The 67,339-nt window shown below is 51.8% G+C and overlaps 5 protein-coding genes, 1 long non-coding RNA gene and 2 other non-coding genes across 17 annotated transcripts; 2 read left to right on the plus strand and 6 right to left on the minus strand.

Annotated features, from left to right (window-relative positions):
- Window positions 1-5,268: 5,268 nt before the first annotated feature.
- On the plus strand, window positions 5,269-19,778 carry LOC114110148 (uncharacterized). Its single transcript, XR_003586499.3, has 3 exons — window positions 5,269-5,371; window positions 11,689-11,836; window positions 19,424-19,778. It is a non-coding gene; the product is annotated as an uncharacterized LOC114110148 (long non-coding RNA).
- Window positions 5,321-11,802, minus strand: RIN1 (Ras and Rab interactor 1). The gene is made up of 10 exons (XM_004019692.5): window positions 11,675-11,802; window positions 11,350-11,530; window positions 11,138-11,252; window positions 10,966-11,038; window positions 10,729-10,820; window positions 9,817-10,563; window positions 9,238-9,543; window positions 8,838-8,969; window positions 8,562-8,713; window positions 5,321-7,625 (listed from the first exon to the last, which is right to left on the minus strand). The coding sequence occupies exons 1-10, from the start codon at window positions 11,758-11,760 to the stop codon at window positions 7,143-7,145; spliced, it is 2,367 nt and encodes a 788-aa protein (XP_004019741.3). The 5' UTR covers window positions 11,761-11,802; the 3' UTR covers window positions 5,321-7,142.
- On the minus strand, window positions 12,732-19,841 carry BRMS1 (BRMS1 transcriptional repressor and anoikis regulator). 10 transcript variants are annotated; one of them, XM_042237615.1, is made up of 11 exons: window positions 19,543-19,841; window positions 19,140-19,308; window positions 16,824-16,969; window positions 16,664-16,754; window positions 16,380-16,507; window positions 16,153-16,232; window positions 15,971-16,067; window positions 15,357-15,449; window positions 14,134-14,198; window positions 13,687-13,726; window positions 12,732-13,288 (listed from the first exon to the last, which is right to left on the minus strand). In XM_042237615.1, exons 3-11 carry the CDS (start codon window positions 16,960-16,962, stop codon window positions 13,281-13,283), a joined length of 741 nt encoding a protein of 246 aa, XP_042093549.1. In that variant the 5' UTR covers window positions 16,963-16,969; window positions 19,140-19,308; window positions 19,543-19,841; the 3' UTR covers window positions 12,732-13,280. The 10 variants fall into 10 exon arrangements, with proteins under 10 accessions (XP_042093549.1, XP_027815046.1, XP_042093550.1 ...); XM_027959245.2 differs by lacking the exon at window positions 19,140-19,308 and having other exon boundaries at window positions 19,711-19,841; XM_042237616.1 differs by lacking the exon at window positions 19,140-19,308 and having other exon boundaries at window positions 16,824-17,055; window positions 19,711-19,841.
- Window positions 19,842-20,120: 279 nt separating this feature from the next.
- On the minus strand, window positions 20,121-22,359 carry B4GAT1 (beta-1,4-glucuronyltransferase 1). Its single transcript, XM_012102155.5, has 2 exons — window positions 21,220-22,359; window positions 20,121-20,988 (listed from the first exon to the last, which is right to left on the minus strand). The coding sequence occupies exons 1-2, from the start codon at window positions 22,273-22,275 to the stop codon at window positions 20,797-20,799; spliced, it is 1,248 nt and encodes a 415-aa protein (XP_011957545.3). The 5' UTR covers window positions 22,276-22,359; the 3' UTR covers window positions 20,121-20,796.
- Window positions 22,360-22,849: 490 nt separating this feature from the next.
- TRNAS-GCU (transfer RNA serine (anticodon GCU)) lies at window positions 22,850-22,931 on the plus strand. The gene has a single exon. It is a non-coding gene; the product is annotated as a tRNA-Ser (tRNA).
- A 3,147-nt stretch (window positions 22,932-26,078) lies between these two features.
- On the minus strand, window positions 26,079-38,031 carry LOC132658361 (uncharacterized). Its single transcript, XM_060404188.1, has 4 exons — window positions 37,944-38,031; window positions 32,437-32,817; window positions 31,034-31,149; window positions 26,079-30,824 (listed from the first exon to the last, which is right to left on the minus strand). Exons 1-4 carry the CDS (start codon window positions 38,029-38,031, stop codon window positions 30,294-30,296), a joined length of 1,116 nt encoding a protein of 371 aa, XP_060260171.1. The 3' UTR covers window positions 26,079-30,293.
- Window positions 34,291-34,394, minus strand: LOC114110189 (U6 spliceosomal RNA). Its single transcript, XR_003586516.2, has one exon. It is a non-coding gene; the product is annotated as a U6 spliceosomal RNA (small nuclear RNA).
- Window positions 38,032-39,716: 1,685 nt separating the features above from the next.
- SLC29A2 (solute carrier family 29 member 2) lies at window positions 39,717-48,552 on the minus strand. Its single transcript, XM_015103193.3, has 12 exons — window positions 48,314-48,552; window positions 47,965-48,046; window positions 46,031-46,191; window positions 45,628-45,767; window positions 45,119-45,253; window positions 44,412-44,509; window positions 44,123-44,207; window positions 42,982-43,118; window positions 42,610-42,715; window positions 42,422-42,507; window positions 41,479-41,678; window positions 39,717-40,797 (listed from the first exon to the last, which is right to left on the minus strand). Exons 1-12 carry the CDS (start codon window positions 48,340-48,342, stop codon window positions 40,686-40,688), a joined length of 1,371 nt encoding a protein of 456 aa, XP_014958679.2. The 5' UTR covers window positions 48,343-48,552; the 3' UTR covers window positions 39,717-40,685.
- Between the last annotated feature and the right edge of the window lie 18,787 nt (window positions 48,553-67,339).

Here is a 67,339-nt window from a genome sequence, read left to right on the forward strand (position 1 = left end):
TAGGTGGGGATATGGACGGATAGATGGAAGCGTGGTTTAGACAGGAGAACGGATCGATGGATGGATGGGTGGACAGATGGATAGAGAGAAGGACTGAAGAATGAGCAAGTGGATGGATAGATAGATGGCTGAGTAGGAGGGTGTGTGGATGAGAAAACGTTTAGATGCCTGGCTGGGTATAGGTAGTGTCAGAATCGCTCACTTACGATTAGCTGCCGCCATGATGGGTGGCACCGTCAGAATGTGACTCTGGGCGTTGTGAGGAGTGTAGCCCAGGAGGATGAGATGCCTGGGGCCACCCCCGGCAGGGAGCATGGCTGTTACCTCCCTGTTACCACCCAGCCGGTTTTCTCTGTTGGGACCTGAGGCCAGTGTGTCTCCCTGGCTGGCGTGTGGGGACAGCTCAGGACACCAGGTGTGGCTCAGGCTGGGAGTCAGGAGGCTGGGCTTCCCTGCTCTCACCGTGGCCTTTATGGGGAGAGCTCACCTCAGGAGGGATGCGGGGACAGAAGCCCACTTCCCCAGGAGGAGCACTGGCTTCCAGCTCCTGGGACAAGCCAGGCGGTGGTTTTGGAGGCGGGGCCCGTGGGGGTGGGGGCAAAGGCAGCTTGCAGAGGGGGCTGGCCCAAAGAGGGCCCAGTGGAACAGCCAGGATGGGGGGGCTGAGTGTGATTGGGGGGCGCCCCCTGGGCAGGCGTCCTGGAGAGCCTTGGCACGATGGGCCGCTGAGCCAGCACATTGCTTTGTGCACGAATCACCTCCTTTCCTCCTTCCTCTTTTGTCCCCCTCCCCTACCCCCTCCATGTCTAAATTCTTCCCAAACCACCCTAGCCTTCAGGCTTCTGGAGGAAGGGCCAACGGGTGGGCGGGAGGCGCCTGGTCCTGGGTGGGAGAGGTCCCAGGGCAGGATTGGGGAGGGAGCGGGGTTGACGGCGGGCCCCTCCCCTGCCCCACGTGCTGGTGCCACACCCTGTGTGCTTCTGGATAGGAGAGCCCCACAGGAAGGGGGGTGTTGCCGGACCGGACAGGGTGGGAGAGAGAGAGGCTTGGAGAAGGTGGGGCCCGGGAAGAAGGGGTGTCTTCTAGGCCTGGCCCCTGGGGGTAAAGAATTCTGACAGCTGGAGGGGGCTGAGGCCGGGTGGAGGTTTTGCCATAGAGACCATGAGTGTGCTTGTGGGTGTCACTTTGGTGTTTATGCACGACTGTGCGTGTGCGTGTGTGCATGCGTGCACTCTCACGAGCCTGGCACTGCTGTGGGTGTGCACAGCTGGGTGACATGTGTCCCTAAGGGCCTGCACCTGTGCCCACAGCTGAGGACAGAGCATGTGGCGGCCCTGGGATGGCCCAACCTGGGCCCAGCTGGAGCCCCATTCCTTCTCCTGGCCGAGGCTGGACCTGAACATCTGGCCACATCTGGCTGGGGGGCCGCGAGTCCTGGAGCCCCCATGAGAGATAGAGGAGCCCAGTCGTGCTCCCCCTGCCCCAGAGAGAGACCAAGCTCATAGCACGTCACACAGGTGGAGGCCTGTGCCTGAGGCAGGGAAGTTGGGGGGCGGTCCTGGGACCACCAGAGGACTGCTCTGTGCCTCTCTGGAGCCCTTTGGCTGGGGGGCTCCACCGAGCGGCCCTGGCCAGGTCCTGCTGTGTGCTCAAGGGACATCCTGGCTGGCCTTTCTCGGGCCACAGCTGCCTCGTCTGTGGCGGGGTGCCTGCGGTGGTGAGCTCTCTGGTCCCTGTGGTGTCTGGGAAAGGCTGGCCGCCAGGTGGCCCGCTCTGCCCAGTTTTGTGAGGACTTGCCTGGTCTCAGTGCAGCAAGTCCCCTGTCCCTGGAGCCTCCTCCTTGCCCCCGCAAACGAGGATGGTTGGTCCTTCCGTCTCCAGGGACGTTTCTGCATCCACCGTCTTCCTGCCCGATCAAATCCCCAGGGACCTCCATGTCCCACTTCCCTCCCTCTGACTGTAGGGTGTCTTCCTCTCTTCTCCTCTCTCTCGCCTCTCTGTTGGGGTCTCTAGCTCCCCTGCCTGTCTCTGGGGTCCCTCTGTCTCCTCTCCTGTCCCCAGGATGGTCCCTTTGTTGTCCTCTGGAGTCTGTCTCTCTGTTCTCGGGATCTGTCTCTCTGTTCTCGGCCCTCCTCGGTGTCTCCCCTCTAGAATCTCCCCCGTCTTGTCCCAGGGTCTCTGGCTCACCACCTTCCCTGGGTGGTCTAGGCCTTCCCCCTCTCCCCTGGCTCAAAGCCCCAGGGCTGGCTGGGGTGGGAGCCAGGTCTGGGGGCTGTGACCAGGCCTGGAAGGGGAACCCAAGCAGACATGATATTTATGTTAGGACTTCAAAGTGGAGCAGAGCCCAAGGCGGGGGTTGGTGAGGGCTGTCAAGGGGCGGGAGGGGTGGGAGAGAGGCAGGCAGGAGCCAGGCTGAGGTCAGCTCAGGCCCCGCCCTGGTGAGGGTCTCCTTGGCGACACACACCTCCCCCATGGGACACTGAGACCCAGAGTGGGCTATTTTGGTGCTGAGTTCCAAGAAAGGCACTTCCTGCACCCGCGGCCTGTCCCCAACCCCATCCTCTCTTCCTGTCACCCTGCAGGGGGAGCTGGGTCCTCGCCTGGGAGGCCTGGGGCTTCGAGGGGGAGCAGGAGCTGAGGACTCCGGCAGGAAAACATCCCTAGTGCTGGGACAGGCGCGCCTCAGCTCTCTCTGGCAGAGGGCTTGCCTGGCAGGGCAGCGAGGGTCTGTAACCCCGTGGGCCCTGACTGCGCCAGGCTGGTCCAGCCACTCAAGGCCTCTAGAGGCCACGGGGGGCTGCCTGCCTGAGGGCCTGAGGGGCCGACATGGCCGTGAAGGTCGCCCCACCCCTGCCCTGCCACCCTTGGCCTAACCCCTGCTAAAGACACCCAGCTGTTGGGGCCGGGAAGGCATGGGGTCAGGGGCTCAGGCCCCGGGCGGGATGGGTGGGAGGGACTGTTTGTCTCATTCTGCGACTCAGTTCCATGTCCTAAGCCCCGTCCAGGAGCCAGACTCAACAGACACCCCTTCAGGCCGGGGCCACCTCCCTGCCCAAAAGCCTCCCCCGTCTCAGACTAGAGGCTTGCTCTGGTCCCAAGACCCTCTGGTCCCAGGCCCACTTGGGCCTCCCAAGCCCCAGGCCCCTGGACCGTTCCCCCGGCCCCCCTTCCCCAGGCACTTCCCATGAATCACTCAGGCTGGAATCTGATGAGCTCAGGCCTCCCCGCCCAGTGCTGCCGGCCTCTGCCTCCTGCCTGGCCAGTGGGGTCGCCACACCCCCCACGAGGGTCTTCTCAGCAACTCACAGCCCCCACCGGGGTCCACCATGGGGTGGGGCGGCTGAGTGGCGGCTGGGATAGGCCCCAGCCGTGTGGGTCCGCGTCTGTGTCTGCACTTGTGCGTGTGAGCATCTACACTTCTCCGCCTGTGCTGTGTAGGAAGGAGGAAGCCCGTCCGGGGCCCTGGGTGTGTTCGTGGCAGCCCGGCAGGGGTGGTGTGTATCAAGGCGTCCTGTGGAGCAGATCACCACGTGTCTCCATGTCTGTGTGTGTGTGTCAGGGAGTCACATTCTGAACCTGAAAGGGAGGGTGTTGAGGGAATATCTCTGAGTTCACAGACCCAGGGATGTCGGTGTCAGGGTGTGGCTCAGAGGAGGGGCTGTGTGTGTCCCGCAGGGTGCGACTGGCTCACAGTGTCAGGGTGTTCCTAACGCTTTGGGTGTTCCTCTTAAGGGTGGCGGCGCTCAGCCATTCTGGTAAGTGACCGTGGCAGGTGAGGTGTGACCCAGCCCATGTGCAAATGAGTCAGGGTGTTTGTGTGTTAGGTTGTGCCCATGAACGTGGTCCCCAGGCCATACAGGGTGTTCATCGCTTTGTCTTCAAGTTGAGTCAGGGCGTTGTGGCTCCCAGTGACGCCTTCCTCCCCACCCCTGGCAGGGTCCTCTCTCAGGCCACCCCACGGGCCTGGCTCCTGGGCCTGCCCGGAAAGAGAGCCCCGGAGGGGATGTGGCCGCTCCCGCATTCCCTTCCCAACCTCCGCTAGCAGGATCCTGTTAGCAGGGCGGTCCCAGGGCCCCTCTGCAGAGCTGCTTCCCTCCTGGCACCAGGCCCTGCGCCATCCTCGAAGGGAGTGCCCCAGGTCCCTGGGTGGCCTCAGGAGAGAAGGGACCTTGGCAATGACGGGGAACAGGGCACGCTCGCCCCCTAGTGGCAGTAATGGAGGCTGCACCGCTGCCCCGAGTCCCAAGAACCAGGATGAACGGTGTAGGCTGAGTCTTCCTGGATCAATTATTCCGCACACACTTAGTAAGTGCCAGTTCCTGGCCAGGCATTGTTCGAGGTCCCCAAGATTCAGCAGGGAACAAGGCTGACTTGTCTCTGGCCTTCGGGTGAGGAAGACAGACGGTAAACAAATTCAGAGAACTACTGTGAGGTGGAAGTGCAACAGCTCCAAGTGAGGAAATGACGGCTGCTCCTCCAGAGACCAAGCGTCAGGGTCAGGCCTGCCCTGCAGCAGTGAACGCTGGGCTCAGCGTGGCCCCTCTCAGAGCCCTGACTTCCTCTTCCCTCAGAGGGTCATAGGTGGTTGGCAGGGGTGGGAGCCGGGGGCAGTACAGACCCAGGTGCACACTAGGCTGCCCACATCACACCTGACTCCCTCCAGCTGGGGCTGTGGGTGCTTAGTCGGTTCGGACAAAATGGGTTACTGCCGAGTGGATGAGAACACGAGTCCTTCTCTCTGGGAGGACTGTAGAATCTGAAGATCCACAAAACCTGGTGTCTGAGTCCTTTACCCTGTAACGAGTCACTTTCCCTGAGCAAGCCTCAGTTTCCTCATCTGTAAAATGGGGATAGTGAGATCATTCCTAGACCGACCTATTGTTACCTTCCCTGGAGCCCCAAGCCCTGTCCAATGACCCTTGCTCCTGCGGATTTACCTTGTCGGGACTCCTGAACCATCAGAATCTCTTCAGAAGATAAACCGGGAGATTCAGGCAGCAGGCAGGGCCTGGCAATGCTCCAGTGAGCCACTGCTGAGGCCATGCTGAATTCCCAGAGCCAGGAATTAGCACTGAGCCCTGGAAGGGAGTGGGAGGGGCTTGCAGAGGCCCCCTTGCGGGGGGCCCAGAAGCCTCCGCCAGTCATAGTTCCCATGAGACCGGCTCTACATCCGGCCCCGGGGCTCTCTGAACACCTCCTACAACATGCCAGGACCTTCCTCTGGGACTGAACTTGAGACATCCTGTGTTTGGTTCCCAGAACCCAACCCTCCCTTAGCCTTCCACCTCACCGCCCTTCGCTCTAAGTTATCAAACTCCAATCAGTGGACAACATTTATTGAGCGCCTGTGGAGCGCCCAGCACTGTACAAGGTACTGGGGTGGGTGCGGGACTGGTGGGGAATACATACAGAAGAGTGAGGGAGACCCCTCGCCAGTGAGAAGCTTGTGTGTGTGCGTGGGAGAGGGTGGAAGTTGGCAGAGAGCCGATGGCCTAGAGGAATTTGGGAGTCCTGCATCCGGGCTGTACCTGGAGGGTCTGAAATCCCAAAGGCTGTGATTTCTGTCTCACAGCCGCCATGTCTAATATGTGGGCCACTGTCCCTTGTGCTCAGGGCCCGAGCGAGCCCCTCAGAGACTGGCTAGGGTCCTCCTTCCACTGGGACCTAATTCCTTCCCAGGGAGTGGTCCCCGGAGGCCAGCCTCATCCAGACCTCAGACTCCCAAGAGAGCTGAGGGCCAGAAGACTTGGCTCTTATGTCCCCCTAGTTGCTTGGCGGCTGCAAGATTGCAAACCCCGGGACCACCTGCACCGCTGCCGCCCTGGAGCTGCAGTCTTATCAGGGCGCCCTCTCAGCCACTTCCTGAGCTACGTGTGCCCTCTTGTGGTGGTCTCTGGTATTTTCTTTGCTCATTTGCTGTCCGCTTGGACCTCCCGCCCAGTCGCTCACGTCTGACTCTGCGGCCCCATGGACTGTAGCCTACCAGGCTCCTCCGTCCATGGGATTTCCCAGGCAAAAATATTGGAGTGGGTTGCCTGCCATTTCCTCCTCCAGGGGACCTTCCGGATCCAGGGATCGAACCCCCAGCTCCTACATCTCCTGCACTGCAGGCAGATTCTTTATCGCTGAGCATTAGTTTTTTGGTGGCTTAGAATACAAGGCATAGTTGGAACCTGACTCCTGGTTTGGTCTAATGGTCCGCTGGATGACGTCTTAGGAGTCACTTTCCCCAGCATCGGTGGGTAATAAATCAGACCCTGTCTCCTGAAAACCTCTTGTGAGGTCCAAGAGACGTCAGTGCGGAAGAGACAGTTTCCGAGTCCTCATTCCATTTCAGAAGGCTGTCTCACCTGTCCACTTCCCCGGGGACAGCAGCGTGCCTGGGAGGACTTCTTCTCTTGGGGAAAGACTGGAACAGGAGTGCTCCCTTGGCTGAGCCTGACCCCCTGGATGTCCCCCAGGGCCGCCTGGAGAACCTCTCCCTTAGGTGAGGGTGGAGAATGGACCCTCGGAGAGGCGTGTGTATATGCAAGCTGGGGGTTTTGCTAATATTCAACCTCTTTCCCCTTTCCCTAGTTGTGCTCTGCTCTGCAACAAAACCATCTATTCTGAGCCATGGAAGGCTTCTGGAAGACGGCAGGGTAGCGGTAGCACCCCCACTTTATAGGCGAGGACACTGAGGTTCGGAGGTGCTTGTTCTGCAGGCGGTGTGGGCAGGACTGAGGCCTGAGGCCTTGCTGCTTCTCTGAATTCTCCTGACACCTGGAAATTGGTGGGGCCTTTCCAGGTCTTGAACCACCCACCCCTCCCCACTGCCGCCAGAGCTGGGGCCCCTGGTGGATTTCTCCCCTGCTGGACACACTCCTCACTGTGGGCTGCCTGGCCTCCAGCTGGGGGAGCAGGAGGAGAGGCCAAGGACCTTCATCTGGGCCCCCCAGACCCCTTAGGCTTCACCCAAGTGCCCTGGACATGGCCAACAGGTGTGATCGGTGTGCTAGAGGGTCAGAGGTGGCAGCAGACAGGGAGCAGAGTCAGGGAGGCTCCGGGGGCTGTGGCCTGGGCCGGCGAGGCTGATACTCTGCAAGGCCGTCCCAGCAGGCTCCGAGCTTCCTGCCCCACGCGGCCCTTCTGCCCACTCCCAGCTATTCCTCTGTGGCCTGGCTCTCTTCAGTCTCCAGCCCCCTTGGCTGAGCAGGGCCCCTGGCCTGGCCCTCAGCCCCCTCGGCCACTGTCTCAGATTCTCCCCTGCCATCCCTGGGGCTGGTTTTGGCCTTGGTGTCCCCAGTTCCCCGGCCCCCTTTCTCCTCCTCCCTGTCCCCTGCCTCTGGCCCCCCACTGCTCTCCCCTGTGGCAGCCCCTGGTGAGGCCCCTGGGATCTCGGGCTGCTCTGCCCGGCGGTAGACGAGGTAGCCGGCGGTGGGGAGCCTGTGAGCCAGGGCTCCAGGGGGCAGACGCTGGTAGTCCTGCCCCTTGTACAGGAAGAGGCTAAAAGTATCAGGCTGGGTCACCCGGAACTTGGTGGCACAGAGCTTGTTCAGTGTGGCAATTGAGGCTCCTGGGGGCACGGCCAGCGTCTTGGAGGTGCAGCCACTACTGGGGTCCTGATGGGCTACGCGGAGGAGGTGCTGTGTAGGGAGAAGCCAAGAACAAGAACTCAGTCCTGCCTGCAAGGCTCAAGGTTGCAGTCCAGGCTCTGCACTGAAGGGGTGGATGGGACAGAGCCAGTGGTAGAACCAGCAGCCAGAGCTTTTTGAATAAGCTGAGCTCTGAGGGGGGCTCTGTGGATGAGAGGGCTGTCCCTGGGCTCACGGGTCAGAGCCGCGGGCTGGAAGGACGGCCCAGCAGGCCTCTATAGCCTATCGATCCCACTCAGGTCGAGCTTACTCTGCGCCCTCAGTGCTTGTTCTGAATTAACCCATTTTATCCAATATCAACCTCAGGATGTAGGTCCTATTACCCCATTTTACAGACGAGAAAACTGAGGCACAAAGAGGACACCTAACTGGGCAAAACTCCCATAGCCAGAAAGCAGAAATGCCAGCATTTGGACCTAGGATCTGGCTATAAAATCTGGACTCTTAGCCAAGGCTAAGGAAGGAAGGGTCCCTTGATTGGAAGGAAGGAGGTGAATGGCAGAGTTACTCTCTGGCTCTCAGAGCACCTCGCCTGAGCTGAGGGTATGGGGGGCGGGGACCGAGGGTGAAGGGGGCCTGGGCTGCAAGCCCGAGCCCAGGTGGCAGCCAGAAGCCAGGATCTGGGGTTTGAGCCTGCCTGTGCCCCTTTCCCTTCCCAGGCCATGTCTGTTTCCTCATCTGTAAAATGGGCACCATAATGACCCCACTTCAGTTTCTGTGAAGACTCTGGGCCGCCAGAGCACTGAGCCGTGTCAGCTGGTGAGATGCACCATCCAGAAGGACTGGCTCAGACGGGTGTTCCATGTGGGACGCTGTCGCCCGGTGATGCAGGCCTGCCCTTCCCCTTTCCCTGCCTTTTCTGAGTCTCACTGGGTGAAGGAGGGGCCAAGCCAGATGACACCGGGTGCCCCCCAGGGCTGGCGTTACCTGGAAGCAGTGGGTGGCAGGCAGGCGGCGCTGCTCCCAGAGGCTAAGCGAGCGCTGCAGCTCCTGCGAGGGGCTCAGGGGCAGGGTGTGGGCCTCGGTCAGGCCACTCAGCAGGGCCAGGCTGGCCGAGAGGCTGGTCAGGTAGTAGCCGCCTGGGACACAAGGGGAGGGCTGTGGCTCAGGCTCGGTGTGAGCCACTGCTCCTCCCTGCCTCCCCTGCTCAGTCAGGGTACCAGCCCCACCCAGACAGAAGCGGGGCCCTGTGGGGTCTCTCACCCTCTCCGGTGAGCAGGGCAGGCTCCAGGAGCTCTGACATGTACTCGGCCTCCAGCAGCAGCTCAGGAAGGTCACAGTGGGCCAGCACGAGGCTCAGCAATGGCAGGAACTCGTCGGCCCCCGCGCCCTCCCCTGTAGGTGGTGGATGAGGCCACAGGGTCAGGATCCTCAGCTACTTATCTTAGACAACGACCCTCCCTCTGCCTGCCAGGCAACCAGGGGCAATGGATGGGGAGTGGATGCTCTGCTTTCTGGGCCACAGTATTACCATCTATGAAATGGGGAGGTGGATCCACATACATATATGTATTTTTTTTCCTTTGTTTTCCCTGCTGTGCCATTCCTAGGGCCTCAGCCCGGTGGCCTCTGACTTGGCAGTGGCCGGTGGGAGGGGGCATACCCGCCTGGGTCCTCAGGGCTGTGTAGAGCAGCTTGCAGGCCTGCAGGAGCCGCTTGACCTGGGCGCTGGGTGAGTAGGCGCGAAGCAGCTGTAGCAGCTTCTGACGTACCTGCTCCATCTCTACTGGGGAGGGCAGGCTTAAGTGGGACCCGAAGGCGCTGGCGCCCCGGGCCCGGGCCAGGCGGAGGCCTTCAGCCAGGCGGCCCAGGGAGCTGTTGGCTGAAAGCCGGCGCCGCAGGCGGGCCACCAGGATGGGCCGCAGCGGCTTGAGCACTGAGCGGTGCAGCGACTTCTCCAGGACGTGCTCTGTGGGGGAGAGGCAGGCAACGGTCAGAGGAACCGGGGTGGCGTGGGGGTCCCGGGGAGGAAGCGCATGCTCAGGAGGGGAGAGGGATGAAAACGAGGAGGAATCATTGTGACTGGGAGAGAGGCGGTGGGTAGAAGTTGCTTGAATGATGCAGAGACAAGGTGGGTGTACATGGAAGAACAGGCTGAGAAAGGCCAGCCCTGAGAGGCAGAGAGAGAGGAAGGCAGAAAAGCTGAATTCTGGAGACAGTGGACCCCATGCTGGAGTCTCACCCAGCCTGTCTGGTGGCAGCAGCTTCTCCGGGCTCAGCTCCGCGCTCAGCATGGCTCGGGCCCGGCTCAGGGCCTCGCGGACGGCCTGCAGCTCCCGGGGTTCGGGGCCGGCACGCACCTGGGTCAGCAGGTCCTGCACCAGCTGTCCCACGGCCGTGTGTCTGTCCTGTGTCAGCGCCGCAGCTGCCCGGCCCACCTGCCGCTCAGGCGCTAGCAGGGAGCAGAAGGCAGCGCTCATGGACCGAAGCAGGGGTCGCCGCCGCCGCTGGTGGCCCAGGTGGGGTGAGGTCGCTGGGCTCCCCTGGGACCCCGGCACCCCCTCCTCCTCTGAGCTGCTGGGGGAGGCGCAGTCCACCTCCTGGAGGGAGGGCAGCGGCGGGAGGCTGGGGCTGGTGCCCCCTGGCACCCGGTACCCTACCGAGCTCTCCCTCCGTAGCAGCTGGCGAGGGGGCAACCTTTCTGTCTGGTTGGGGGCTGTCCCTGGCAACACCGGAACTGGGGGAGGCGGCACAGCTGGGGGAGACAGGGGGCTGGAGGTCTCCGTGGACACACGCACTTTGAAGCTCCTCTTGAATATCTCCCTCTTGGTGGGGCCCAGATCCCCTGGGAACAGGGGGTTGAAGAAACACAGGGCAGCTCTGGTGCCCTGGTCCAGCTCTTGTGGGGGCCGGGGCTTCAGCCGGGGCAGTGGGGGGCCTTCCGATGGGCCTAGCTGAGCCTTGGTGTTGAGGGAGGAGCTCCAGAACTCTAGGGAAGAGAAACAGGTTGGGCCTCAGGGTGGGGGTGGGGAGGCTCAGGGAGGGGACCCAACTGGGAGAAAGGCCCAGGCTTCAGGCTGTGTGCCTTCACCTTCCCTCTCCCTCTTGGCCTCAGCTTGTCCATCTGTGCAGTGGGTAGCCCGGGAGCCCTTACCCATGCCCAGATGGGAGATGGCTTCCAGCTCCTTGTGGGTGGCTGCCTGGCGGATGGCTCTGGGGAGCTGAAGCGGGAGGAGAAGAATGTCCCTGAGGCCAGAGGGGAGCAAAAAGTGGGCAGTGAGGAAAGCTCTGGGTGGCGGGCACCGGGAGTGCCCGTGGGCAAGGAGGACAAGGTGTCCCAGGAAGGGAACCAGGGCCCTGTGGAGAGCAGGCGCCCTGCAGGCAGGCTCACCGGGTGTGGCAGTAGGCACAGATCAGCTGAACCAGGTCTAGGAACACAAGGTCTGAGCCCTCCAGGGAGACGCCTGAGGGATGGGAAGTGAGGTTGTTCTCTGGGAGCACCCCCCTGCGCCCCGACCTGATGCTTCCAGCCCCTCCCGCCCGGCCGGGCCAGTCCCTCTCACCCCGAGCGGTCTCCTGGATACAGTGGCTGGAGACGAAGGAGGGGCCACTGGCCTCGGGCAGCCGCACGCACAGGGCTTGGCACTGGCGACTGTTAGACTTCCGTACCAGAAATGTCTGCGAGTGGACAGGGATCAGAGGCTTGGGTCCTCTGTGTCCAGCCCCTCGCCCCCCTACCCTCAGCCTCCAGCCCCAGGGGTGGGGAGAGACTCACCCCGGGGGGCTCGGTCCTCAGCACGTGCAGCGCGGCAGCCTCGTTGGCCCGCAGCTGCAGCCACACGGGCCGGGTGAGCAGCAGGCGCTCCCGCAGGCTCACGGTGCGCCCTGGCCGCTGCGATCCACCTGCCTGCACCCCGCTGGCACCAGGCACATCGTACCGCGGGTCCTGGGCTGGCCTGGCCGGGGTGCGGGGTGGAGGCACCAGACCTGAGCAGGGATTTGCCCAACCGTCTCCCCCTCCTTGGCCCTGGGACAGACCCAGCTCGGGTTCCCCACCTTCCACCCCACCCCACCGGGGCTGCCCTTCCAACTTCACTAACTTTTCTCTCTCCAGGTGCCCAGAAGCGAAGCTGGCTGGGTAGGGGGCTCCGAGGGGGCCTGTTCTTGGCTCCCCAGGGGTTTCCATGGCTGGGAGCTCCTCCAGTCTCTCCCGGGACTCAGAGAAGCCAGCCCCCAAGGCGGGAGCACTCACATTCCCAATGGTGAGTAACACTTCCTGAGGGCGGTTCGCCCTGTCACACCCGCCAGTTAACTCTTGTGTGTCCACTCAGCCCGGGCAGTGTCTGCTTCCTCTGCTCTGGGCCCAGCCTCTGGGGGCAGGGATCCACTCCATGCAGGTGGCCTGCCCAGGGTTCCAGCTGTGGGGCTGCCACCTCCACACGGCGCTTCCTGCAGCCTTGCCAGACTCCTCGAACCGCACAGATGGGCAAGAAGGGGTTAAGCAGGGCCCGCCAAGGTCTCCACGGGCCTCGCCCTTGGGGCACCTTCAAGTCTGTGGTCAACTGCTCATCTGTCCCTGGCCCTAAGGTCAGCCTTTTGGGAGAGTGCCCCCTACTGGCCACAGATGACTCATGCCTGAGCTTAACTTGGTTTTGGGGATTTCAGGTTGCCATGGAGAAAGGATGCTGTGTCTCCATGGAAACTAACCCCTTTGCTTAGTGGAGGTTCTGGGGGTGGTTCTGACACTCAGCGCTGAACAGGGGGGTAGTCTGGCTGTGAGGTCGTCAGCACATGGTGCTGCTGCTGGCTGCCTCCCACGCACACAGGATCTGCCAGCCTGCCTTGCCGATCTGCCGAGACTGGGGCAGGTGCAGACATGATCCAGTCTCTAGGCACGGAGCACCCAGGCCACGTGCTCGGTTTGTGCCACAAGTTGCCTCAGACTTTGCTCACCAGCACCAGGCAGTCCAGGGCCCAGCCCCCCACACCTGGAGCAGATGTGTGGGGGAATGCCCCCTTCCCCAGCCTATACCCCAAGTCAGAGGGGGTAGGCTCCGCTCACTGGAGGAGATACCACGGCCCCCAGCAGAGACTGCCTGTCTCAAGCACTCTCCACAAGAGCCCTGATTCCCTTGCAAGGTAAATTAGACACATGCATGTTGTGCCAGAGTCCCAGGAAAGGTTTTAATTCCAGTCCCTGAAATGTGGGAGGCAGACACCAGGAACCTCCTTGAAAAGGAAGACCCGAGGAGCCTGCCTTGTCACTCCAGCAACAGCCAGGACACACAGGCCCCCCAAATATAATTTCTGGCTCAGAGTTTCTGCGAAGTGGGACCCAACTCAGTGATTGGGGTCCAAGGTCCAAAGAAAGGATGTTGCTTTGGCTTAAGACAGGCATGTCTTCATCAGGGAGGGCTCCAAGGAGGGCGACCTTTTGGCGGGGGGGCGTGGTGGGCTGGCTGGGGAGGGAGGAGATCGTCTGGCTGGCCTCGGGCAGCTCCAGGCCTTGGCTGTTCAGGCCCCGGGGAGGGCAGAGGAGGAGCCCAGACCAGTGATGGCTGGAGCGGAGGACCCCGGAGCAGCACTGGAGAGATGGCTGGGCAGACCCTGAGGGGCCTGCCAGTCTGCCTTTCTGCAGCAGGAAAGTTCAAGTCCTGGGTTTGGTGCCAGCTGCTCCAAGGGCCCCCCTGGCTGTGAAGAGCAGGGTCAAGGTCCTAGGGGTACACAGGAAGGGAAAAATCACTGCAGGTGAGAGGAAAGCAAACCAAGAGGAAGGGAGGCACTTCACATGGTGGACTGAGAGGAGCGGTCTCAGTCCGGCCTGGGGCAGGCGAGGCCGGGAGGACGGGGCAGCCCCACAGCCCTTACTCATGGGCTCCCTGGTCCTCCAGGCCCCCAGGCCAGCTGCGGAGGCTTAGCATTCCATCCTCCCTAACCAGACCTGGCCCTAACCCCACCCCAATTCCCACCGTGACCTCGAACCCAGAGCTACCCTCAAACCCAGAGTGTCCTAACTGATCTAATATGCCCCTGCCTCCCTCCAGGCGCCTTTCCTGGAGGCTGGCCTGGGGGAGGGGGTGGTGGAAGGCGGGACACCCTTGGTGGTTCTTACCATCTGATTTTCTCTTCTGAGGGGACACAGCTGCCCTCGCCTGGGTGGGTAAGAAGAAATGCCCGCTGAGAGGCTGCCTGCAGCTTGGCAAGTCCCCCTCCACAGCAGCCTTTCTGGGATGGGGGGCTGCTCAAGAGGGGCTGAGGGGAGCTTAAGGCCCCTTCTAGGCAAAGGATCAATGTGTTCCCTTGTCAGAGACCCAGGCAGCCCGGCTGCCTTCCTTCCTCCCAGCCCATCAAAACCTGCCTGGGAACAAGAAAGGGGCTGACGCAAACAGGAGGTCTGGGAGGCCAAGCAAAGCCAGGGTGCCTGGGCTGAAGCAGAGGGTGCTGGGGGCTGACAAGAGAGCTCCCCAGGGGAAGGCCCACAGAGACCAAAGCCGGTCTGATTGGGGAGGGGGTGCTGCACCGCCAGCCCCCACCCTGTGGCAGGCAGCGCTAGACCCACCTTTTTGATGGCTGTCCAGTCCTCCAGGATGTCGATCTCCTGCAGCATGTACACGATGTAAGGGCCTGAGATGGGGGTCAAGGAAACAGGAGACGTGGGGAGGGGGCAGGGGATGGGACCGGGCCCCCAGCCCAGGGGGTGGGAGGTGCCAGCACTCAGAGGCGGCGGTGCCGTGGATGGCGGGTTGGGGAGCCGAGCACCTGGGGCAGCACTCAGGCTCCACCTCCGACCTCGTGGCTCCTGGGTTCTTAGCAGGGTGGAGTGCGTGGCTGCGGCCTATTTCAGTTTCACCCAGTCCACAGAGGGCGTTCAGCCCCTTGGCTCCCTCCTCACCTCCTCTCAGGCCTCAAGGTCAGAAGGCCCAGGCCCAGGCCACCCACTCAGGGATCTCGCCCCCTGTTCCCTCAACTGGCCCCACCTACACGCAGACTGTCATCTATCTCTTCTGTCCTGAAAACCACCCTCCATCGGTCTCACCCGCCCGTCTGGGGACTGGCCACTCTGCCCGCTGACGTCTCCACACCCTCACCTCCCACCCCCGCTCAAGCCTCTGCAGTCCAGATCCTTCCCTCCCTGCTTGAACATGATCCCCATCACCAGGAGGTCAACTTCCTGATAATCTGACTGCGGCAGAAATATGGAGGGGTGTGTATACCTGAGAATTCAATTCAACTCCGTGCTGGGCTATGCGAGGGGGGGAGGCCGGCACAGCAGGCCCTGAACAAGAGGGGCTCACACCTGGGGGGCGGCAGAGGTGACTATGTCCAGAAGGGAGGCAGGTGCCCCCGTTCAGGTAAAGGGGTGCAGAGGAGAGGGAAGCCACAGCCATTGTCGGGGAAACCAGGAGAGGCTTCACAGAGGAGGTGACAATTGATGGGCACCGAGCAGGCAGACAGGTAAAGGCATCCAAGAGGGGAGTGTAAAGTCAGCAAAGGCATGGGGGTGGGAGAGCCTGGGACATGCCCAAGACACTGTGAGAAAGCCAGAAGGGCCTCAGAGGAGACCTCACTCAGAAAACTATGGGGAAATCTCTGGATGAATGCTTCTATTTTTCCATGGTCCACACAGGCCAGGAGGACCCTGCAGAAAATTCAACAGCTGATCTGCCTGGACACGGCCACAGGAGGCCAGATGACCTTAAGTGAGTCTGGTCTGCCTCTGTCCCCCATGTGCCTCCACCCTGACCTCCTGCCCAGTTCAGGCCACTGTATGGGGAAGGATACCGGAAACGAGAGGCGCCTTCTTCCTCTTGTTGGGTGGCAGGGAGTCCCATGTCTTCGAGCTGCCTCTGGCATGCAGTTTGTCATCCCACCACTCTGCGCCCCAGACCAGAGTCAGCATCAGGGTGCCGTCCTCCCAGGACGCCCCACCCCTGAAGCCTGTGTCCCTCACGTGGGCCAGGCCAGCCCATCCCCATCAACCTCCCCAGGGCAGTGCAGAGAAGCCTGGGCTTGGAAGCTGAGTTCAATCCTGGGAAAGAGGTCACTGTGCTTCTGCTAACCTCAGTCTCCTCATCTGTTTCATGGATGGGGGTGTGAGATCATTAGTCCCTCCCTCCCCAGTGCCCTGTGTGAATGGGCACACTGTGGCCATGGCAGGGGCACGTGTGTCAGAATGATGCCTCCATTCTGGGACCAGCACGGAGGGAGGGCACCCCCAAGCTGCCACTGTGCACCAGGCACCGGGCTGGGCCCTTCCCCGCCTGCTTTCCGTCAGTCCCCACGGTGAGCACGGAGCAGGCCCTCCTACACCCACCCCCATGCAAGCGGGGAAGGCAAGGCCCAGACAGGGAACGGGCGCTGGAAGCACAGGGGTGCCGGCTGGCCGCTGGCCTCACCAGAGTTGATGTCCAGGCTCTGGCGGTCCTCCTCCAGCCTCTGGATCCGCTCCTGCAGCTCGCCCTGCAGCGTGTCGTACAGCAGCAGCTTCTCACTCTGCAAGAGGCGCAGCGGCTCAGCTGGGCGGGGCGGGGTGGGGCGGGGCGGCCACCTCCTCCCCACCCGGCGCACCCACATTCACCTCCAGGTGCTGCTTGGCTCCCTGCAGCTCACACTCATACTTGTTCCTGATCACGTCCAGACAGAAGCCCTTGTAAATCCCTGCGGAGGGAGGGCGATGGGCGGCCGGGCCTGGCCAGGGCCCTGGCTGCCCACAAAGGCGGGTGAGGCAGGGCACGGGTGAGAGGGGAAGGGGACAGAGAGCCGTGGGTTCTCATAAGGGGACGGGGCACAGGACGGGCCACAGACCTGCCACCTGAATGCGAATCTTGAGGCTCCGCTGCAGCCCCCCCAGGGGCTCCGTGTATTCGGGTGCCCTTTCAGCTCCCACTTCCTCCAGCCGCACCCGCAGCTGACTCAGTCGTTCCCTGAACAACCTGGGAGGCGAAAGGCAGCCGTGCGCCCGTGTGCCCATCTGCTAAACACGTGCCCAGCGCCCCGGGTCAGGCCCTTGCTCACACCGGCCCTGGCTGGCGCCAGGCCCTCCGCTGCCTCCTGGAAGCCGGGCCCCGAGCCCCGGGCCCCTCGCTCACTTCTCCTTCAGCTCCGAGAACTGCTTCTCCAGGTCCATCATCTCACTGACGCACTCGCTGCGGCGCCGCTCGTAGTCCTCCTCGTCCATCTCTGGGACAAGAGGCCAGTCAGGGCCGGCTGCGGGGGCAGGCAGGGCGCTCGAGGGCGTGTGGGGCTCACCTGAGCTCTCCTCCTCGGACTCGGTCTGGCTGCCGCTCCGTTCCTCCTCGCTCTCCTCCTCCTCCCCATTCATCTCGGCAGCTGAGTCGCCCTCTGCTTCCATCTCCTCTGTGTCCTTGCTTGGAGGCTGGACGGGCATCTGGGCGCTGGGAGGAGCAGTGGAGCCATCACTCGCCCCTGTCCCCAGCTCCGAGTGGCAAAGTGGTCACTTGGGGAGTCAAATCAAGCCTCGCTGTGGATGGGGACAAGCAGGGGAGGGAATGGACTGGACTCGCTGGGCCCTAGGGACATGCAGGGTGGGGCAGGTACAAATGGAACCATCTACACATCTCCCAGAAATCTAGGAGCCACAGAAATGCCCATCCCCTTGGACATTGTTGGTGATCACAATCCCCGTAATATTGGCCAAGGTGATGATCTGTAAGATGGGAAAGGCCAAGATGGGCTCTCCACTGCCTACGGGACTGGGCCAAAATTCTGACCCAGGCTTTCGAGGCCCTGCACACTGGACTTGAACCGCTGTCCAGCTCCTTCACCCCACATCTAATGGCCAGTTCTCAAATACACCACGCACTTCCTCCCCAGCCCCTGCTGCCCACTGTGCTGTTCTTCTGCCTATAAAGCCCTCCACTTCTCTTCCCACCCTACAATGCTCGGGTCCTCTCGCTATGCTCAAATCCTACCTCCTTCTGCCTCCTCTAAGACCCCAAGTCATCAGTACTCCACTCTCTCTTCTGCATGCTCAATTTTCCCTCTTGGCAGCTCTTAGGAAACTTTAGACATGTTTAGGTATTTCCCAACATGCAGAAAAAGCAGAAACACAAAACTTCATCCCACTCCACTCAATCACGGCCCCCATTTCCCATCTTTGCAAGGTCTTGTAAACACATGCTCTTCCTACTCTTTCACCTTCCACTTGTTCCAATCTGTTTCCATATCATTGCTCTCAGCTGAAACTGATCCTGTAGAGTTAATAGATGACCTCCTTGTACCCGATGCCAATATTTTTTGGTCTCTATCTTGACTTCTCAGCAACAAAGAACAGTGTTAAACATCTTTTTACTCACTGATTTAATCTTTATTGAAAAATCTAACATATGCTAGGTACCATCAGACACTATGGTAGGAGCTTGGCTCAAGTGCGGCAGACAGTTTTCTGATCTCAAGGAGTTGACAAGTTCCTGGGAGAGAGAGGCCAGGAAGCAGAAGAGTTAAGACCAAGAGCATATGGGAGAGGCAGCTAAATGAAACCTGGAGCTTGCTGCAGCAGTGAGGGCTTGCAGAGGATGAAGGGCCAAACCCATGAGCTGAGCTGGCTGAGGAAGAGAAAGCATTCTAAGGAGAGTGAGTGGCATGAAAAAGACCCTGAAAGGAGAGAAGGGGCAGGGGTGGGGACACATGGGTCTAAGCCTCAGAGAGAAATCTGGGCTGCAGAGATCTGGTCATCACATTGAGTGAGTTCTTCAGACCTTGGGAGAGTGTGCCACCAGCAAGGCAGAATGTGTGGAGTGAGAAGGGGCTCATGATGGAACTCCAGGGTTACCGAAGGGGCAGACGATGAGACCCCTCCAAAAAGGAAGAAAATTAGCAAGAGATGGAGGAGGGAAAACTCAAAGCTGGGGAGAGAGAATTTCAGAATGAAGAAGTGACAGTGCCAAGTGCGGCCAAAAGATCACCCAAGAGGAAGAATAAACAGTCTTCTCAGCAGATCATCTCTTTGCCTATTGGGGGCTTCTGTTTCACTGTGATACCTTCTCTGGGCTTCTTTGTAGTCCTTTAGCTCTGTGCAGTCACCCTTCCTGACTTATTTGCATGTCTATTTGCCCATTCTCACATCTGTCTCTCCAACCAGCCAGTAAGCCTCACCAGGGCAGGGCTGCACATGTGCTTTATTCACCCATTTGTACCGACTCATTTGATGACTGGAGGATTTGCAAATACAAAGTTAAACAAAAACGTTTGTAGGGCCGGGATTGGCTTTTACTTCTCAGTAGCCCCTGGCTTCTGCAAAGGTAGCAAACATCAATTTGAATAAAGTAATTGGCTTAAGTTTCAAAGTGGACTTCCCTGGTGACTCAGATGATAAAGAATGTACCTGCAAGGCAGGAGACGGGCTTGATTCCTGGGTGGGGAAGATCCGTTGGAGAAAGGGAACGGCTACCCACTCCAGTATTCTTGCCTGGAGAATTCCATGGACAGAGAAGCCTGGTGGGCTACAGTCCATGGGGTCACAAAGAGTCGGACACAACTGAGTGACTAACACTTTCAAAGTTTCAAAACATCCCTCAATGATTTCACAAATGATCTCAACCTGACCTGAAAGCCTCGGTTCACCAACCAGCCTCTTTCCCAATCTCAAGCCTCAGTTCCCGCATTTTCCAAACTTTGCAATTCCTCTTCACTGGTAAGGCCTATCTTTCTGGACCAGAAAGGATGAGGGGTTGGGAAAAAGTCTCTCCAGCAGTCTCTGAGTCTACGCCTTACCCTGGGTATAAAAAAGAGAATAACCATTGCCACTCTCAGAGTTGTAAAGGCTGCAAGCGGTAAAGAATGGCAAAGCAAATCATAAGGCACTGTGCATGTTGCAATTTATCTTTCAGAAAGTGAGCAAGTCGAGGGCAGGCCTCCTAGGAAGGAAGATTCTGCCCCAGTCTCGAAGAAGCCAACCCAGGCCCTCCACGGCGCACCGAGAGCTTCCCGCCCAGTTCCATCTCCGTACGTGCAGGCGCGAGCGGGAGAATCACTGGCTCGTCCGCTGCCAGCTCTGGTCCCGCGGTCCCCGCACGCGTCCGGCCGGTTAAGTCTCCGCTTCGGCCCTGGAGATTGGGCCGGCTCCGACCGACTGACCGGAGAGGGCAAACCAGGCGCCAGGGTTGACGTTACGCACCCGCGGGGAGTGGGGCCTCTGACCTCACGTCCAAAACTCCCTGAAAGGTACGGGAGGATGCGGACACTGGGCGCCGCCGCAGGGCTCCCGGAAGCGCTGGGCCCGTCTCTTTCCTCCTGGGGCGGGGGCCTGGCCGCGCTTCCGCATGTGTCATCAGGAGGCGCCTATCGGAGCGCTCACAATTGGGCAGCTGGGGGTGAGGCATGCTGGGATACCGCGGGCCGGTTTCCATAGCAACCGATCGAAATTTGCACAGGCTTTCAACAGGCAGGAAAGGCCCTTGTGCGTTCTTCTTTGCCATGAAGCCCGCGCAGCTCGGTCCGCAGCCAACTCCCCGGGCTTGAAAAGCGGAGAACCTGCGACCTGTTCTCCCATCCCCGCCCGGTTCAGGAGAGTAATGAAGCCAACTATAGGTGTCAACACTTATTTATTTACACATTGTAATCGGTAGGCAAATTACCCAGCCCAGCCTATTCAAGGGTACAGATCTCAGACTATTAACACACAGAACCTATCAGACCTTTCCCTTCTCCAGAGCCCCCGGGACGGAGGCCTAGACGACCAGGAAGCTGCCGAAAACCTAAGAACTAAATTCAACGCCTTCATCTGATTTCTTTCCAAAACGCCCCTTTTGTTAAGTACTGACTTCTCAGCTCTGCCCCATTCATACTTTTTTGCTCTCCTACTGTCCACCCACCCAAGATTGTTAATAATAATAACAATAATAACAATAATAATACTGTAATAATATTAATAATACTTCACATTTGTACGAAGCTTACAGTGTGTTTTCACATATAGCATCTCCTCTGAGCCTCCCAACAGTTCTGTGAGGTAGGTATTTCTCACCTCCCTTTTACAGACGGGGTAACTGAAGCTCAGGGAGAGAACGGGATTTGCTCAAGGCCACACAACTAGTTAGTGGTTAAGCTAGGACTTGACCCCAGCACCCCATATTCAAGTCCAGTGTTCAAACACCACAGCCACCACTGTAAAGTGGAGTGACATTTCTTACCCCAGTCAGGCCTGAGGGGCGGCCTAAGGAGGGAGGGGTCTGAGACTTCTCAGACAAGGTGAGGGAAGGGCTCAGCAGTGACGCGGGGAGTCAGGGTACTTGGCCTTCAACTCCTGTTTGAACTGACGGTAAAGGATCTTATTGTGCTGATTTTCAGCCTCCTTTTGGGGATGGAATTTCAAAACTTCTTTGAAGCCTTTATGAACCAGGAAACCTTCATTCAGCACCTCGAAATCGAATCCTGCCACGTGCAGCTCACAGGCCTGTGGAGGGAGAGACGGATCAGCAAAGTGTGATGACATTCCTAGAGCAGAGACTGACATCCCGGCTTGCTCTAGCATTCCTAGTCCTCTGGAGGCACCCTGGATCTTCCAACCATTCAACTACTTCCTGAACTATGATCCTCCCTGCCTCACTGACTCTTTTCCATCCAGACCTCCCTGACTCCCCCATCCCTCCTGCCCCATTTCCCCTTCCCTCTCCCTTAAGAGCACCTGGCTGATACGATTGAAGCCATACTGCCGAAAGCGCTCGTCGAAGGTGGGCACCTTGCCTCCAGCTACGTAGAATGGCTCCCAGGGATCTTGCCAGGGCACCACGTAGGCAGGCCTCAGCAAGGTCTCTTCTGGCAGGTTGACCCAGCGGGAGTAGTTGGTGGGCGCCTGGCAGGGGGTGCAGAGCCCATAATAGAAGGGCCGCACCTCGCCCACCTGGTAGAGCTGCAGCAGCTCGTTTTTGTTCATGGGCATGCGGCGAGCTCGACGGATCTCAAAGGCAGGCACCACCAGTGCTGTGCCCGCCCACTGCTTGCTCTGATCCAGCATTTCCCGCAGGCTTCTCCACAGCCCCTCGCTGGGCACCATGTCCACGTCGATTACCAAGGCATAGTTGGCCCCCTCACGAGCCAGATTCCTCAGCAGGTTATTGGGGTAGGAGACGTTGGTGCCCAGCGCGTAATTGACCCCGGGCTGGGCCACCCTGGCCAGCTTGTCAAAGACCTCCTGGCAGGAACGCAACAGGGCAAACTCCCCTGGCTCCCGGGGGTCGGGAACGGCGGCCTCGTAGCGTGAGGGGCACACAAGGTGCATGGCGACCCTGGCGCGCATATCGGGGCAGTGGCTGCTCAGCGCATAGGTCAGCACCGTGGCCAGCTGCGCCTCTTCCTTGGTGGCGGCGAACACCGACACCGACAGAGGGCCCTCCCAGCGCTCCAACAGGCCCGACAGGTGCAGCAGGTTGTCCACACTGGCGTGAGTGGCCAGGATCACATCGTTGGGGTCCATGGTGGTCTTTAGTAGGCCCCTGTAGACGCGGTAGTCGCCGCTGGCATCCAGGACGCCTCCGGAGGCCAGCGCGGTGCGAAGCTGCGCCTTGACTTGATCCACCGACCGCGGGGACGGGGGAAAGAACTCGAAATATTGGTCTTGCTCCTCTTGCCCATGCAGCCCGGACAGCAGCGACAGGTAGAGCAGCTGCAGCATAGCCACCAGCATGAGCGCGGCCAGCAGCAGCTGGTAGAAGGCACATCGGATGGCGTAGGACATCTGCATGGCTCTCGGGGTTCGGGGCGCGCAGCAGGGACCACCGGGCCGCAGCCTCTGCCAGCCTCTGCAAGCCCGGATTTACCGCAGCCTGCCGAGCGCGGCCGAAGCGAGCCGAGGCGAACCGAGCCCCGCGCGCAGCCCCGCCCACCTGGCCGCCTGCGCTGGCCTCCGGCGAGCCAGCTCGCCCCCTGCTCCCCGGGAGGAGTTACTGCAGCCTCGGTCCTCGCCGCGCGCTTTGCAAACGCTGGAAACTGCCCGCCACCGCGCCTGCTGTGTTCCGGGGGACCTGCACCCCCTTTTCTGGGTTACTGCGCGACCTCCTGGACTAAGTGCGTCCTGAGACCTTGGTTCTCTCGCCCCAGAATCAGGGAGCGGAAACTGTGACCGAACTTGACTGCAGAATGGTGAAGGATGGCGCGGTTCCTGGCGGCGGCAGGCGGAAAGGAACACAAAAGCCCCTTTCTGTCCGTCGCCTCTTTCTCTGAGTTTTATCAGGTCTGTATTGAGGAATGGCTGCAGGGGGTCCCGGAACACTCCGGGATGAGAGATAAGGGCATGTGGAAGAACTTGCCCTACGTAGGACGAGGTGGCCGAGTGGTTAAGGCGATGGACTGCTAATCCATTGTGCTTTGCACGCGTGGGTTCGAATCCCATCCTCGTCGTTCGTGTTTTACGCTGGAGATGATTCTTAATTTTCACATCCTGGTGTCTGGGGCAGTGGGTTGAAGAGAACTGAACTGCGAATGGGGCACAATTCAGTTTACGCCGGGTCTCCTTTCTGTGTTCAACGTGCAGCTCCGGCAGGTTCATACTCCAAGTATGTGGAGCTAGTGGGAGGAAGTCGGAGCTGTGCTTTTCCTTCGCCATAGAAAGAGGGCCAAGGGTTTGGTGGCAGCAAAAAACCAGAGCCAGAATTCTGATCAATGCAAATTGGGGTCCAAGAACTAGAGACGACCCCCTGGAGGAGCTGCTGGTGTAGAACTGGTGACAGTGGAGGCGATGTTGCTGCTAAGTCGCTTCAGTCGTGTCCGACTCTGTGCGACCCCATAGACGGCAGCCCACCAGGCAGCCCCGTCCCTGGGATTCTCTAGGCAAGAACACTGGAGTGGGTTGCCATTTCCTTCTCCAATGCATGAAAGTGAAAAGTAAAAGTGAAGTCGCTCAGTCGTGCCCGACTCTTAGCGACCCCATGGACTGCAGCCTGCCGGTCTCCTCCATCCATGGGATTTTCCAGGCAAGAGTACTGGAGTGGGTTGCCATTTAAATTATTCAGCGCACTGATTCCCCTTCCTCCAGCACTTCTCTCTGGGCAGAGACTTTGCATGTGTCCACACACCTGCTGCCCTCCCTCACACACACAACCACACACGCTTAACACCAGTCAGTGTACACAGAAGGCGCTTAATAAGTGTTTCTGGAATGATTGACCCATGGACTCTATAAGAGGAGGAGAGGCTGTGCAGATGCCAATTACCTCCATCGGTAGTGTATTCCAGCGCCGTGAATCTTCGGAAGGAGCTTTCAGTCGTCCCAGGGAGGGCCTGGAATGTCGGTTTAAGGTGTTTGCCTGCTGCTCCACAGGCAGTAGGGAACCAAGGTTGTTGAGTTAGGAAGTGATCAGGAGCAGGAGACCTTTATTTTGAGGCCCCAGCTTGTGGAATCTGAAGCTGTCTCCTGGAAGGTAGTGTCAGAATTGAGTTGCATCTGTAGGACGCTGAGCTGGTGTCAGAGAATTGCTTGATGGGGCGGGGCGGGGTGGGAGGGGGGAAGGATAGAATAATTTATGTCCAAATGGTATGTATACCCGGGAGAATGAAATGGAAACCCACTCCAGTATTCTCGTCTGGAAAATCGGAGCCTAGTGGGCTATAGTCCAAAGGGTCGAAAGAGTCAGAGGTGAGCAACTGACCACATAAACACACACAGTGAAGACCCAGACATAGAGAACAGACTTGATGCAGTGTGGGAAGGAAAGGGTGGGACAAATTGAGAAAGTAGCACGGAAACGTATAAATTACCATATGTAAAATAGATAGCTAGTGGAAATTTGCTGTATGATGCAGGGAGCTCAAATCAGGTCCTCTGTGACAACCTAGAGGGATGGGGTGGGGTGGGGTGGGGTGGGGTGGGAGGTGGAAGGGGAGCTCAGAGGGAGGGAACATATGTATACCTATGGCTGATTCATGTTGATGTATGGCAGAAACCAACACAATATTGTAAATGAATTATCTGCCAATTAAAAATTTTTTTAAGTAAGGAAAATTTAAAAAGTGTATGTATAGAAGTAAACTGAATTTTGTGTATTGTCCTTGAGCCCTGCAACTTTGCTGTTTGTTTATTTAATAGTGTGTGTGTGTGTGTGTGTGTGTATTCTTTAGGATTTTCTGTATGTGTGTATATCATTTATGATTGCGGATAGTTTTACTTCTTCCTTCTCAATTTGGGTGCCTTTTATTTCTCTTTCTTGCCCAATTGCTCTGGCTAGAACTTCTAGTACAAAGTTGAACAGATGAAATGGTGAAAAGTAGGCATCCTTGTCTTTTTCCTGATCTCAGGGAGACTTCACTCTTTCACAGTTAAGCATGACATTAGTTGTAGACTTGTCATAAACGCTTTTTCAGATTGAGAAAGTTCTTGTTTATGCCTTGTTTGTTGAGCATTTCTATCTTTCATTAGTGCTTTTTAATATACTGTCTAGGTCGGTCATAACTTTTCTTCTAAAGAGTAAGCCTCTTAATTTCATGGCTGCAGTCATCATCTGCTGTAAGTTTGGAGCCCAAGAAAATAAAGTCTCTCACTCCTTCCATTGTTTCCCCGTCTATTTGCCATGAAGTCGTGGGACCAGATGCCATAATCTTCGTTTTTTGAATGTTGAGTTTTAAGGGAGCTCTTTCATTTTCCTCTTTCACTTTCATCAAGAGGCTCTTCAGTTCCTCTTCCCTTTCTGCCATAAGGGTGGTGTCATCTGCGTATCTGAGGTTATTGATATTTCTCCCAGCACTCTCGATTCCAGCTTGTGCTTCCTCCAGTTTGGCATTCCCCATGATGTACTCTGCATATAAGTTAAATAAGCAGGGTGACAATATACAGCCTTGACATACTCTTTTCCCGATTTGGAACCAGTATGTTGTTCCATGTCCAGTTCTAACTGTGGCTTCTTGACCTGCATACAGATTTCTCTGGAGGCAGGTAAGGAGGTCTGGTATTCCCATCTCTTTCAGAATTTTCCACAGTTTATTGTGATCCACACAGTCAGAGGCTTTGGCATAGTCAATAATGCAGAAGTAGATGGAACTCTCTTACTTTTTCGATGATCCAATACATATTGGCAATTTGATCTCTGGTTCCTCTGCCTTTTCTAAATCCAGCTTGAACATCTGGAAGTTCTTGGTTCATGTACTATTGAAGCCTAGCTTGGAGAATTTTGAGCATCACTTTGGTAGCGTGTGAGATGAGTATAATTGTGTGGTAGTTTGAACATTCTTTGGTATTGGTTTTCTTTGGGATTGGAATGAAAACTGATCTTTTCCAGTCCTGTGGCCACTGCTGAGTTTTCCAAATTTGCTGACATATTGAGTATGCCAGCACTTTAATAGCATCATCTTTTAGGATTTGAAATAGCTCAGCTTAAATTCCATCACCTCTGCTAGCTTTGTTCATAGTGATGCTTCCCAAGGCCACTTGACTTCGCATTCCAGGATGTCTGGCTCTAGGCCAGTGATCACACCATCGTGTTTATCTGGGTCATTAATGTTATGCACCGAGCCCGTATCTCCGAACCGACTGAGAGAGCAAGTCCACCACAGTAATGCAAAGGCAAGAAGGGAGTTTATTTCTAGCACGCTAGGGCCCAAGTCTCATCCAGCACAGTGGAATCCGACAAGAGCCCCAAACAAAGGAGTATGGCGGCTTATATACAGGCAGTTCTTTGTCTCAGTTACAGGAGTAGCTGGTGTTACATGATTGGCCAGGCAGGATGAGCACATGTCCTGTCTCTTTCTGGTAAACGTGACTCAGGTCCTAGAGCCCGTCGTTTGGTCCCTAACATTCCCCTCTGTCCTTAGATCATATAGAGGAATCTTTCTCTTGGTCCTGGGACACAGTTTGATATTGTTGCCGAAGCACAAACAGCTGTACTGTATTTATGCGTTTTTTTACAAAGGCTACAAGTCTATTGATAATACATGGGCCAAAGGTAAGCATCAGTAGAAGTACTAGCAGGGGTCCCAGCAAGGTGGAGATTAGGGTGGTCAACCAAGGGGATTGTTGAAACCAAGACTCAAACCATCTTTGTTGAGCCTCATGTTTTCGTTTACGTTGGGCTAGTCCCTCTCTTACTTTGGCCATAGATTTTCTAACTATTTTTGTGTGATCAGCATAAAAACAACGCTCTTTTCCTAGGGCAGCACAGAGTCCCCCCTGTTGCAGAAAGAGCAGATCTAATCCTCTTCTGTTTTGCAGAACTACTTTAGATAGGAAAGTTAAAGACGATTCTAAATGACTAATAGATTGCTCTATACGGGTGATGTCCTCATCTATGGCCGCTCTCAGGGAGTTAAATCCTTGGCTTTGCAGGGACAAAGCTGTTATTCCTGTTCCGGCCCAGGCTATTTCAAGACCAAACATAGTTGCTATGGTTATGGCAGTAAGAGGTTCCCTCTTGACTTTGTAAGTTCTTTCTTGAGGATTTAGGGTCAATTTTGGGGCCCAGTAATCATATATTGTTTCCTCTGGTCGGTACAGAATCTTTGGCACGACTGCTACCATAACACAGAATTCTTCTTTGGGATCAAAGATTGAGCTGTGTAAGCATGGAGTCAGCCCCGTGTGTGAACAGACCCACCATCCTCCCATCCATGGTATTAGCCACCTGGCTATGGGCAAGTCTGTAGGCTCAACGACATGCGCACACAGTGGAGACCTCTCTGATAATACCTTGCCCATACATAACCCTTTTTTCCATACCTCTCTCATTGTAAGGCCTACTTTTCGGTCTCCCCATTGACACTGAGGAGGATCGGTGCCGTTGGCCAGGTCTTAAGAGGCGTTGAGGCCTACTGCCTCGTAATAAGGGGGAATTAAGTTGTAACATAACCAACAGGATTTAGTTGCCTCAGGATGGGTTTGATTTAAGGTAGCATAAGCTGCCTTTACTAATTTTCATAGTGGATCTGTTTGTCCGAGTTTAGTAAGGGGGCCCGCCTCTGGGTCTTTTGTTGGTCCCTGGGATGTAGGTAGGGAGTTTGTCGGGTAGATAGTTGCATGGACCTGTTCAACGGGGTTTGGACCGATGCTATACATTTGTACCAGTTCTAAAACTTGACTCACAACAATGATCTCATTATAATACTCCCGGTATGGGAACCCGTCAGTTCTGGTCTGAAGCCCCCATGATATCCCGTTGACCCAGGCCTTTTTTTTTTTCGCTTTGTCAATGTTAAACCTTATTTTTACCTGGGCAAAGTTATGATCCTTTTCTCAATCGGAGTATGGAGGTACGGGTCCTACAAATGAGAAGTTAAGCAAGTCCCGATTTCCTACATCCCACCGTCTATACCCTGGAGTCTCCGACCCATCATTGGAAGTTACGCAGTCCCAAGATTTACCATAAGAGTCCTGTATCCCCCCCACAGCTCTTCCAGTTATGCCTGGGCGCACCTGGACATGCCCAGAATGCATGATTCTGGAGCTTGCCCCTCTTCCAGGGTACATTTACCACCGGCTTAAGGTCAAAGTATAAGTCTGGCCACCAGGTATTTGGTGGATGTATTGTGGTGGTGGAGTTAAGCATCTCACGTGTTAGTCCATTTTTCAGTTTCCAGGTGATTCTGACAGGTTGGTGCGGGTTCACGCTGGCAGCTTCAGAGCAGAGTAACATGGTCATCCATAAGATGGTCCACACGAGTTGTCTTGGTCCTGTCGACGACGCTGGAGCTTCAGCCTCAGGGGGTTGGACGGGTGCAGAGACGTTTTCCATTCTTTTTTAGCGTCTTCCTGCTCTGCTGAAGTAGCTGGGCGTACGTGGTTGCAATGCACCCAAGGCCCGATACCGTCGACCTTTAGGGCAGTTGGGGTGGTTAAGAAGAGCAACATAAGGACTCTTTCATTTGGGTTCTAGTGCCTTGGTTTGGTGCCTTTTGACCCATACCCAATCTCCTGGGCCTATGTCATGTGAGGGAATAGTTCCCTTATTTTGACCCACATGTATTTTCCGGAGCAGTTTCCAGACACGAGAGTGCACCTTGCTTAAGGCCATCAAGGCCTCTTGGAATTGTCCCAATGTGGGAAGCGGTAGTTTTTTTCTTCAAATATTGGACATACAGCGGGAGGTCTCCCATACAGAATTTTAACTGGGGTCAGATTAAGTTGATAAGGAGTATTACCTGCACGGAAGAGGGCGAAAGGAAGGAGGGTCACCCAGTTCCCGCCAATCTCTATAGCCAATTTAAAGTTTTTTTTTAGGGTCTGAATTATTCTTTTTACTTGCCCTGAGCTCTGTGGACTGTATTTACAATGTAACTTCCATTTAGTCCCCAGGGCTAGGGCAAGGCTCTGAACTATTTGACTCACAAAAGCAGGTCCATTATCAGAGCCGATGGTCACCGGCAGGCCAAACCTGGGAACTATTTTTTTTAAATCTTTTTCGCCACTATCATCGTGGTTTCTCCCTTTGTAGGAAAAGCCTCCACCCACCCTGAGAAGGTATCCACCAACACTAACAAGTACCGGTAACCATACTTGCCTGGGTTACCTCGGTGAAATCTATTTCCCAGCGTTGCCCTGGTCCTTCTCCCCAATACCTCAGTCCTGCATGTTGTCCTTTTCCTGGCCTCATCTGTTGACACGCCTTACAAGCATGCACTATGTTCTTTACAGTTGTCTGGTGCCGGGGAGATCGCAGGCGCGCAGTTTGAAAGAGCATCAGAGTTTTCTTTTTTCCCAGATGAGTAGACAAGTGTAAATGTTCACATAGTTGCCGTCCCAACTGAGCAGGGAGTATCAAGTAGCCGTCTGAGTCTCGGTACCATCCATCTTCACCTTTTTGAAGGTTGGTGTAAGCAAGGTCTGTGGATGAATACTCAAGGGTTGGGGGCAGAGTTCCCATACCTGGAGGTGGAAGTCCGATCGCCAACACAGGGGTGATGAAATCTTCATCAGCTACTTTTTGAGCTGCCAGGTCTGCGGCACGATTCCCTCGTGCCGTAGGGCTGTCACCCTTCTGATGTCCAGGTACGTGTACTATTGACACAGCCCGAGGCATCTGTACAGCCTCTAAAAGTCTATGGATTTCAGGCAAATTTTTAATTTTTTTTTTCAGCTGTCAAAAACCCCCGTTCCCGATATATTGGGCCCTGGATGTGTACCGTGCCAAAAGCATAGCGACTGTCAGTGGAAATAGTTATTTTTTTTCTTTTGGCTCTCTCTAATGCTTGAATCAGGGCAATTAACTCTGCCTTTTGTGCTGAGGTATCCGGGGGAAGGGCCTCTGCCCATATCGTCTGTCCAGAGTCATCTACTACTGCGGCTCCCACCCGTCTCTGTCCATCTTTTACATAACTGCTGCCATCTGTGAACCATTTTAGCTCACTGTTATCCAGTGGAGTATCGGTTAAGTCCTTTTGTATTGTTGTTACCCCGGCCAGTATCTCTTCACAATCATGGAGGGGGCTATTTTTCTCCAGATTGGGCAAAAGAGTGGCCAGATTTAGAGTGCAGGGCGTTTGGAAATGAATCCATGGGGTGTCAAGTAGCAAGGCCTGGTAGTGCATCAAGCGGGCATTAGAAATGCATTTACCTGGGGGTTGCTTTAAAACTCTCTCTATGGCATGAAGAGTGTAGACCAAGAGTCTCTGTCCATAAGTCAGTTTATCAGCATCGTGGACTAAGAGCGCGGTGGCCGTGATGATACAGAGGCAAAGTGGCCATCCAGCTGCCACTGGGTCCAGTCTCTTGGAAAGGTAAGCTACAGGTCGCTTCCGTGGTCCCATCTCTGTGTTAGTACCCCTTTTTCTATCTCCCGCTTTTCATCTACAAATAATTGGATCAGGGAGGGCAAGGGCAGGAGCTTCTAGCAAGGCTCGCCTGAGCTCTTGGAAGGCCTCTTTCATTGGCTCAGTCCATTTCCAGTCCTTATTTTTTTTGGTCCCTTCATATAGGGGCCTGACCTTTTCTGCAAACCCCAAGATCCATAACTGGCAATATCCCACAGTTCCCAGAAATTCTCTCACTTGTCTAGGGTTAGCCGGCTCAGGGATCTGGAGGATGGTTTCTTTCATAGCCTGTGTTAGCCACCTCTGGCCCTGTTTTATCTTATAACCGAGGTATGTAACCTCTTGCTTGGCAATCTGGGCCTTTTTGGCACTGGCCCTGTAACCTAAAGTCCCCAAGGTTTGGAGAAGGTCACCTGTTGCCTCTTGGCACTCTTTCTCTGTAGCCGCTGCCAGCATAAGGTCATCAACATATTGTAATAAAACAATGGTAGGGTGTTCAACCCGATACTCGTGGAGGTCTTCGTCCAGGGCCTCATTAAATAACGTGGGCGAATTTTTGAAACCCTGTGGTAAGCGAGTCCATGTCAGCTGCACAGGGGTCTGACCACCGTCTTCCTGCCATTCAAAGGCAAAGATCTCTTGGCTTGCAGGGGCAAGAGGCAAACTGAAAAAGGCATCTTTTAAATCTAAAATAGTATACCAAATGTAGTTTGGAGGCAAGTTGCTTAGCAATGTATATAAGGGTTAGGAACTGTAGGATGAATATCACTCACCCGTTTGTTGACTTCTCGTAGATCTTGAACCGGTCTAAAATCAGTTCCCCCAGGCTTTTTTACAGGCAACAGGGGAGTGTTCCATGGGGACTGGCACCTTTTCAGGACCCCAGCGTCTATGCGGCATTGTATATGAGGAGTAATTCCTTGTTGAGCCTCTAGACTCATGGGATACTGCCGTACCCTCACCGGGGAAGCACTGGCTTTCAGTTCCACAATGATAGGGGGCCTCTGTTTGGCCAGTCCCATTCTTGCTGTTTTAGCCCAGGCCTGAGGGTATCTTTGAACCCATGGCTGTACTTCACGACTTATTGTCGCTGGGGCCTCTGGCAAGTAGAGTCTATATTCATCTTTTAATGCCAGAGACAGGACCTGAAGAGGATGCCCAGTCCCATCTAGAACCGACACTTGTCCATGGTCGAAATGAATTTGGGCATTCACTTTAGACAGTAAATCCCTTCTCAACAAGGGCGCTGGACACTCAGGTATCACCAGAAAAGAATGGGTCACCTGGTGGGCCCCCAAGTTCACATGCCGTTTTGTAGTCTATCCATATTGTTTAGTCCCGGTTGCTCCCTGCACCCAGCTACTTTTTTTAGACATGGGTCCATCTTTTTGGTTTAAGACTGAATATGGGCTCCCGTGTCCACCATGAAGCCAACTGGTTTCCCCTCCACATTTATAGCTACCCAGGACTCGGGGAGGGGCTTCGAGCCCTGACCCCCTAGTCGCTATCCTCACCTGCGTAGAGGATATGACTGTCTGGAGAGGGAGTCTCGTTCTTGGGATTCTTGGGCCCCTCTTTTAGATTTTTTTTGGGGGCATTTATCTTTCCAATGTCCAAACTTTTTACAAAACGCACATTGGTTTTTCTCAGGCTTACGCCTTGTCGTTTTTTTTTTTTTTTTTTTTTTTTCAGTTTTTGAGTCCAATTTTTTCCCTTTTTGGAAGCTGTTTTTGTTTTCAACCCCAGCAAATAATATCTGGGCCAGTTCTTTTTGATTTTTATGGTTTTCTTCAGCTCTAAATTCTCTTTTTTCTCTTTTAATGCGGTCCTCTCTCTCTTCTGGGGGTCTCTCTATGATTAAAAACCCTCTCGGCTGCCCTCACTAGATCTTGTAAGGATTGTTCACTTAACCTCTCTATCTTTTGTAACTTTTTTTTAATATCGGGGGCTGCTTGATTTACAAATGCTAACATAACTGCAGCTCGTGACTCATCTGCGTGTGGGTCCATAGGGGCATACTGTCTAAAAGCTTTCATTATCCTTTCAAGGAAGGCTGCTGGGCTCTCATTTGGCTCCTGCCTCACTGAATTTATTTTGGCCAAATAAGTTGGCTTCCTGGCGGCCGCTCTAAGGCCGGCCATAAGAGTCTGGAGGTACACTCGGAGACGCTCCATACCTTTAGCGCGCTTGAAGTCCCAGCAGGGCCTTGTCAGGGGAAATCCCTCATCAATCAGGTTAGGCTGCGCAGTGGGTCTGAGTTTTCCAGTTGTAAAGATCACTGGTGGAAAAGGGCCAGTACTGGTGTGTCCGTTCTCCGTCTGCTCGGGCAGGCCCCGCCTGAACTGGAAATGCCTGGACTGTGGAGGAGGGCCTTCCGGTTTTTTTTTTTTTTCGCCATATTGGTGATGCCCCTGGTTTTTTCCCGAGTCCCTTGGGTGGGGCCTCCTTCCCCGGCTGGGGCCGAAGGCTCGGTGTCCCTTTGTGTCCCTCCAGAAGAGACCTGAGGAACCTGCGGGGGCAGAAGTGGATCCGCATAGGGGGGCGGGGAGAGTTCGGTCTCCAGGTCAAGTAAATTGGGGTATAGTGAGGATTCCTAGAATACCGGTTTCACCCGGTTGCTGCGCTTTTTTTTGGTCTTCTTTCTCTTTGGATGCTTCAACGACTAGTACCTGAAGAGGGAAGGGAAGTGAGGGGCTGAAAAACAAAAGGTTTTAGCCAGGCTGGGGGGTTTTCCACCAGGTCCTGCCAGACCAAAATGTATGGAGTTTGGTCTGGGTGCCCCGAAGGGTAGGGGGCGAGCGAGCACCTTTTCTCTGACCGCTCAAATAGTAGGCAGGCTGAAGGTGCCTTCCTGTGGCCAGCCGACATCAAAAGCAGGTCACTCGGCAGAACAAAAAGTTACTAACTTGCTTTTCTTCACCAGCAATGATAGATTCTGTGCTCTAGACTTAAAATCAGAGAAGTGGTTAATCATAAGAGATAAAGGAGTAGAAGTTGTTTGTCCCATGATCACAGAAAAGTACACTGGGAGCCAACAGAGCACACAAAGAGCAGCACAGACACCACAAATAGACAAACAGACAACAAACGCAAGGTGGCCACCGACAGTGCACTCAATCTTACCTGCAGGATGTTCACAGAGCCAGCCGCCTCCCCGGCACGATACCGGGCCTCGGCCTTACACCGGACTTAATCCAGTAACCAGAGCCAGCTGCCTCCCCAGCACGATACCGGGCCTCGGCCTTACGCCGGACTTGCCTCTGCACTTTACATCTAGATGCCTCCCCAGTACGATACTGGGCCCCGGACTTAATCTGGGCTTCTGCAACGTTAGCACCTGTGCTCAGAGCTCTTATCTCCTAACGAGGTTACTCCCTTCTACCAGGAGAGTTGTCCTCCCTGGCGGGACAGAGATCCCGGACGAGCCCCCAAATGTTATGCACCGAGCCCGTATCTCCGAACCGACCGAGAGAGCAAGTCCACCACCGTAATGCAAAGGCAAGAAGGGAGCTTATTTCTAGCACGCTAGGGCCCAAGTCTCTTCCAGCACAGTGGAATCCGACAAGAACCCCAAACAAAGGAGTATGGCGGCTTATATACAGGCAGTTCTTTGTCTCAGTTACAGGAGTAGCTGGCGTTACATGATTGGCCAGGCAGGATGAGCACATGTCCTGTCTCTTTCTGGTAAACATGACTCAGGTCCTAGAGCCCGTTGTTTGGTCCCTAACAATTAAGATCTTTTTTGTGTAGTTCTGTGTATTCTTGCCACCTCTTCTTAATATCTTCTGTTTCTGTTAGATCCATGCTTTTTCTGTTCTTTATTGTGCCCACCTTTGCATGAAAGGTTCCCTTGGTATCTCTAATTTTCTTGAGGAGATCTCTAGCCTTTCCCATTGTATTGTTTTCCTCTGTTTCTTTGCATTGATCGCTGAGGGAAGGCTTTCTTTTTTCTTTTTTTTTAAAATTAATTAATTTATTTTAATTGGAGGCTAATTACTTTACAATATGTGGTGGTTTTTGCCATACATCAACTTGAATGGAACATTTCACGAATTTGCGTGTCATCCTTGCTCAGGGGTCATGCTAATCTCTGTATCATTCCAATTTTAGTATATGTGTTGCTGAAGCAAGCACTGAGGAAGGCTTTCTTATTTCTCCTTGCTGTTCTTTGGAACTCTGCATTCAGATGGGTTTATCTTTCCTTTTCTTCTTTGCCTTTAGCTTCTCTTCTTTTCTCAGCTATTTGTAAGGCCTCCTCAGACAACTGTTTTGCCTTTTCCATTTCTTTTTCTTGGGGATGGTCTTAATCACTGCCTCCTGTACAATGTCACGAACCTCCGTCCATAGTTCTTCAGGCACTCTATCAGATCTAATCCCTTGAATCTATTTGTTACTCCCACTGTATAATCATAAAGGATTTGATTTAGGTCATGCCTGAATGGTCTAGTCGTTTTCCCTACTTTTTTCAATTTAAGTTTGAATTTTGCAATAAGGAGTTCATGATCTGAGCCACAGTCAGCTCCCGGTCTTGGTTTTTGCTGACTGTATAGAGCTTCTCCATCTTTTGCTGCAAAGAATACAATCAATCTGATTTTGGTACTAACCATCTGATGATGTCCATGTGTAGAGTCTTCTCTTGTGTTGTTGGGTGTTTGCTATGAGGGTGTTTGCTATGACCAGTGCATTTTCTTGGCAGAACTCTATTAACCTTTCCCCTGCTTCGTTCTGTATGCCAAGGCCAAATTTGCCTGTTACTCCAGGTATCTCTTGACTTCCTACTTTTTCATTCCAGTCCCCTATAATGAAAAGGACATCTTTTGGGGGTGTTAGTTCTAAAAGGTCTTGTAGGTCTTCATAGAACCATTCAAGTTCAGCTTCTTCAGCATTACTGGTTGGGGCATGGACTTGGATTACTGTGATATTGAATGGTTTGCCATGGAAACGAACAGAGATCGTTCTGTCATTTCTGAGATTGCACCCAAGTACTGCGTTTTGGACTCTTGTTGACTATGAGGGTACTCCATTTCTTCTAAGGGATTCTTGCCCACAATAGTAGATATAATGGTCATCAGAGTTAAATTCACCCATTCCAGTCCATTTTAGTTCACTGATTCCTAAAATGTTGATGTTTACTCTTGCCATCTCCTGGTTGACTACTTCCAATTTACCTTGATGCATGGACCTAACAATCCAGGTCCAAAGTTAGGTTCATTCCAATGAACCACCTTCATTCTAGAAAAACTCCCACTTGGTCATGGTGTATAATTCTTTACTGTGTTGCTGGGTTCAGTCTACTAGTGTTTTGTGAGGAATTTTACACCTATATTTATAACGGATTTTGGTTTGTAGTTTTCTTTTCTTGTGATATCTTTATTTAGCTTTGGCATCAGGGTAATGCTGGTCACATACAAAGAGTTAGGAAGTATTCTCCTCTTGTATTTTTTGGAAGAGTTTGAGGGTTGGTATTAATTCTTTAAATGATTGGTAGAATTTGTGTGTGAAGTCCGCTGGTCCTGAAATTTCCTGAGAGGTTTTTGATTACTGATTCAATCTCATGCCTTGATATAGATACATCCAGATTTTGTATTTCTTCTTGAGTTACTTTTGGTAGTTTGTATATTTCTAGGAATTTCATCTAGTTTGTATGTTTCTAAGAATTTCATCTAGTCCATTTCATCTAGGTTTCTCATTTGTTGGCCTACAAGTATTCATAGTATTCTCTTATAATGCTTTTTATTTTTGTACAACCAATAGTAATGACCCCTTTCATTTCTGATTTTAGTAATTTTAAAATCTCTTTTTTTTCTTAAACAACTCAAAAGTGTGTCAATTTTATTGATTGTGTTGAAGAACCAACATTTGGTTTCATTGATTTTTCTCTGTTGTTTTTCTGTCCTCCATTTTGTTCATCTCCTCTCTAATCTTTAGCATCTCCTTCCTTCTGTTAGCTCTGGGTTTAATTTGCCTGAGCTCCTTCCTCCTTTTAATGTAGGCATTGACACCTCTAAGTTTCCTCTCAGCCTGGCTCTTGCTGCATCCCGTAAAATTTAGTGTGTTGTTTTCATTTACATTTGTCTCAAAGCATTTGCTAACTTATCTTTTGATTTCTTTTTTAACCGATTAGTTGTTTAGGGGAATGTCGTTTAATTTCCATGTATTTGTGAATTTTCCAGTTTTCCTATTATTGGTTTCTAGTTTCGTGCCACTGTGAGTGGAAAAGATGCTTTGTGTGATTTTACTCTTTTAAAAGTTATCGCAGCTTTGTTTTGTGGCCTAATATATGATCTCTCCTGGGGAACGTTCCATGTGCACTTGGGAAGAAGGTATATTCTGCTGTTTTTAGGTCAAGTGTTGTGTGTATAGGTCTCTTTGGCCTATTTGGTTCATGTGTGTTCAAGTCCTCTGTTTCCTTGTTGATCTTCTCTCTAGTTGTTCTATCCTTTATTGAAAGTGGAATCTTGAAGTCTCTATTATTGTATAAATGTCTATTTCTCCTTCAATTTTGTCAATTTTTGCTCCATATTTTTTAGGACTTTGTTTTTAGGTATGTATATAATTATTATATCTTCTTGGTGGACTTACTCTTTCATAAATATATAACATCCTTCTTTGTCTCTTGAATGATTTTTGAATTAGTCTTTTTGTTTTTCTGATATTAGCATATCCACCTGAACTGTCGTTTGTTTACGTTTGCACACAATACCTTTTTTCCATCCTTTCACTTTCAATCTGTTTGTGTTTTTGACTCTAAGGTGGTAGAAAGCATGTAGTTGAATCATTAAAAAATCCGTTCCGACAATCTCTGACTCCTTTTTAATAAAATTGATTTATTTCTGGCTGTGTGGGCTTTTCTCTAGTTTACTCAGGCTTCTCATTGTAGTGGCTTCTCCTGTTGCAGAGCACAGCCTCTGGGTGCTCGGGCTTCAGTAGTTGTGGCCCACGGGCTTAGTTGCCCCATGGCAAGTGGAATCTTCCTAGGCCAGGGATCTAACCTGTGTCCCCTTCATTGGCAGGCTGATTCTCAACCACTGGCCAATGCTTTTCACATTAAAAGTCCAATCTCTGACTTTTAATTGGAGAGCCAAATCCATTTACCAAACCAGGAAGTGTCCATCTCATGAAAAGGCGAGCAGCTTGAGGATAAAGACTGGCCTTCCAATGTTTGCGTCCTTCCATGAGCCTGTCTCAGTGCCCGCCACTTAGAGCCCTCTCCAACTGTTTGTGGACACTGGCTGCTTCTAAGGGAAACCGGGCCTGTTGGCAGAGCTGTGTCAGGCTGGGGAGGTGGCAGTGGCTGGGTAGGGGGGTAGTGCTGGGCATCAGCAGAGGGACCAGCAAGGGTAGCCCCTCAGCCCAAGTATTTGTTTCTTTTTTAAAAAGTAGGTTTTATTATTTATTTGACTGCCCTGGGTCCTAGTTGCGGCACACAGGCATTTAGTTGCAGCATGTGGGATCTAGTTTCCTGACCAGGGATCAAACCCAGGTCCCCTGCATTGGGGGCACAGAGTCTTAGCCACTGGGCCACCAGAGAAGTCCTCTTTTATTTTATTTTTTTAAAATTTTCAAGTATTTGTCTCTAACATTAAACCCAGCTGCATCCTGATCTGACGAGAAAGTTGGGCCGAGTATACCGGGGAGGAGGACCGGAAGAAGGAATTCCAGGTTGTAACATCATAAGGGCACCTGAGGGGTGGGTGTTCTCTTTCTGGACCGATCCTCCACTGCTCAGCCCCACCTGGGCTTGCACCAGGTGGCCATGGACCAGCACCATTGGGTTCCCTGGGATGGCTGGGTTTGGCAGGTCTAGGGAGCTTTTGAGTACAACAGACAATAGTCCCTGAAGGTGAAGAAGAGAAGGGGGCCTAGGAATTATTGGGGTCCTGCTCCCACCAGTCCCAGCCAAAGGGTACAGTTAGGCTTAGTGGTCTGTACAAAATATTCCCAGGACTACAGCTACCATTTAGAAAATGTCAACCTGTACTCCAGCGCTTTCTCCAGGACTCCAGTCTTCAGGAATCCCTATTCCCCATGCTGGGAAAGAGCCTGACTTCAAACCCAGGACTCTGGGTCAGGGCACATGCACTTAAATCACCAAGTCAAATGGCTTCTGTAGAGGGAGCTGCCTCTTCTCCTTTATGTCTCCTCCTCTCTCTAATTCCCTGGTTAGGCCTCACCCCTAAGGCCCTTCAGCATTTGTCTGCAGCCCACTGCCCCAGCCTTATCCTCTCCCCTCCCCATCTCTCACACCCTAGGACTCCCCACACCCCCTGCTCTGCTGCCAGAAGTCCCCACTGTTCCCTGAATATTCCATATCCATCCATGCCTTGCATTTTCTGGCACATCTGTCTGGGTTGCTCCCCCACCCCCAACTCAGCCCAGCGAACTCATATTCATCCCTCAATGCGCAGTTCAGGGGACACCTCCTCAGGGATGCCTGCCTGAACTTTCCAGTAAGATCAATGGCCCCCTCCTCTAGCATCTCATATTACACATTCTGCAGAGTCCTCACAAGCCCTATCACACGTTACATTCTATTTCCCATGGCCTTGGGAACAGGGCCATAGCTCCTTTGTTTCAGGGCTGTCAGACCACCCAGAACCTGGCACAGTGACTAATGGTCGAAGGAATGAATCCTCACTTGGAGTTGGCCTGTGTCTTTCAGTTCCCAAGATCGTATCTTTTGTGTGTGTGTGTGGTGTGTGTGTGTGGCTGCTCTGGATCTTCATTGTGGCATGCCAGATCTTTCACTGTGACACTCAGGCTCTCTAGCTGCAGCATGAGCTTAGTTGCCTTTGGGCATGTGGGATCTTAGCTCCCCAACCAGGATTTAAACCAGCATCCCCTGTATTGCAAGGTGGACTCTTAACCACTGGACCACTGGGGAGGTCCCCAAGGTCCTATCTTGCCTCACTTTCCTCTTTGGTTGCAAAACAGCCTCTGGCTTCTGAGCAGGGCCTGGCACTGACTCATCACCTGGTATATAACAGCTGTTTATTGAGTGGCCATGGGAGGCAGGAGGGCAGATGGGCAGAAAGGTCCGTGCTGGTAATCTCAAACACTCTGCTCTTCCCTGCCCTGGGCAGGGTGGCACAGATGTGTGGCAAAGCAGGCTTTTCCTCTATCCCTCTGCAGAACTGGCTGACTGTATCTCTGAGGCTCCATTTCTGAGAAGGCGGGAGCCTGGGGAGGCAGAGGATGCTGGTGCGGGGACAGAGTCATAGTTACCCATGCAACCAGGCAGTCTGTCTGGGAGCACAGGGCTCCTTGCCAGCCAGTACCCCTTGGCCATCATGTGGCCAGGAAGGCCCAGCCCAGGGATGCCCACAAATCCCTTCCCTTCTCAGGGCCTCGGTCATCCCATCTGTCCAATGGGTACAATCATCCCCACCTCACCCAGCTCATCAAAGTCAACAGAACCGAAAGCGCTTTGGAAATAAAGATTCAGTGAGATCACTGTACAAATGAAGACGGTTGTTATTAGACACAGGAGCAGGGTCTGAGGGAAACACAAGCAAAAAACGGTGTAGTCTTCAGGGCTTTTGCCTTGAACCCCTTGAGGAAAAGGGAAGCAGGCAGAGGGCAGGAAGAAAAGCACCTACAGGCAGGTGGGGACTGGGTTCTGGCTCTGCCAAGAACTGGTCATTCCCCCGGGACTGGGTTTCCTCACCTGTACAGAGAGGGGCACAGTCCCTGCCAGCCTCCCTCCAAGGGCCTCAACGTGGCTTCAGTGAAAAGGCAAGGTCGGAACAGTTTTGCAAACTGTAAAATGCAGCCCAACTGGGTTCCGGGGAGTGGACACAGTGAGCGCTGGCGACTTAGACACTGTTTGAGGCCTGGAGGGTCCTTTGAAATCCCTCAGATCCCTAACTCATTCTCCCCCATCCCCTCAACCTCCCTGGATTCCTCTGTTCTGAAGTCCGAGAGACCCGACCGAGGGGTCGCTGAGGCCTGGAGAGAAGAGGAGGTCCTGCCCTGGACTGGCCCCCACCCCCACACGGACTCAGGCCGCGTCCACACCAGCCACACGGTTGGCAAGACTCCACCTGTGGCCTCTGAGTCCCGGCAACTCGCCAGTGGGTTTGTAGAGATTAATGAACGCAGTCCTGACGGTGAGGATGGGCTGTGGTCCTCGGCCCTCGTTCCCCTGATGATCACCCTTTCAGTGAGGTTTTATGTGCATCCAGACAGTGCGTCAGCTCCACTCCTGGGTGAGGGCTGGAATGGCAGGCGGTGAATTCTTCCTAGCAGCACTCCCAGTGGCCGCCAGCCCTGGAAGGAGAGCTGTGCCCACCTCTTGCTGGAGCCCTCAGGCCACAGGGCCCCCGCCCACCCGGCCCGGTGGAGGCTTGAGCCTGGCCCGTCATTCCCCCAGCACTGGGCCTCAGCTCTGAAGAGACACGCTGGGAGAGCCCTTGATGGAGCGCTTCAGAGCAGCGCCTTGAAGAGGAAGGAAAGGGAGGCGCCACAAGAGAGCCCCAGTGCCAGGAAGAAGGTCATGAGGGTGCCGGTCACCTCCCTCTCCTGTGGCAGCACCTTCCTGGAACACACAGGAGAGGAGCTCTGAGAAAAATGTGGGGCCCACCTTGGACCCAGCCCCATGCCCTCCGCCCCTCTAACAACAGGACGGATGATTTCTAGTCTGGGCTGGCCCAACTTCCGGGCCACTATAATGAGGCCCTTCCCTCTGGACTCCAGTTTCCTGATCTGTAAAATGGGGCCACTGGACACGGATGTCTCTCATACCCCTGGGGTCCAGATGCCCCTGCCTTCCTTCTTGGCAAAATGTCCCCTACCTGGTCTTCCTATCCTCTCTACTCTCCCTTGTCCCCAGGGTAAGCAGCCCAGGAACTCTGCTTGTGACCTCAACCTTGGGTCCCCTGCAACTGAGAATGTGGGAGAGTAGCTGGGCCCTAAGGAATGACAGTGCAACCTGCTTGCTCACAGAGGGGGAAACTGAGGACCAGAGCCAAGGCCTCAGAATCAGCCTGGGCTGCCTTACTAGGTAGGAACCTCCCAGACGAGTCCCCTGCTCCTCAGCTCCTGGCCTGGGGCCAGTCCATCAGTGAGGGCCTGGCCTGATGACGGGGCACCAGTGAGGCCTGGAGAAACAGCTCGGGCCGGGCTGGACAGAAGCCGAACTCTTGGCGGCTGTCCCTCTTCAAGAGTGAGCCCACCTGCCCGCTCCCAAGCCCTCCCCTCGCCTTCCCATCCCCCGGACCTGGGCGCCAGGCACATGGTGAGGGACACCAGGTAACCATTTGAGACAGCGAACAGCAGCATGAAGGTGATGAAGTAGGCGTCCTGGGGGAAGAGGATGGGCAGTCGGGACCTCTCGGGCACGTGGCACAGCATGAAGAGCGGCACGAACAGGACGCGCAGGCAGACCAGCAGGGGCAGCAGCCGGCTGTCCTCGTCAGGCTGCAGCGGAAGGCGGGGGTGAGGGCGGTCCCCGGGAGCAGCGCCTCTGCTCTGGGCCACCCCTGAGAGATTCCACTATCACTTCCCCCAACCTACCCCGCGTGAGCCAGGGAGGACCCAGCACAGGGACCTCTGGAGAGCAAGGGGCAAGGCCAAGGCCACCCCGCCCATAAGCGCCCAGCCTCTGCCTCTCCTGAGAGCCAGTCTGTGCTCTTTCAGTGGCAGAACTAGAAGAATGTCTCTGGTTTTCAAAGTTGGTTGTGCTGAGCACCCGTGGGGGTTCCAAAGAACCCTTTGGGGCAGATGGGATTGGAAACTGGGGACCCAGACACAATCAGAGCAGCTCCTCTTTGATCTACAATATTTGTTGTGTGTCCTTGGAAGATTTCATTGAAAGAAGCAGCATCGTAGCAAAAAACAATCCAAATACTAGGAATCCTGCCTGACCTCTCACATGGCGCAGGAACCTCTGTGTAAACACTTTCCACGTACCAGGGGCTGGGCCCTCAGCTGGATGCTGGAGACAGAGGTCAACTGGACATGGCTTCTGCTTTAGGAGAATTTAGTCCAAGCCCTGGCTTGCATGCCTCCAGGGGCTGGTGCTCTGTGCTAACTGTCTGTTCCATTACCAAACCCAGACCCGGGCCAGTCAGTGTTGGGAAGTCACCCTTCTGCGCTCTTCCACACTCTCTGATCCTTGACTGCTTCTCCAAATGTCCAATCACCCCAGTAGACATGCTCACCCACAGGAAGTAAGAGGTTAGGCTCCGTCCCAGACAGTCCATGACATTGAAGAGGAGGAAGCAGCAGATGGGGTTGAAGAACTGACCTGGGTGGGGGACAGAGGGGGCTCATCCTGGTCCAGGCTGCCCACTCCCCTCTCTCCCCTCCACCCTCATTGCCCTGTCCTCTGCCGCTTCCCACTACTCACTCCACTTCCCAGGACCGGTGGAGCTGGTCACCATGGCTGTGATGGCTGGGAAGACGGACAGGGTGACTGTGAAGACCAACACGAGGCACAGCGCCGTCAGCCAGATCTGGGAGCCAGAGGAAGGGGTGTGAGGGGGCAGCCAGACTCGGAGCCCAACATGCGGCCACAACCCCTCCACCCAAGCCTTGGCCCTGGGAGCGGGACACTGGAGCCTGGCCCAGCGTGTCCCTGACCCACCATGACCCTGTCACCTCGGGGTGGACAAGCTGAGTACTAAGGTCTTAGTCCATTCTAAGAGTCTCTGGGGTAGGCTGGAGAGAGCAGCTCTCTCTTCCCCAGGGATGAGGGTTGGGGGTTGTATCCAAGCCAAACCTTCCGGAGGACAATGAAAACTGAAGGTTTTTCTGGCTTCTGGGGTTCCTCTGGTTCCACCTCTGTCTCCTTCTCAAGGTCAAGATCCAGAGTCAGGGCTGCCCTCTGGGGGCTGTTGGGAATCCCATTCTTCTCATCTGGGGCAAGAGGAGAGAGCAGGGTCATGCCTGTGACAACCAGGCCGGAGGAGGGGAGATTCCAAGCAGTTAAAACAAGTGACCCTCCACCAGCCCAGGTGCAGGCCAAGAGAATTAATGGAAATACGCCAACCTACTATTTATTAGGCTTCCCTGGTGGCTCAGTTGGTAAAGAACTGCCTGCAATGCAGGAGACCCAGGTTCAATCTCTGGGTCTGGAAGATCCCCTGGGTCTTCCCTAATGGCAACCCTCTCCAGTATTCTTGCCTGGAGAATCCATGGACAGAGGAGCCTGGTGGGCTACAGTCCATGGTGTTGCAAAGAGTCAGACACAACTGAGCAACTAACACTTTCACCTTCACTGTTTTTTAAGTACATACATGCTTCCCTGGTGGCTCAGAGGTTAAAGTGTCTGCCTGCAATGCGGAAGACCTGGGTTCGATCCCTGGGTCGGGAAGATCCCCTGGAGAAGGAAATGGCAACCCACTCCAGTATTCTTGCCTGGAGAATCCCATGGACAGAGGAGCCTGGTGGGCCACAGTCCACGGGGTTGCAAAGAGTCGGACACGACTGAGCGACTTCACTTTCTACATGTACCAGGCACAGTTAAGCACCTTAGAGGGATTATTCCACTACCACTGCTTTATAAAAAACAAAAACAAAAAAAAACCCTGAGGCTCAGAGGGGTTATGTGACTTGACTGAGGTCACATAGCTTGGATGTCTTGAAGCTAGGATTTAAACTCAGACACACCTGGATCTAGGACCTGCAGGCCTGAAGCTCTGCTGCCTCCCCATTTTATGGAGGAGGAAACTGAGGCCCAAAGGGCAATTGAAGGGATGACTTCAATCTCACTGACTTCCCTTCAAGATCGTCTGCCTCTGCTCACTCGAGGCTCCTAGAGATGAGGGGTCTAGTTGGGGACAGAGGTGAAACGCTTCCCGGTGGAGATGGCTCCAGCCTCCCCTGGCTCTTCCATTTCCCCGGCAGGGTCCCGGGCTCACCAGACTGGAGAAGCTCAGCTTTGGTCTCCAGCTCCTGACCTTGCGCCTTCGATGGTTTCTTGGCCAGATAGTAGCGGGCAAACTTCTGCAGAAGGAAAGCGTTGTCCCTGCCTGGCTTGGGCTGAGGTGCCTGGATCCCTCCCCACCCTGCTGACTTAAGAGGCTGGGGTCCCCCAGTGGCTGACTCCTTTGGGGATCAGGACTGGGCCCCTCTGCCTCCTTTGGCTTCTCTCAGGGCCTCAGACTCAGGGCAGTATCTGTGATGCTCCGAAGTGGGCCTTGAGCTCACCAGGTGGGGCAGGCTCACGTAGCACACGATGGACATGATGGTGCCCACACAGGGCGTGATGAAGTACCCCAGGGCGGACGTCTGGGCATCCACGCCACCTGTGCAGAGACTTCAGCTGCAGAAGGGAGATGACTGTCCACCAGCTCCCGCAGGGAGCTTGTCCTACTTCGCAGTACACACATCTCAGATTCACCTCCCGGCCTCTTCCATTCCTCCCACTGACACTCAGGACCCTTGTGCAGGGGGCCCTGGCCTGGCCCTTCACATTGCTCACTCTGTCATTTTTGTTGAGCACTTACTATGTGCTCATTATAAATGCACGCTTCTTACAATCTGAGTATGGAGCTGTAAGAATCATTCAAATTGGGAAGCAAACACAGGTAAGTGCCTTATCCAATGCCCCTGGCTAGAGAACAGTGGAACCGGAGTTCAGACCCAAGCCTATCTGAATCCCACACCTGTCTCCCCTTCCCTCAACCTCAACCTACTGCCACAGGCGAGTGCTGGCCTCAGGAATCCTGCCCTGGGCCCCAAGTTAACCCAGTCCTCACCCATCATTCTCTCATGGTAGGACTCAAGAGCCCCACACCCAATCCCCAGCTCCCCCATCACCCCATCACCTCTGTCTCGACCACAGCCCAAAACATCTCATCCTCAGCACACGCTCTGCTCCCCAGAATCCCAGACTGCCACCCAAATCTACTCACTGGCCATGGATATGAGCATGGCCAGGGCAGCGAAGATCCCGGCCAGGCCCTGGCCACTGAGGAAGAGGGTGCTGTACTTGGAAGGCATGGTGCCCAGCTGTCCGAAGAGGCTGCCTTGCAGAACTGCACCGAAGGCTGTGGAAGGACAGGATTGGGGGCAGCTGCTCAACTAGGTAGGCCCCAAAAGCTCCCTGGAGAGGGTGTCGGCTGGGTGCACAGGGGACTCTGGACTAGGTTGGACACTCTGGTGTAACACCCCACATGCATTCCTCTTCCGAGGTGCAGCCCTGGGTGTGAGGGGCTGGGGGCCAGAAGACCAGCTCTCAGGTCACTGCGGGGCCTGGGACGAGTGACTTCTCCTCTCCTCTGGGCCTCGGTTTCTCCTCGGGGATATGGGTGATGTTTCTTCTGTCTTCCCTTCGATACCTTGGGCCCTTTCAGCTACAAGAGGCTCGGCTGAAGTCCTGGTGGGGCAGGGTGGGGAGGTGCGGAGGGGCCGAGGTGCTCACAGTTGATGAACCAGACGGAGGCCATGGTGATGGAGAAGAACAGCCCGGGGCTCATGTCCACCTTGACCAACACTGCCGTCAGGGTAAAGAGGAGCAGGATGACCAGCAGGCTGCCCAGAATCCGCACCATCTCAGGGATGCTGTTTGGAAGCGTGAGGGGCAGAGTGGGCATCGCTGGGCTCGGGCCAGGCGAGGGAAGGAGGGCGAAGAGTTTCATCCCAGCGCTGGACAGTGGGGGCCCGGGGGAAAGACCCAGAGGGAGGGGAGGGAGGATGGGAGGGCTTCCCCCTCGCCGCCCCGCCCCGCGCCCCCCACCGCCCGGGGCCCAGATGGAGCTGCCTCAGCAAAGGGGGCGGGACCCAGGGGGCGGGCCTGGGGCTGAGCCCCGGGGCGGGGCTCTCACCACTGGTACAGGAAGGAGTTGAGGAGTGTGAAGAGCAGCAGCGGCAGCTGCGACAGCAGCGTCACCCAGTTGTTGAAGTTGAAGGTATCTGCGGGGCTCGTGTGGTTGGTGCCCAGGGTCTCGGCGGTGCTGTTGGCCCCCGCCAGCCGCCCCTGGAAGTACTGCCAGGAGGCCAGGGGGTAGGGTACAGGGTTACCCCACAACCTACCTACCCTCGGGAACCCCCCAGCCTTCTTCCTCTGCCTCCTCCCACGCCCGGGATCGCTCCGTTAACTTCTGCGGGACTGTCTCTCTGTCCTTGCGCTGTCCCCAGAACCTGGCACCTAGTCGGAGCTCGATGAACGTGCACGGAATTGAACTGAAGTCTGAGACCGAGCCCAAGCCCAGGAGCCCCCAACTTGGGCCGTGCTGCATCTCTGGATCACCCCTCCTCTCCGGTGTCGGTCGCGGCCCCCACCCCCACTCCTGCAGCAATTTCTAGATTCCTGGGTATTTATGGAGCTCCGACCGCAAGCCAGGCTCTGGATCAGATGCTGACCAACTGCTTTCTCTCTGGAACACACATCCTGCCACTGCTGCTGCTGCTGCTGCTAAGTCACTTCAGTCGTGTCCCACTCTGTGTGACCCCATAGACGGCAGCCCACCAGGCTCCCCCGTCCCTGGGATTCTCCAGACAAGAACACTGGAGTGGGTTGCCATTTCATTCTCCAATGCATGAAAGTGAAAAGTGAAAGTGAAGTCGCTCAGTCGTGCCTGACTCTTAGCGACCCCATGGACTGCAGCCCATCAGGCTCCTCCATCCATGGGATTTTCCAGGCAAGAGTACTGGAGTGGGGACATCCTGCCACAACTCTGCTTAACTGCCCCTCTCCCCACCCATGGCTCCTTGTGGCCTGCAGGGCAAAGCCCTAAGGTTATGGAACAGCATTTGGGGCCTTTCAGAACTAGTTTCTGTTTTGTGGCCCATTTCTTGTTCCATCCTGCTAAGCTCCAGGCACCCCAAGCTCTGGCCCTTTCTCTGTACAGGTTGGCACTCTCTGCCTCTCATTGCCTTCACCAGGCTGCTGGCTCTGATGCCCTCCCCTCTCTGACCACTCACATTCCCAACACAAATACTTTACCTACCCTTCTCCCAAGTTACAGATCACCTTATTATTAATCAGAAGGAATTGCTCTCTCCCCTGGGGACCCACTGGACTCTGCTCCAAGCTTGGGATGGCACATATCATGTTACATTACCAACATTTCCTTGGCACCTATCTTGCTCTCAAGACCAGGGGCTGGTTCATCTTTGGGTGTCCAGGGCCCAGCACAGAGCTAGGCACTGAAGAGGCATCTGGAAAGTTGTTGCTTTTAATATACAAGAATAACCCCGTACCAAAGAGAACACCAGCCCTGGATTCCTGCCTTCCGTTGAAATAATGTAAGCTCGGTGAGGATGCAATCTTCCTCAGCTATAGTTCCTCCTATAACCCCAGTGCCAGGAACTCTAGGTGTACATTGGATGAATGAATGTAATTTATGCTATTTCAAAGAAAATCAAAGGCTTGGATAACCACTTTTGGAGTGACCAGCCCAGGAATAATGACAAAGGGGAGGTGGGTGGGTAGCTCCTCGCTGGCTCCACAGGATCTCCTGACCTGGTGGCCTTGTGCTAGGATCTGGGCATTCCTGAAAGCTTGTGGATCCTAGCCATGAGAGAGGGTCCTCTCCTCTCTGCGGCCCTCTGTTTCAGCCAACAAAGGGGACATAATGAGGATTCCCTAGGAAATCCCATGGACAGAGGAGCCCAGTGCGGCTCCAGTCCATTGCCGTCGCAAAGAGTTGGACCGACCGAGAGACTGACTCTCACAGGCAGCGTGGTGGGGAAAGGCCGCTGGAGGGACGGCTGGTGGTTGTGGCCTTGGATCTATCACTCCAGCCACGAGTCTCACCGGGATGGCTGTGATGAAGAAGTTCCAGGGGAGGAGGGTGCCCAGCCCGAGGATAAAGAAGCTGATCCCGACCAGGTGGTAGCTGTGAGGATCAGACAGAAGGTCACTCGGAGGACTTCCCTCTCTGGCGGCCCCTCCGCCTCCCAGACCAGCACCCTCCCCCCACGCCGCTCGGAGAGCGGACTACAACCCCCATCACCCAGGCTCAAGCACCCGAGGCAGGGGGCTGACGGGAATTGTAGTTCCAACTGGTCTTCTTTGCGCTTTAGAGAGCCCAAACGGAGCGGCTCTGCGCTGCCCACGACCACCGGATCCCCATACGCCGCACCGTACATGGTCCCCAACTTGCCTGTCCCGCGGGGCGTCTCCTCGCGCCATGGCCGCCTGGCAGGATGAGCCCAGTGGGAGAAAGAGGCGGGCGCCGCACCTGAACCTGCCCCGGGGCCCGTGGGCCAAGCCGGGGACCCGGGAGGCTGGGTCTGGCCGGTGGTGGACACGGGAAGCGGGGTCGGGTCTTCCACGGTCCGAGGCCGGGCAGTGGAAGGCGGAAGCTGGGCAGGAAGCCCCACGCCAGTTTCTTCTGGTCTCAAGTACCGCAGGCTCGGACCTCGGCTCCGCCCCCCCGGGGCGGGGACAGTGGGGAGCCCCACCCCTCCCGGCCCCCGAGGACCAGGGACTCCAGACTCCAGCCCACCCGCGGCCTGACCTCCTGGTCCCCGGACTCCACTGCTCCCCGTGCCTCCCGAGAGGCTGTGATCCGGGAAGATTCCCTCGAATCTGCGGGCGCCGGGCCCGGACCCGTGCGGGCGGGTGGGGGGAGGTAGTAGGGGTGTCCGCCCCGACCTGGCCCCCTGCCTAACCGAGTGCTGTGGAGCTGACCTGGCGCGAAGTTCTCCAGGCTCCGGCAAGACGGAGGTGGTGCCGTGGCGGTGCTAGCGCTCGCTAACGTGCAAGACCACTGGGTGGTAACCCGAGCGCGGCCAGCCCCGGGGGAAGCCGGAGAGACCGTCTGTCGCCGGCTGTCCTGGCGGGCAGCACTGAGCTGGGTCCCCCCCGGGAGGCAGAGGGGAGGGCCAGGTGTCGGAGCTGGCAGAGCCCGCGGGCAGATCTGGAACACAGACAGATGAGCTCTTCTGCAGCGGGTGCCTGGGGAATCGCCGGGACTTTGGGGCGCACAGCGGAGGGTCTAGTCCCTCGGGGGCGTCCAGAGGGGCTTCCTGGTGGCGGTGTGGCTAAGCTTCGGAGGAGTGGCTCCGGAGGAAAGGGAGACCCAGAGGAGCGTCCAGGCCCGCTCCCTAGTCTTACTTAAAAAAAGAAAAATTACTTTTAGGGACTTTGCTGGTGGTCCAGTGGTTAAGACTCCGCAGCCTCTGCAGGGGAAGCGAGTTCCATCGCTTTTCGGGGAAATAAGATCCCATGTGCCGGCTTCCAAGGTGGCGCTAATGATAAAAGATCTGCCCGTCAATGCAGGAGACATAAGCGACACAGGTTCGATCCCTCGGTCAGGAAGATCCCTTGGAGAGGGAAATGCCAACCCACTGCAGTATTCTTTCCTGGAGAATCCCCATGGACAGAGCCTGGTGGGCTACTGTCCATGGGGTCGCAAAGAGTTGTACAGGACTGAGCGACTAACACACACACACACAGGCAGCTGGGTACAGCTAATAAATAAATAAATATGACTTTCAACGATCCCACCTCACATCTTATCAAACATTAAGATGCATTCAGCTCCCAGTCTTTTTCCGTGAAAAACTTTGTAAAGATGATAAACCATTGCACTTTTGAAATTAATTTTCTCTAACTCATATAATTTACAAGAGGGTTTGTTTTCTCTGCAGTTGGCGTGCGTAATGGAGATGCTGGAGAAATTTTGTCACAAATTATTTTCATAAGTAATGACATTTTATGGCCATTTCCTGGTTACCTGTGTGTGTTTTCTCCAGTCTGTGAGGCAAAGACTGTGCTTATTTAGTATGGCGTTTATTGCAAACGTCTAGATCAGCTGCCTGGTACATAGCACATGCTTGAAAAATGTTTGGTTAACAAATGGATTGCAGTGATACGCAAGTGATTTTCAAGAGAACAGAGTCAGCTTCAAATTACAGTGACTGGGAAAGTTACTGTGTCTTCAATTTGCTTTCAACCTTTTAGAATATGACAAAGAGGAAAGTCTCAATTGTGGTGCTAACGTTTTAACACTTGTTAATCTCTATTTAGGTAATCTCTCTCTCACACACACACACACAGAACTGACCTCAGAGCTTTTGCTGACAATTTTACCTAAATAGAGATTAACAATTTTTATTAAAACTTTCATTCTGTGTTTTTATAGTTACTTTATTTTTAGGGCTACTTATGCTGGTTTCCTATTTATTATGATAGATACTTTTCCTTGAAGATGAATTTATTTATACATTTAATATAAATTAACATAAAATTACTTATGAAAAATGAGTCATTTATAGACAATTTATAGAAAATGAAGCCCCATTTGGGGCTGTAGGTGGGGGCAGAGCTGAGACACAGGTTTCCATGGAAAGACATGAGGAACCGAGGTTTGAGAAACACTGCATTTGTGAGGCAGTAAGCTAAGACGATGAGGGCATTTCTCCAAGAGAACAGCCCGTACCAAGGTCATGGACATGAGAATGCCAACACGTTCAGGGACATACAAACAGATCCCTTTGGCAGGCTCGGCAGGAGGAGGGGACAGAGCCTCTGCAACAGCAGGTCCAGTCATGACCGAGTGCTGAGTAAGGAGTGTGGATTTCATTTTAAAGGAGGAGTTCTCTGTGCAGTCAGACTCAGTCATTCTTTTTTTTTTTTTTTAATTTTATTTACATATTTATTTTTGGCTACACTGGGTCTTTGTTGCTATGCATGAGTTTTCTCCAGTTGTCGTGCTCGGTCTTCTCATTACGGTGGCTGCTCTTGTTGTGGAGCACAAGCTGTAGGCTTCGGTAGTTGTGGCGTAGACTCAGTAGCTGTGGCCCGTCCATGGGCTTAGTTGCCCAGAGGCATGTGGGATCTTCCTGGACCGGGGATCAAACCCATGTCCCCTGCATGGGCAGGCAGATTCTTATCCACTATACCACCAGGAAAGTCCAGTCATCCTCCTAATATGCATTCTGTTACTATCCTGCAATGAAATTCACCTATCATAAAGCCTATCTATACACACAAAAATTAATGCCAATAAAATACTTGATTGTACTACCCAGGATAAAGAAGAATGCATGTTTGAATATGGTAATGCTCAGGCACAGTGAAGCAATCTGATGCTGGCGCCTCTTTATATAGCTACTGTTTTTATAATGCACATACAGTGTAGGCAAACCAACCACTTGAGACTGCTAGTTTGCTCTGGGCGATGTGATTTACTGAAATGGTGACCAAGTCTTGGCAAAGTTCCAGACAAAGCCACGTGCAGCTGTTCCTCTACGTAAAGAGTAGCTGTGTTACCAAAAGCGCTGTGTATATTTGAACCTTACCAATAATACATTGCATCCATATGTGAAATGTGGTTAGTCTAGGCAGAGAAAATTATAAACATGATTTTTAAAACTAAGTAATAGGTTTTATTTTTAGTACGGTTTTAGATTCACGGAAGAGTTGAGCAACAGAGAGTTCCACATACTCACCTTCGCATTTCATTCCCCAGTTTCTGCTATTACTAACATCTTGTATTAGTGTGGTGCCTTTGTTACAACTGATGAACTAATATTAATATAGCTAGTCTGTAGTTGACATTAATATTCACTCTGTGTTGTTCAGTCCGTGAGTTTTGGCAAGGGCATAGTGCCATGTGCCCACCATTACAGTTTCATGTAGAATAGTTTCGCTGACCTAAAAGACCCCTGTGCTTTATATTTACCCCTCCTCTCCATCCCCCATAACCCCTGGCAACCATTGATCTCTTTACTGTGCGTATAGTTTTGCCTTTTCGGAAATGCTATATGGTTAAAATCACATAGGATATAGTTTTTTCAGACTATCTTCTTCCATGTAGCAATATGCGTTTGAGATTTCTCCTGTCTTTTTGTGCCTTAATAGCTCATTTCTTTTTGTCATTGAATACTATTCCATCTTCTGGATTTTCCCAGTTTGTTTCTCCATTCACCTATTGGTTGCTTCCAGCATTTGGTGATCACATATGAAGCTTCTGTAAGCGTTCACGTTCAGGTTCTGTGTGGCCATGAGTTTTCAGTTCAGCTGGGTAAATACCCAGGAGCACAATTGTCGGGTCATGTGGTATAGCTATGTTTAGTATTGTAAGAAACTGCTCAACTGTCCTGCAAGTGCCTGTACTATCTTGTATTCCTGGCAGCAATGAATGCACGTTCCTGTTGCTCCACAGCCTTGCCAGCATTTAATACTGTCTTTGTTTTAGGTTGTAGCCATTCCAGTAGGTAGGTAGTAGTTTCTCATTGTTTTAACTTGCACTTCCTTAATGATGTGTTATGATAACTGTCTTTTCACATGTTTATTTGCCAGCTGTAGACCTTCTTTGGTGAGGTCTTTGTTCAGGTCTTTGGCCCAGTTTTGAGTTGCTTTGTTTGTTTTCTTATTGTTGAGTTTTGAGAGCTCTTGGTGTATTGTGGATATAAGTCCTTTATCAGATACATGTCTTGCAAATATTCTCTCTCATTCTGTGGCTTGTCTCTTCATTCTGTCAGCAATTTCTTTCACATAGCAGAGGTTTTCATTATAATGCAGTCCATCTTATTGATTTTTTTCTTTCATGGATCATTCTTTTGGTGTTGTAGGCAAACACTTTGGGCTAGATGTTTTATCTCTTTGTGTTTTACATTTTGATCTAAGATTTATTTTGAGCTAATTTCTATAAAAAGTGTTTTTTCACCCACATGAATGCCTAGGATGTTAGTTACAAGTTGTGCAGGATACAGGCAAGTTTTCCTCGTGTGGGACTGTCTTGTGCATTTGGAGATAACTATTCAATATTATCCCTGTCCTCACCCACTGATTACCATCCTGTGACTACCAAAAAAAAAAAAAAAGCCCTCAAATGCCCCAGGAGTCAATACTGTCCTTCTAAGGATTATTTCCTCCTGACATAGGACACAGAGGAGGAAGGTGTTCAAATAAGCTATTGAAAGGTCACTGCAGTTGCTTTGCATTTTAACGCAGTCTTTTGGAGGCATCCATCCAAAACTAATTTTTGTTCAGCTTTGTTTTGAACTTCATATAAACACAATTTGCTTTTTAAAAAATCAACACATATTTGAGATCCACTCATGATGATACATTTGGCTGTTGGTTCTCTCGCTATTCGCTGACGTGTAGTGTTCTGCAGCATGGTGTTTGTCTTGGTGGATAAATGTCACGCATATTTGACTTGTTTCCAGTTTTATGCTAGTTTAAGCAGCAGCTCTGAGTGGTATTGTACCCACTGCATACATCTCCTGGGCACTTGTGCACGAGTTTCTATAGCTCAGGGTTTCTCAGCCTCAGTGCTATAGATATTTGGCTGGGTAGTTGTTGTGGGAGCTGTCCTGTTCATTGGAGGATGTTTAGCATTATCGGAGACCACACTTACTAGATGCCGGTGGCACCTTCTCCCAGGTGTGATAATCAATGTCTTCCACATCGCCAACTCACCCTGGGGCAAAACTGCCCCTAGTGGAGAGCTGATTTTCTGAGGCCCTTGTTCTCAGTTCTGTAGGACCAAAGGCCCTCTTTTTTAAATTATAGATGATTTTCAATGTTGTGTTAGTTTCAGAAGTACAGCTATATATATATATTTTTCAAAATCTTTTCCATTATAGCTTATCAAAAAACATTAAATATAGTTCCCTGTGCTATACAGGAGGTCCTTGTGGTTTATTTTTTTATGTATGGGAATATATATCTGTTAATCTCAAACTCCTAATTTATCCCTCCCCTGCTCTGTCATTTGGCAGCCTTAAGTTTGTTTTCTATTTACAAAGCAGTCTATTTGTTTTGTAGATAAGTTCATTTGTATCATTGGTTTAGATACTGCATATAAGTGATATCATGATATCTGTCTGACTTGCTTCACTTAGTATGATAGTCTCTAGGTCCATCCATGTTGTTGCAAAGGGCATTATTTCATTTATTTTTTATAAGTAATATATATATTTCTTGGTGTTCAGTCACCCAGTCATGTCCGACTCTTTGTGATCCCATGGACTGTGGCCCGTAAGGATCCTCTGTCTTTTCCAAAATTTTCTCACTCATGTCCATTGAGTCAGTGATGCCATCCAACCATCTCATCCTCTGTTGCTCCCGTCTCCTCCTGCCCTCAATCCTTCCCAGTGTCAGGGTCTTTTCCAAGTAGACGGCTCTTCACATCAGATGGCCAAAGTACTGAAGCATCAGTCCTTCCAGAAAGCATTCAGGGTTGATTTCCTTTAACACTGACTGGTTTGATCAGGTGTCTTTCCAAGAGACTCTCAAGAGTCTTCTCCAGCATAACAGTTCAAAAGCATCAATTCTTCAGCACTCTGCCTTCTTTATTGTCCAGTTCTCACATTCATACATGACTACTGGAAAGACCATAGCCTTGACTATGCAGACCTTTGTCAGCAAAGTGACATCTTTGCTTTTTAACACACTGTCTAGGTTAGTCATAGCTCTCCTGCCAAGAAGCAATTGTCTTCTAATTTCATGGCTACAATCACCATCCACACTGATTTCAGAGCCCAAGAATATGAAATCTGTCACTGCTTCTACCTTTTCCTCTCCTATTTGTCATGAAGAGATGGAACCAGATGCCATGATTTTAGTGTTTTAATATTGAATTTTGAGCTGGCTTTTCACTCTCCTCCTTCACCCTCACCAAGAGGCTCTTTAGTTCCTCTTCACTTTCTGCCATTAGAGTGCTATCATCCACACATCTGAGGTTGTTAATATTTCTCTGGCAATCTTGATTCTAACTTATAACTCATCCGGCTTGGCTTTTCGCATGATGTGCTCGGCATATAAGTTAAATAAACAGGGTGACAATAAACAGTCTTGTCATACTTCTGATGGTTCAGGATTGAGAAAGGAGTATGACAAGGCTGTTTATTGTAACCATGTTTATTTAACTTATACATAGAGCTCTCATGCTAAAAGGTGGGCCAGATGAGTTACAAGCTAGAATCAAAATTGCCAGGAGAAATATCAACAACCTCAGATTCGTGGATGATACCACTCTAATGGCAGAAAGTGAAGAGGAACTAAAGAGCCTCCTGATGAGGGTGAAGGAGGAGAGTGAAAAAGCCGGCTTAAAATTCAATATTAAAAAAACTAAGGTCAAGGCATCTAGTTCCATCAGGTGGCTCAGACAGTAAAGAATCTGCTGCAGTGTTAGAAATCTAGATTTGATCCCTGGGTCGGGAAGATCCCTTGGAGAAGGGAATGGCAACCCACTCCAGTATTGTTGCCTGGACAGAGACACCTGGCGGGCTGCAGTCGATGGGGTCACAAAGAGTCGGACATGACTTTATTACACTTTACTTATTTATTACACTTTATTACATATTTATATTATTTTACTGCATAAATGTTTTAATGTGGCAAAAATACCAACAACTGTACCTACACTGTGGGTATCTGGATATTCTTTGTGCTATCCTGTGTATCTTTCTGTAGGTTTGAAACTTTTTATAACCAAAAAGTTTAAAAATAAGCTTTTTTTCTGACTTTTCCTATTGCTTAACCATTCATCAAAAAGATGTTTCTAGAGCTTTCCTGGTAGCTCAGTGGTAAAGAATCCTCCTGTCAATGCAGGAGACTCAGGTTCCATCTCTAATCCAGGAAGACCCCAAGTGCTACAGTGCGACCAACCCCACGAGCCACAACTATTGAGCCTGTGCTCTGGAGCCCAGGAGCGGCAACTACTGAGCCCATGTGCCGTAATTACTGACGCCTGGGCGCCCTAGAGCCTATACAGGAGAAGCTACTGCAATGAGAAGCCCAGCACCACAGCTACAGAAGGCCCCGCTCAACGCAACGAGAGAAAAGCCCGCTGAGAAACAAAGACCTGGCATGGCCAAAAATAAACACATTTTAAAAGATGCTTTTATATTCCCCCCAGCATTTTATTTGTGCAATGTCAGGAGCAGTTTTCTTGGAATCATATTGTCTGACTCCTTAACCTTGAAAAAAAAACAAAAGACAAAAACTACAGAGTTGTTCATTGGACACCAAATACCCGTTTTTAAGTAGTCTTCTCCTGTGTACATTCAGATGTGATTGTTTCCAACCTTCTGCTGTTTAAATAATGTGTCACTGAACAACCTTTGAAAGCATATCTGTAGACTGAATTCCTGGAAGTAGAATTACTTTTGAGGATACATACACTTATAATTTTAATAGATGCTGCAAAATTACCCTTCAGAGCAATCTTTCCAGTCTACACTTTTCTGCCAACTGTATATTGGTGCCTGTTACATCCACTCTGGTTGGCAAGATGTTATCAGTTTTAAAGAAACTGTAGGTGAAAAATGGTATCTTAATATGATTTTAATTGGCATTGATCTTCTTCTTGTGGTTTAGTATCTTTTATGGATTTAATCACATAAACTTGCCATTTTTATAGCTCAAAAGCAGGCAGGATTGTCAATTCCATATGCTTTGAGCTAATATATTTAAAGGTCTTTTTCCCCCCTGAGAGCTGTTTCTTTATGTTTTTTGCCCTTTTTTTCTATTGGGTTGGTATTGTTGTTAATGATGACTAGCAGGAAATTAACCTGTTGTCTGTTACAAGGTTGTGAATATTGTCCCAGTTTGTTATTTGTCATTTGATCGATGGTTTGTTTTTGTTTGCTTTTGCCCCCTAGAGCAGCTTGTGAGATCTTAGTTCCCTGACCAGGGACTGAACCTGTGCCCTTAGCAGTTACAGCTCAGAGTCTTAACTGCTGGACTGCCAGGAAATTCCCAAGATGGTGGGTTTTCCAAATAGATATTTTTACTTGTTATGTAGTTGAATTTATCAATCTTTTCTTTTATTCCTTCTAAGTTTTGTAACATACTTAGAAAAACTGTCCCCACTCTAAGAATGAAGATGGATAGGGAAGCCTGGCATGCCTCAGTCCATGGGGTCACAAAGAGTTGGACACAACTGAGCAACTGAACTGAACTGAACTCTAAGAATAGTTTTCAATATTCTCCCATATTTTCTCATTACATTTACAGTTTGATGTTTTAGATTGATATTTTTGATCATCCAGAACTCATCCTGGTACAAAGCATAAAGTATGGTTCTGTATGAATTAAGGGTCCATTAGAGAAACAGAGCTGATTAATAAATTGATTGCAAAGAATTGGCTTATACAATTGTGGGGCCTGGCTAGATAAATAATAAGTCCGTTAGAGCAGGCCATCAGGGAGGGCAGGATTGAAGTCTCCAGAAGGAGCTAACACTGCAGTCCATAGGAGGAACGTCTTCTTCCTCAGGGAAACTTCAGTGCTGTGTTTGTTTATTTTTTGGCTGTGCTGGGTCTTAGTAGGGGCATGCGGACTTTTAGTCATGGCAGGTGGGATCTAGTTCCCTGACAAGGAATCAAACCTGGGCCCCCTGCATTGGGGTTGCAGAGTCTTAGCCCTGGACCACCAGAAAAGTCCCTTAGTTCTGTTCTTAAAGACTTTCCACTAACTGGATCAGTTCAGTTCAGTTGCTCGGTCATGTTTGACTCTTTGTGACCCCATGGACTGTAGCCCACCAGGGTCCTTTGTCCACTGAATATTTTCCACTACTGGAGTGGGTTGCTATGTCCTCCTCCAGGGGATCTTCCCGACCCAGGGATGGAACTGGCGTCTCCTGCTTCTCCTGCATTGCAGGCGGATTCTTTATCACTGAGCCCTAATCTCCTTTACTTAAAGTCAATTTGTTGTGGATGCTAATCACATCTACAAAATATCTTCCCAGCCAACACCTGGGTTAGTGTTTGCTTGAATAACAGGAATATAGCCGAGCCAAGTTGATTCATGAAACTGACCATCACAGGATCCAATCTAAATGCTTTTCCAGTTGGGTTCCAGCACTGTTTGGTGAGTCACCCAATTTTACCCTACTAATATTAAATGCCCTTTATATTACATACTAAATTCTCACACGTAGCTGAGTGTGCTTTTAAGCTTTCTGATATGTCCGTTGACCTGTCTATTAATGTGCCAACACCGCTGTATTTTCGTTATTGTGGCTGTGCCATATGTGGTTTTTTGAGATACAGTTGATTTACATCATTATGTTACTTTCAAGTGTACAACATAGTGGTTCAAAATGTTTATAGGTTATACTCCATTTCTCGATCATTGGCAGGAACACTACCTCCTGACTTCTCTTCTTTAGCAGAAATATTCCTGGGACTTCCTGGTGGTCCAGTGGTTAAGAATCTGCCTTGTCAATGCAGGGGACCTGGGTTTGATCCTTGGCTGAGGAACTAAGATCCTTCGTACGACAAGTCACCTTGCCAAAGCTAGACAAAGCCTGGGCACTACAATGAAGACCCAGCACAGCCAAAATAAATAAGAAGAAAGAAAAAGAAATATTCTTGATATTTTTATTTATTTTTCCAACTGAATTCCAGAATTAGCTTGTTTAGTTTTTTTAATATCCTGTTTGTATTTTTACTGGGATTACATTCAAAGTATAGAGTATTTTTGGAGAATTGACATTTTTATGATGTTGTCTCTTCCTAGCTAAGAAGGATTGGCCTCTTTTATTTGCTCAAGTCTGTTTTTAATGTCTTTTAGTAGAGTTTTCCACTCCAGTACTCTCGCCTGGAAAATCCCATGGACGGAGGAGCCTGGTGGGCTGCAGTCCATGGGGTCGCTAAGAGTTGGACATGACTAAGCGTCTTCACTTTGATTTTTCACTTTCATGCATTGGAGAAGGAAATGGCAACCCACTCCAGTGCTCTTGCCTGGAGAATCCCAGGGATGAGGCAGCCTTGTGGGCTTGCCGTCTATGGGGTCACACAGAGTCGGATATGACTGAAGCGACTTAGCAGCAGCAGTAGAGTTTTGAAATTTTCTTCATAAATATAATGTACACCTCTTGTTAATTTTATCCTCAGATGTTTTATATTTTGTTGCCAAGGTGACCTTAAAAAAACACAAAATTTTAATTGAAGTATAGCTGATTACAATATTGTGTTACTGCTGTAAAGCAAAGTGATTTTTATACATATATAGAGATTTTTTTTCATATTCTTTTCTGTTATGCTTTATCACAGGATATTGAATATAGTTCCCTGTGCTATACAGTAAGACCTTGTTGTTTATCAAAACTTTAATAAAAGTAATATTTTAATTTATTTGGCTGAGCTGGGCCTTTGTTGCTGCACTCAGATTTTCCCTAGTTGCGGCGAGCAGGGGCTATTCTTTGTTGTGGTCCAAGGGCTTCTCATCGTGGTGGCTTCTTTTCTTTCAGAGCTTGAGTTTTAGGTACACAGGCTCAGTAGTTGTGGCACACGGGCTTAGTTGCTCCGAGGCACGTGGAATCTTCCCAGACCAGGGATCGAACCCCTGTCTCCCTCATTGGCAGGTGGATTTTTATTCACTGCACCACCAGAGAAGTTCTATCAAAACTTTTATTTTAAGCCAGTGCAGAATCCTATATACCGTCAACCTAAAACGTTACCTTACATCACCACAGTGCATTTGTCAAAACTGAGAACAGACATTGGTACAGTGCTATAAACTAAATTCCCTGGCCTCTGCTGGCCTGTGGCCCTTCCTCAATTTTTCCTTATTTCATGACCTTGACACTTCTGAGGAGTACTATCAGAAGTTTTGTAGAATGTCCCCCAAATTGGGGTTTTCTGTTTGATTGTAGCTAGACTGATGTTATGGGGGAAAATACGCTAGCAGTGAAGTGCCATCTCACCACATATCAAGGAGTACTGGAAATCAACAAGACATCGCTGGCGATGTTAACTTGGATCACTCGGTTAGGGTCACATTGTCAGGTTTAAGCTCTGTAAAACTACTGTTTCCACAGTGCATGCATACTCGATTCTTTGGAAGCCAGTCACCAAGCTCAGCCCACAGACGGGTGGGGATAAGCTCTACCTTTTGGAAGGGGGAAGAGCCACATACGTTATTTGGAATTCTTCTGTAAGGTAGATTTGTCTCTTGTCCCATGATTTATTTATATCACTATAGACTCATGCACAGGTATGAGTCAATATCTTTTTACTCTGATTTATAATCCAGTACTGTGTTATTTACTTTGTTGCTCAGCTACTGGGATTTCTTTCAAGTTGGTTCCTATGTCCCTTTGGGGGTTTTGTTTTTCTGTGTTTTTTATACTTTTTTGGCTACACCACGTGGCATGTGGGCTCTTAGTTCCCTGACCAGGGAGCAAACCCACACCCCTAGCAGTGGAAGCTCAGAGTCTTAGCCACTGGGCCACCAGGGAAGTCCCCTCCTGTGCCCCCTTGAGATCCTTTTGTCCCTCTGAGCACTGCCCTGCTTTCTGATACTAGTCAATACCCCAGATTCAGCTTGTGTTTTCCCTGCCCTAGCCCTGAATCAGGGCCTCCCTGGTGGCTCAATGGTAAAGAATCCTGCAGTGCAGGAGATGTGGGAGATACAGGTTCAATCCCTAGGTCAGGAAGATCCCCTGGAGGAGGAAACAGCAACCCGCACCAGTAGTCTTGCCTGGGAAACCCCATGGACAGAAGAGCCTGGAGCGCTACAATCTATAGGGTTGCTAAGAGTCGGACACGACAGAGGATGCATATGTTTGTGTTCCTGAATTAGTCATTCCCCCAAGGAGCCCTGTTGCTTTTACTGGAGAATGGTATTTAGAAACCAAGATCTAGGCACTGAGAGTTAAAGTGACCTTTTCAAAATGAAAATTGGATTATGTCAATTTCCGGCTTCTGCTTCTGGATGGCTTCCTGCTGTGCTCGGAGACAGCTGAATCTGTGCCCAGTCTGAGAGCTCCTGCCTGAGTGGGCTCCTGACAACTTAAAAATAACATTCATTGAGCATTTACTATGTGCCAGTCACTACTGTAAGCTCTTTGCATGTTTCTATTACACTCATTTAATCAGCACAACCTTATGAGAGAAAGAAATGCTGTCAATGCCCCCATTTTCCTGATGAGGAAAGTGAAGCATAGAGAAATGAGGTCACTTGTCTGTGATCGCACAGGTCGAAAGTGCCAGGACTTTCACTCAGGCTGTCTTGTTTCTGAGACTGCGCTCCCATTACTACAATTTTCCAGTGTGATAAGGAGAAAGATGAGTAAAAATTTAGCTTAGGACCCAGCTTTACCTTGGGAAGGATGGTCCTGCCACGGTATCCGTCAGTGCCCATGCATCCATGGCCCACAGAATCTAAGGAGGCTACAGTTCCTGCTGTTTTCCAAGCTGTCCACAGCCCTGCCAGACAAGCATCTTTAAGGTCTTGGGGGTCTGGGTAGTCAAGTTCTTTTTTCCTCTGTGCTCTTTCTTTCTGAAGAACCAGGCACCATGATATACACTAGCATCAGGCTCTGCCTAAGGAGACAGCCTGTGTTCACCTCTGTTCCATGGGGCCTGACAAGCCCTTCTGTTAACCAGCCAGGTGGCATTTGGCATTTGGCATTTGGGGGTGTGGCTGTCTGAGCGGCTCTTAGGAATCTGGTCAGGTCTCAGCTGTGACATAAGCAGGAAGGGCGAGGGGCCAGGAATGTCGTATGCTTTCATACCCTAGGGGGTCCTCCAGGGCTGAGTCACTCAGCACGAAAGCATTTTCCCTTAAACACAGGAAGAAACTCTTTCAGGTAATTGTGTGGACATCAACGTCAAGCATTCTGACTTGTTACATTGGCCAGCTACCTAAAAAGGTGACCTCCACCTTGCCTAAAGTTTCCATAGGGTGTACTTGCTTGCAGGTTCCCCAAGGAGGAAGACTCAGTTTTTTACCTACACTCTGGAAAAATAAAGTAAAATTGAAAGTGTTAGTCTCTCATTTGTGTCTTGACTCTTTCAAGACCCATGGACTGTAGCTCACCAGGCTCCTCTGTCTATGGAATTCTCCAGGCAAGGACACTGGAGTAGGTTGCCATTCCCTTCTCCAAGGGATCTTCTCAACCCAGGGATCAAACCCGGGTCTTTTGCATTGCTGGCAGATTCTTTACCCCTGAACCATCTGGGAAATCGTAATAAAACCTCAGGTTTTGAGAGGGGATGCATTGGAAATGGGACCCCTGTACAAAGCCAGAACACTTGAAGACTGCAACTGCTTTGTAAAGAGGGAAAACAAACTTCCCACTGGCCCAGGGAGGCAGCCAGGAAGCTTGTCTCAGCTGTGACCCTGCCTGGAAAAACATGCTCTTTCCTCTTCAGGAAGGCATGGGGCCTGAATCAGCCCATGGGGTGGGACACTCAAATTACCATAAAAGTTAATCCCAGGCTGTTCCTATGTCTTGGTGGCCCAACAGAAGCAGCTGTGAGATTTCAGTAGAACGCAGCTCTTCTTAACGTGCTCACAGTCGAATGAAGACAAATTTCCCATGAGAAGAGATAAGAAGACACAACAGCTAAGAGCATTACTTACCTCTCGAGCTAATTCATGTTTCCAGACAGGAAGACTCATTATCATAAAGATGCCCATTGTCAACAACTTAACATGCTATTTCAAAACTGTCCTAACCAAACTCTTAAGGGTTGTTTCATAGCTTTTGAAAACTGATTTTGAAATTCATCCTGGAAAAAAAAATTAGGGAGAATAACTAAGGAGAGTTTTGTTACTGACCAGGGTTGTCTGCCTTCCCCAATCAATAGAAACTGATAAAAAGAGTCCAGAAAAAAAATTCAGGCAAGACTTTATCAGGGTCCCTACTGCAGCGAGAAGGAAGAAAAACAAGTAACAATTTTGCTTGCTTCCGGGAGGGCAGGGGGCAAGCTGGTTCCTTGTATAGAGTGAGGGTGGAGGCGTGCCCAGGGGTCGGGTCCGAGGGATGGCTTAAGTGGTCTATCTATCCCTTTGATGGTATTATGTGCAAGGGGCATGCACAGTATCTTGCTTTTGCTCCTGGCCTTTCAGAAGGGACAGTTGCATTTATTTGGTCTTTTTGTATCTTGTCCACAATTTGTCCCAACAAGGCATTCATGCAGTTATTTTTAGTCCCTTAGTTTCTTTGTATTTTTGTTGCTTGAAGAGACATTTGTCCAGGTGCAAGCATTGAAGCAAAGAGTCTGAGGTCCCAGGTCACAGCCTGTCTCAGTTTGAAAAAGAAACACATCTTACAGAATATCAGAGGTTACTGTGACATTGTTTTATCAGCCGGGGTCCAATCAGAAGGCAGGGTCCACACAGTGATTTGAACAGGGCAAGTTTATTATAAACAATTATTTCTAGGGGTTGGAATGATAGAGGACTTACTATATTGTTGCTGTTTAGTGGCCAAGTCGTATCTGACTCTTTGCAACCCCATGGACTGTAGCCCTCCAGGCTTCCCTGTCCACAGGATTCTCCAGGCAAGAATATTGGAGTCGGTTGCTGTGCCCTCCTCCAGGGGATCTTCCCCACCTGGGGACTGAACCCATGTCTCCTGCAGTGGAAGGTGGATTCTTTACTGCGGAGCCACCAGGGAAGCCCAGAGAACTTACTGGTAAGAGTTAAAGAAAACTCTAAAGAACAAAGAGTCAGCAGGGATAGGGAGCAGCTTCCACCCCAATGCTGAGATAGAGCGTCCAAAGAAGCATGGCCCCTGCCCCCTGGCTTCCAGACAGGGGCCAGAATTCAGCCGAGAGGGCAGTGAGAAGTTGTTAGAGTGCTTTGCTGGCAACACTGCAAAGCTGCCAGAGGATATGCCAGGGGCAGCTGCTGGCTGCTGGGCACTGCTGGCCACCACGTGCTCAGAAACTGGGATCTGGGGAAGCTGACTTCAGCAGGAGCTGGTCACGGGAAAAACCATTCTGCATGAGCCAGATGCCAGAGAAAGCTGTACCCCAGAGGCGCTTCTTTTGGGAAAACTGCCTGCAAAAGCAGAGCACTCGCTCTTCAGCGCCCTCTATTGATAAGGACGGGATTTGTAGCAAGATGGCATCCGGTCTTATCACTTCATGGCAAATAGATGGGGAAACAGTGGAAACAGTGGCAGACTATTTTTTTGGGCTCCCAAATCACTGCAGATGGTGACTGCAGACATAAAATTAAAAGACGCTTACTCCTTGGAAGGAAAGTTATAACCAATCTAGATAGCATATTAAAAAGCAGAGACATTACTTTGCCAACAAAGGTCCGTCTAGTCAAGGCTATGGTTTTTCCAGTAGTCATGTATAGATGTGAGAGTTGGACCATAAAGAAAGCTGAGCGCTGAAGAATTGATGCTTTTGAACTGTGGTGTTGGAGAAGATTCTTGAGAGTCCCTCGGACTGCAAGGAGATCCAACCAGTCCATCCTAAAGGAAATCAATCCTGAATATTCATTGGAAGGCCTGATGTTGAAGCTGAAACTCGATACTTTGGCCATCTGATGCGAAGAACTGACTCATTTGAAAAGACACTGATGCTGGGAAAGATTGAAGATGAGAGGAGAAGGGGACAACAGAGGATGAGATGATGGGATGGCATCACCGACTCAATGAACATGAGTTTGAGTAAACTCTGGGAGTTGGTGATGGACAGGGAAGCCTGGCGTACTGCAGTCCATGGGGTCGCAAAGAGTTGACATGACTGAGAGACTGAACTTAACTGAATAAGTCCACTGACTGTCCAGTTCCCAAGTCAAGTTCTGAAGCCAAGAGAGAAAACCCACTCCGGGGACTTGAGCCCCCTTTCAAATAAACTATTCCTTGATTTTATGACTTCAAAGATGGTAGAAGAAATAACCTTACATTTTTAAGTGTAAGCACTGCTCTTTTGGTGCAAAATGGTTCAGTATTTGATGACTTAAAATCTGTTGAAATGACACTGATCTAGTTTGCCTATGAAGATAAAAAGTACAGGAATCTATGGAGGACACTAAAGTTACAGAAAGAAAATAGTGGACGATCGGCTGGACCTGCTTATAGGTGGAGGTCATGCCAAGGTAGTTTCTGGCTGAAGTAAATGAAAAGCATCCCAAATGTCCTCTTGATGAAGTCAAGGTTGGTGATTCACTGGGAGGTGTTATTCACTGGGAGCTCTTTTCTGGATTTGTCAATTATATGGGCCTTTCTTGCCATTTCCACGTTTAGTTAGCTGGGGGAAGTGACGAAGAAGCTGGACCATGACAGTTGCCATTTGAAGTTAGATTTAAACAAACAAACAAAAAATCACAACTAAACTCACAACAACTTAGGAAGTACAGACACAATGAGGAAACCCCTGGTTTGTCTTGCAACCTGATTTGTCTTTCTGACCCATCTGAACAAGATTGCTACCACCGGAGAAGCCTTCCCATCTAAGTCTTGGGGAACAAGACATGGTTCACAACTCAGAGGAATTCCTTTTGTGTCCAGAATCTGAACCTTCTGAGTTATTTTTTAAATTTAAATTTGCATGTACCAAGTCTTTGTCATGACACAAAGACTTTCATTTATTATTTACTGTCTTTGGAATAAGGGAACACAAGTAAGGGAAGATGGTCAAATTATCATTCTGCTATTACAACAGCATAGTGTATACAATATTTTTGTACACAGACTAATGAATCTTGAATTGTGAAAAGAGTATGTGAACGGTGAGCTAACCCAGATTTCTTGAATGAATGAACAACAGTGTTTGCTAGAGTGACTTTCTACTCGATTGCTCTTTTGTATTTTTGCTCTTTTTGAACAGTTTATTCTCTTGTGTCATCTGTGTAACCAGAAATAAATAAGTTGGAATTTCCCTGGTGGTCCAGTGGTTGAGAACCCGGCTTCCCATGCAGGGGACATGAGTCCAATCCCTGGTTGGGGAACTAGGATCCCATTTGCCTTGGGGCAACTGTGCCCATGCACTGCAGCTACTGAGCCCAAGGGCTCTAGAGTCTATGTGCCTGCCATAGAGAAGCCTGCCAGTCATGACTAGAGAAAGCCCATGTGCTGCAACAAAGACCCAGTGCAGCAAAAAAAAGGAAACAAAAATCCATAAATAAATAAAAATCAAATCAAGAACATTTTCTACTTGGTACATGGGCTTGGAGGTGCAATTGGAAAATAACCCGTACCATTTCGGGGGAAAGTTCCCTCTCCTCTGAGAAAGAGATCCAGGAATAGAAAGACCTGCTCTCTTTCTCCTCTGAATATTGTGATGCGTGCATGCATGCTTAGTCGTTCAGTTGTGTCCAACTCTTTGCAACCTAATGGACTATAGCCTGCTAGGCTCCTCTGTCTACGGAATTTTCCAGGCAAAAATGCTGGAGTGGGTTGCCATGCCCTCCTCCAGGGGATCTTCCCGACCCAGGGATTGAACACACTTCTCTCGTGTCTCCTGCGTTGGCAGGCGGGTTCTTTACAACTAGGGCCACCTGAGAAGACCTGAATATTGTTAACCTGGGTGCAGTGTTTGGAACCACAGAAGTCAGCTTCTCCCATTTAAATGATGAACTGTATGCTAAGCTTGGCAGAACAGAGAGATGAGGAGATTCTGAGTCCTTGATGATAGCCTCAGAAGTCTCAGTCAATCACCCTTCCTCTGGATCTCCCTGTCTGTAAAATATTCAGTTCAGTTCAGTCGCTGAGTCATGTCTGACTCTTTGCAACCCCATGGACTGTAGCACGCCAGGCTTCCCTGCCCACCACCAACTCCCGGAGCTCACTTAAACTCATGTTCATCGAGTTGGTGATGATGCCATCCAACCATCTCATCCTCCATCATCCCCTTCTCCTCCTGCCTTCAATCTTGCCCAGCATACTTGAACCCTGAACTTCCAGATGTTCAAGCAGGATTTAGAAAAGGCAGAGGGTGTGAAATATTACATTTGAATTTTTTTTAAGTCACATTGAGCAGATTTTCTTTTACTTACAGATGAACACATAGTTCATGGGAAATGGTGAGGTGCCTAGAGTTTCTAGATACTAATAAATAAAATTCTATGGATTCAAACTTTTCTGTGTAAGACTGGTACCTGTGAAACCTAATAATACAAAAAAATTTTTTTGGCTTCACTCTGTGGCTTGCAGGATCTTAGATCCCTGACCAGGGCTCTAACCTGGGCCCCAGCAGTGAAAGGGCAGAGTCCTAACAACTAGACCATCAGGGAATTCCCCTAATAATACAAATTCAGCACCTGGTAAATATTAATTCTGAGAATGCAGTATAGCATAGTGGACTATTATAAGTCAAGTTTTCAGCAGGCCATAATTTATTGTCACCATGATTGACTGTCGTAGGGAAAATCATGGGACCTGTGGCGAGTTAACTACATTTGTGGCCCCTATTTTTGGCCTCTCTGGATTCACACTATTTGCCCTGAAACTCTGTAGTCTCCTCTCACTCCA

This window comes from Ovis aries, chromosome 21 (genome assembly GCF_016772045.2).
Source record: "Ovis aries strain OAR_USU_Benz2616 breed Rambouillet chromosome 21, ARS-UI_Ramb_v3.0, whole genome shotgun sequence".
NCBI lineage: Eukaryota > Metazoa > Chordata > Mammalia > Artiodactyla > Bovidae > Ovis > Ovis aries.

Bases quoted from the DNA above. Each gene is read 5' to 3' on its own strand.
- RIN1 (XM_004019692.5), bottom strand. From the start codon at position 11,760: ATGGAAACCCCTGGGGAGCCAAGAACAGGCCCCCTCGGAGCCCCCTAC. The intron at 10,564-10,728 runs GTAAGGGCTCCC...TCTCTTCCCTAG, and splicing joins CATCTCCCATCTGGGCATGG to AGTTCTGGAGCTCCTCCCTC. The intron at 9,544-9,816 runs GTGAGACTCCAG...TCTCCCCCACAG, and splicing joins GCTGCCACCAGACAGGCTGG to AGCACGTCCTGGAGAAGTCG.
- BRMS1 (XM_027959245.2), bottom strand. From the start codon at position 16,962: ATGCCCGTCCAGCCTCCAAGCAAGGACACAGAGGAGATGGAAGCAGAG. The intron at 16,233-16,379 runs GTCTGTGGCCCG...CTCCCTCCGCAG, and splicing joins GATTCGCATTCAGGTGGCAG to GGATTTACAAGGGCTTCTGT. The intron at 16,068-16,152 runs GTGAATGTGGGT...CGCCTCTTGCAG, and splicing joins GAGCCAAGCAGCACCTGGAG to AGTGAGAAGCTGCTGCTGTA.
- B4GAT1 (XM_012102155.5), bottom strand. From the start codon at position 22,275: ATGCAGATGTCCTACGCCATCCGATGTGCCTTCTACCAGCTGCTGCTG. The intron at 20,989-21,219 runs GTGCTCTTAAGG...CTCCCTCCACAG, and splicing joins GCTTCAATCGTATCAGCCAG to GCCTGTGAGCTGCACGTGGC.
- LOC132658361 (XM_060404188.1), bottom strand. From the start codon at position 38,031: ATGGTGCTGGTCCATGGCCACCTGGTGCAAGCCCAGGTGGGGCTGAGC. The intron at 32,818-37,943 runs GTGCCCTTATGA...CTTGACCTGGAG, and splicing joins AGAGAACACCCACCCCTCAG to ACCGAACTCTCCCCGCCCCC. The intron at 30,825-31,033 runs GTGAGTGATATT...CGCTTACCACAG, and splicing joins TACGAGAAGTCAACAAACGG to GGTTTCAAAAATTCGCCCAC.
- SLC29A2 (XM_015103193.3), bottom strand. From the start codon at position 48,342: ATGGCGCGAGGAGACGCCCCGCGGGACAG. The intron at 42,716-42,981 runs GTTTGGCTTGGA...TCTGGCTCCCAG, and splicing joins TTTTCATTGTCCTCCGGAAG to ATCTGGCTGACGGCGCTGTG. The intron at 40,798-41,478 runs GTCCGGGGGATG...TGTGTGTTCCAG, and splicing joins ACCATGTGCCTGGCGCCCAG to GAAGGTGCTGCCACAGGAGA.